This window comes from Athene cunicularia, assembly GCF_003259725.1.
Source record: "Athene cunicularia isolate RWA chromosome 2 unlocalized genomic scaffold, athCun1 chr2_part1, whole genome shotgun sequence".
Taxonomy (NCBI): domain Eukaryota; kingdom Metazoa; phylum Chordata; class Aves; order Strigiformes; family Strigidae; genus Athene; species Athene cunicularia.
The window spans coordinates 139,464,629-139,533,283 of record NW_020799095.1 but is presented as its reverse complement, the minus strand read 5'-3'; the positions used below and the strand labels follow the sequence as shown (position 1 = coordinate 139,533,283).

The 68,655-nt window shown below is 41.5% G+C and overlaps 1 protein-coding gene across 1 annotated transcript; it reads right to left on the bottom strand.

Moving 5' to 3' along the window:
- Window positions 1-13,233: 13,233 nt before the first annotated feature.
- Window positions 13,234-37,404, bottom strand: COLEC10 (collectin subfamily member 10). The gene is made up of 6 exons (XM_026843133.1): window positions 37,093-37,404; window positions 25,306-25,377; window positions 23,787-23,858; window positions 21,733-21,786; window positions 20,452-20,547; window positions 13,234-18,982 (listed from the first exon to the last, which is right to left on the bottom strand). Exons 1-6 carry the CDS (start codon window positions 37,238-37,240, stop codon window positions 18,591-18,593), a joined length of 834 nt encoding a protein of 277 aa, XP_026698934.1. The 5' UTR covers window positions 37,241-37,404; the 3' UTR covers window positions 13,234-18,590.
- Window positions 37,405-68,655: the final 31,251 nt, after the last annotated feature.

Sequence of the window (68,655 nt, the reverse complement as noted above, 5' to 3'; positions counted from 1 at the left end):
GGCACTGCGGCCCGGGCCGGGCCTCCCGGCTCTCCCGAGGAGCCTGGCCGAGCAGCCGTGCCCTGGCCGAGCAGCCGTGCCCTGGCCGGCCGGTGGCCTCCGGCTGCCCCGGGAGCGCTGTCCAAGGGGGCAGCGGAGCGCAGCGCTCCGAGTTCGCAAGTCCCGAGTCAGATGCAGGCAGACTTAGGGCGTTATCTCCCAGTGCTGGTGTGCAAAATGTTGCTGTTTACCTTCCGCTAACAGATATTTGAGGCTTCAAGATTAGGAAGTTGCACCTTTGTTTTTAAGGAACCTGCTAGTTTACCCTCTCAAAATAGCAAAAAACGTTTTGTATGTATCTTCTTTTCGTTTGATCTGACCCAACCCTGTTACAACTACTTAAAAGTCATAGAAAATGTTCAATGTAAAAGTTTTGGGTAGGTGAGGTCTCGAAAGGTACATGTTCATCAGACCACTTACAATGCATTTTCTCATGTTTCTTAGTATAAATATCTTCCCCAGATGAAGGATGTGGCGTCATCCGGCATTTTTGTTATTTCTCCTGGTGTGGCAGAGGATGGGGCATCCTGTCACTGGGATGATTAAGCAGTGTTTCAGCCAGTGTTATCCCATGTAGTGTTTCTGGGTGTTTATCTTCAACATACACAGCTGTGATTTTAAAGATTACATTTTAAAAAGGTTTCATGCAAGTGTGTGCAGCTGCTCTGGAGGTTGAACCATCTAGGGTGTTAATGTTGTATTCCTTTTTTTTTAGATGCATGATGTTTCTCATGCTTTTGTGATGACAAGAAATGCTGCAGCCTGAGATGCCTTTCTTCATCCCAATCCAAGCTCTAGGCGGGGAGCAGTTGGTTCATATAAATACAACTCATCCATGCTTCCAGCATACCTAGTACATAAATAGCTTTGGGATGCTTCTAAAATGCAGTAAGAGCCACTTAGCTTTGAATCATGGCTTCTAAAGGAGGAAGAAACAACAGTCTGTATTCTTCCTTGTGCCTATGCCTCTTGTAGCTGGATGCCTCTTGCACTCTTAAGAAGTGGGAGTTGTGGGATTGAATCCATTAGGCTAAGGAAGGCACTGAGCCCCTCTTCTCTGAGTGCTTTACACCACTGGTTTTCAGATGAGATAATATTCCTCCTCTAGACCTATTTTAAAAGTCAACCTTGTGTCCCATTCATTTATCTTCAGGGAAGGGCTCCAGGCTCTGGAGGCGTATGCCTACAGGTCCCGATTTGGGTGCATTTTGGAAGGGAGTGGGATTCAGACTTGTGCCTAAGTGATTAGGTGTAGGTGTTTTGTTCTTGGGGTTGCATTCTGGAGACTGTATGTCCAATTAATTTCCCAGTCTGGCCCTAAATCTATTGAGATTGCTGTGCAGAGGGAGAAATCTGAGTGGGTGGAAAACCAGGTTGATCAGTTTATGATTCGGAACAAGAAATGTGATTATCCTTATCTTATACAGAGGAAGTACAAATAACACTTGGTCATAAACATTTCCAGTTTTATTACCCAGCCATGCAATTAATCTGTGTGAACTCCAGCAGCACTGGATTTTACTGACGAATACATACCATGTGCAGTCATTTTTCCTTGCTTGTAAATACCACTCATTTTAACCTACACATTCCCTTTAACACTGTTTTTCTTGAATTTTAGTAGGTTTTCATGATAAAGTCTAAATTTGATTGTAAGATACACATATCCACAATAGATTTATGGCAGTACATTTTCCTGAATTCTAATAATTTAAATTAAAGTAGCTGTTTAAATTATTTTTACTGTGTTTGGGCAGAATGCACTGCAATGTCATGTGGGATTCTTTATATACTGATTTATATAGTGTTTTAATCTTTAAAAAATCTGGATTCTTTAAGAGATTAGTATCAGGATTGTATTTTTAAGTTTCCATGGCAAAAGCATGTGTTTGTGTTGGACTGCTTTTTAAAAGCATTTTTATGTAACTAATTGCATCTTGGCATGTTACAGGGTAAACTAGTGATGCTGCTTCAAGTCCACCAAGAGTCAACAAGTGGACAGAAGTATATTGATTCACTGTACACAGGAAAGTCTGTCTATACAACCAGAAGAACTAAAAACTTCTCTTAAATAGTCCAGACTCTTTCCCCTTCATCTTCTTAGGCGTATGGCAGCCTAACGTAAAGTTGACATTGTCACAGAACTACAAAACCAGTTGCTGTAATTTTTAGATGATAAAAAATATTGATAATTTAAGTTCCAAGTATAGTGATGTAATATGTGCACATCTTTAATATATATAGAAATTAAAATACCTGGTTCTGAATACTGTAATTCTCCCCCTCCCCTGAGTGTTCAACCATTAGAAAAATGCATTAAATTATTGAAATCTGTAGTCGGCTATTAACCATCACATATAAACTTTAGGGATTAGGAGACATAAATTAATATTTTGAAAAAACATAGACATGCACAATGCTGGATATGAAAATTACTTATACAGCATTCCTATATAGCAAGATTCAGACTATCTTTTGTGATGTATGGCATGACACTTCTGGAAGAGCTGAATATTTTTAAGGATAATAGAATAACAGGTGAAAGTAACATCAATATAAGAATTTGTGGTCCTTAACAACTTATCTGAGTGTGTTATCAAAATTACCTCTGGAAGGAAATGTAACTCTGCTAATCTCATGTCTCGTGTTGCAGTCTGCACAAGGGTGGGCTGCCAAAATGGCCAAAGGGATGGGCAGTCTAAACCCAATAAATGACAGTAACCCTATTCTATACCCACGTGGCTCTGTTTACGCACAGGCAGATCTTCACAAATAGATCTCCCTAAGCCAGACTGATGCTGAGCAAGGTTTTTCTGATGGTATCAGGATCTGCTTCTTTCTTCCAGTTACTTTCTTGATCTGGAGAAAGTTGCCCCCAAAAGCCCTCTGTTTTCTTTCAGATTTGCAAAGCTGCTCTTTCTTAAGAAAGCACACAGGTGCTCTTGGTCACAGAGTTATTGTCAAAACCAGAAAGCCCAAAATTGATTGTATAAAACACAGACTGTTTTGTTTATGGATGAATTAATTTAACAAACTCCTGGAAATTGCATGCAGGATTCTGACCTCATACTGGTGCAAACTGAGGAGTCATTCCCCTTTAGCCAGTGAAATTCAATAGGCATAAAACTGATATGCATAAGATGAATGATAAGAAAAATCCTTTAGCATCATTTGTTTACTCAGTGGTAACAAAACTTCAGTGTCGTGGTCACCACGTTGAGGTTTCTTGGGAGGCAGTGTGGCAGTTTTTAGTTCAACAGTCAGGGCCCGGCTTTTGATTTCATGCTGCCCCTTTTTGCATTATCAGACTAAGGAAAAATAACTGTTGAAATCACTCTTCATCCACTTAAACTGAGCTTGGGATGCCTGCTGGAAAGAGGAGATGAAGATAAATGTGCCACCTGTTTGGTTGACGAGTCCCAGGGATGGCTGGTTAGCAAATCAGTCCCCAGAGTAGCTTAGAGCGGTCTCAGAGCTGCTCTAAGGATTGATTTCTGGCTGGCATGAGGCTGCAGTGGTACTCTGGATATGGCCTCTTCCCACAGGAGTGTCTTCTGTGCACAGAGCTGTGAAAAGAAAGGCATTGACCTAGCTAGTTTGGCTCTTCATGGTCCCAGGATGCCTTTTAAAGCAGGGAATCCTTAGTTGGCTGGTTAAGAGAGTTTGAGGGTCCTTTCACAGAGGCACCACACAGCCGAGAGGCTGGCGTTAAGCCAGAGACCCTCCTTGGTGCAGTAGGCTGGTGCTGCTGAGAACAGAATGAGGTCTCTGACCTGTTCCGATAACATCGTTTCCATGTTCCTAAGGATGCCAACACTTAATTTGTTTGACTTGGTGGCACTGCGGTTCTCTAGCAGGATAGTATAACATGCAGTCAAAGGGCCAATTCTCCTTTCATTCACACTGAGAAATTCCTCTTGGATGTGTGAGGGTGCAGCAGAGGTAAAAATGCAAAATCTCATCATAGCAGAGAGGAGGATCCTGAACTCACATGATGCAGGAGCCTGGGTGGGTAGAGAGGGACATGACAGAGCACAGCAAAGTTACCAAGCAGGAAAATGTTGCAAGAAGTCAATGTGCTGCTCTTGGCATAGGTAAGCCAACAAGAAAAATGGGTTTCATGAATCATCCCCAGCAGGGAATGAGAAAGTCTTGGAGGTACAAACTGAAGCATAACATTCTTGTAGATGATGGATGAGTAAATGGCACTGGTTGTTTAAGACAGAATTGCCCAGGGAAAGTGGTACACAGACTGCACAGCAGTAATACTTAGTTTCTTCTCATGCATGGTGTAAAAGAGGAACAGTTCAGCTGGTTGCAGAAGAACCCTAATTCAGCATCATGAGCAGGAGGATGTGCTGTCTGAGTGCTGCCGATGCAGAATGCAGCACAGCACTGTGCCATTAGTACTGCTGGTAGCATGGGGCTCTTCTCACTTTGTCATCATTCAAGGCTTGACATACTAATCTTTAATCATAATGTGTTGGCCTCCAATGTTATCTCTCGTTGGTTAAGAGTATGTATCTATTGTTTTGATGAACTATCAGTGCTGACAGGGAGTCACTGTTTTTCCTTGGTTGCAGTTTGTTTGCTTTTTGGGGACTGTTTGTCTTATTGAGCGAATTCCTGGCTAAAAATCCAATAGAAGGCAAAGGATAATTAAGCAAAAGACAATGGTGGCTTCATTTTGTGGTGAATGAATTCAGGAAGGAGAAGCAGGCAGACAAAATATGCTTGTATAAAAAAGCTCGGTAATGTTTTGAAAAATCATAAAACCACTGCTGTAACAGGAGCGACCCTGTAGATTTCCAAGCACTCTGGGTTGATTCAGTTATAAATAAAATGGTTTTATCTTAGTGTTAGAATGTATACACATAATTAGGCTGTATCTGATGATTGTTAGTAGTATTGTAAAGAGCTTTCTGAATGTAAGTGCAGGCATCGTTAAGTGAATCATAAGTAACCTCTATATTTGTAGTTCAGTTTGCAGGGTCCTATTCTACTGGTATCTGTTGCTACTTAAAGTAACTACTGGAGTTACAGTGCTGAGAGGGAGCTCTTCAACAACTGAATCACTAGCAGACCTGTAATCCTTTTACTGACTATACTTCATCTCAAAACTGTCTTTGACCCCAGCCTCCAAGAATCCTATGCCTCTGGTGTTTAGGAACTTGATTGTGGTAGTTCAAGCTGCACGTAAGCCAGTGTAACTGAGCTGCTGCCAAATTAAGTGATCCTATTCCCCTGGCCCTGGTTTTCCTCTGCCTCCTTTGCATCAAAGCTAGTGAAAGTGAGGATACAGAGTGGGTCAGACCAAGGCAAAACTGCTCCTTTTTTTCTCTGTGATTAAGCTTGTTCTGAAATGAGTTAATTTTCAGTACTAGCAGATCAGTTTAAAATAAACACAAAACTCATGAGCCAGATACACTGCCATGTTTTATCTTCTTTATGGAATGTACAGTACATGGATGTTGTTTCTCTTTTAAGATGATACATGGAAAGCCATTGTTATGATTTTTCTTTTAGATAAAAAATGCTGATGCAGCCTCTAGAAGCCTTCACATGGTCTGAGCCATGCTTCTGCACCTCTAGACACTGTGTGCTGCTGTGACCAAACTAAGAGAAAAATCTGATCGTTACAGTGCTATGTTTGTCCTGAAAGAGTATTGATTTCATTATGAAATTCAAATTGTTCATAAAGAGGTATTTGAATGTTCTTATGTATAGGTAATTTTAGGAAAATTAGTATCTGAAGTGTATTTTCTTGAGTGAAGTTTACAGTGTTTTACATCCTGGAGGACTCTAAGGGTCTCAGCAGAGAAGAATGGGTCACAATATATCAGCATTTGTATCATTTTTTGTTACTTGCTTATACTTACATACAAGTATATGTTCTATAACCTTGAACTTTAGTTTATGAGCTACCTGTCCTCTGCAATGATAAACTCACATAGGGCACTCAGGTGTTTGCAGGATCTGGATGCCTCTTGCAGAACACGAACCCTATTTCTAATGCACAATTTTCTGATGTCAGATTGAGAAATGCTGCTTGCTGATGTGCTTACATCCTCTCAAAACCAGTCCTGATACTGATGGCAGGTTCCAAACAGTGACTGACTGATTCACCGTGTGCTGAAGAAACATCAGAAGTTAGTATCACACATAAGAACAATATTTCAAAAGACCATGAGTTTGGGAAAAAACTGTGGTTACTTTCACCTGCGTAAGGGATTCCCGTTCTGGGGAAGGGGCTGGAAGAATCTCAGATGCAAATGCAATGAACTGACAAGTATTTATAATGAGGGTATTACTGTCAATCTGTTTCTTAAGGCCCATCTCAAATACTCAATTCCTACGAAACCCAGCCTCTGGTTCTATCACAATGTTTTGATAAGTTTAAGCATTTGATCAAGTAGGGTTTAATTCATAGGAGAACAAATAGGTTTGAGGGTTTTTTCCTTTCTTTCATAAATCCTAAACCAGTTAAACTGCATTCCTGTTAGCCTGGCATCCTTTGTGAAGAAATAAGTATTACACACAGTATGTATGCAATTTCTGAATAGAAAACAATCTGTGATTCTAATAGCATCCTTTAAATTACAAATTGTTAATGAAGGTGGTTTTCACTGTCCTTGCACTGAGACACAGTCTGCTAAGATGTGGCTTAGACTATGAAAAGTAAGTTAAACACCAGCTATCTCACTTTCCTTTCATGGTTTTCAATGTGACCACTGAATTTACTCACACAGATAATGTTAATGAATATTTTAATTCACCCTCAGCTGCTAAGTTTCTTGTCTTCATTAGTGTCTGACTTTCTTTGTGCTTTGTTTCCTGACATCTTTTCAGTTCTTGTACATGCTCCTCTTATGTAGTGAGTGTTTTCATCCTCTACAGTAAATAACTCCTCACAGTGGGCTTGCACATTGTTCTCAGGGATGCTGGATGAGAGGAGGGAAAGAGATGATGAATTAACTACCAGGAAAATTTTGTAGTTTATTTACAAGGTAGTAATTAAAAAAAAAAAAAATGAACAGCAGGCTCCTTTTAAACAAAATTATTCTTCTACTTTGGAATCTGATTTGGGATGGAACCTTATGTTCACATATTTTTTCGAGCATTTACAGTCTGTAGCAGTGCATTTCAAATACTTGCCTTGACATTTTCTACCTACCAGTAATTTTGTGGAGCTATTTAAGCATCTTAAATTTTAATCCACGGGTGTTTGGAAGCAGGATGAATCAGTGGTCAAAAAACACAGCTCATTAATTCTACATTATAGCAAAAGAATAAACAGGTCAAAATTCTGTGCATTGTTTTACTAATAGGATAGTCTAATTGCTGTATTAGTTAGAGTTTATAGGGTACTTTGAAGATATAATTTGTTGTACAGAACTAATGTTGTGTTGATATACTTCTACATCTAGCTATACTTGGAAAGAATTAACCTCACATGAAATCCTTTTGGGTTTCTGGTGCACAGTGAAAGAAGCCAGGGTGGATTCAGCTGATCAAGTGCCTATGTGTATCTCTGAGCTACCCGGTACATCCCCCACTACAAATAGGAAAGAAATAGCCACATTTGAGTTATAATTTGTTTCGTACTAAAGCAGGTATCTGAAAATAGATCATATGAATTTTTTGTTTCTGCTTCTCAGCTGCAAAGGAAGTTTATTGTGGCTGGGCCTGATGTGGACATCTACTTTGCAGATAACTAAAGTTAGGTGAGAGAAATCCCCTGGACAAGACTGGTTCAGTATTTTCAGCAGTGATTTGGAAGTAAATAGGAGGGCTGCTTAAAACAAGTCACATAAAAGCCTGGGCTGGTTGACTGAAGACTCAATGTAACTTGAAGAGACCGTGTATGCCATATACATTCATACTTGGTTTCAAGCATGTTTGACATCATCAATGACAAATGTTGCACTCTTTTTCTTTGCCCTCCCAAGTCTGTGGGTTTTTTTCTGTCAAAACCTAGCAGAATAAGGTCCTAGAGCAAACCCATCCAGACTTGAAGCTATATCAGCCCTCCCTAGCTTCCTTCCAGAGACCTGTGAGCTTCTCAGCCTCTCATGCCAGTCAGTAGTGCAAGTGGTATCTTGAAGCTGAGTCATAGTCTCATGTGGTCTGTGGTAAGGTAAACACAAAGCAAATATAAGACCATCGTTCCTTCTTGATCTATGACAGACACAAAGCTCTCTCCAGTTCCCCCACACTAGACTGATTGTTTTCTGCTGAGAGTCCTTCCAGCCCCACAGAAGCAGTTGTTCAGGCGATCAGTGGAATCCACATCTATGCACATTTTGGATGCCCAATACTGAATGGCACACTTTACCTCAAACCTAAACCACCTCTCTCCTTCCAGGAACATCTTTGCATGTCCCAGTCTGGCTCTTCTCTAGAAGAAGAAACCTTCTCTAGAAGAAGAAGAAACCTTATTTTCAGGTTTTTGCTAACCTTACTAGCAAAAAAACACCCCCCACTTTCTCAGTGTGGTTGTGTTGTGTTCCTACAGGGCTTTCTCCAGCTCCTTCTCCCAGAATTGGTCTTCTGGATGGACCAATGCAGGCCTCTGCTTCTGAGTGACTCTCTTCAACGTTTTCCAGATCTCCTCTACTTCCTATCTTTTGCTGACCATACAAGCAGCACCCCTTATTTCCAGCTCTTCTGGTAAGCCTCACCTCCATTGGAACAGGATCTGGCTAATACCCTTCCCCTTCATCATATGCAGAGAAAATTGCCTGTCTGCAACAATCAAAAGGGGATGTATATAGGGACAGATGATAGCATATGTAGTGTTAGATCTCTAAGATATGAATCAGATCCTTGTGTGTTGGGAGGAACCACAGCCTGAATCCTCGGAAGTTAATGAGCTATATGTAATTAGAACAACTGAGGAGGATAAGCAAGGATACCTATCTTTATTCCATAACCTTCCCTCCTCTGCTTCCCAGACTCTCATGGATATTTGGATAGTTTTGTTGTAGGGTTGTTCTATTGTTGTTGTTGTTATTATTATTATTATTAGTAGTAGTAGTAGTATTTTATTTTCTCTTTTACAAGAGTCTTTTAGTGGCATGGCATTCATGGTCACTGCCATCTGTCACGCACTATCCTGTTCAGGGGGAAAACAGTGCAGTGCAGTCATGTACATTCCTTGCTTAAACTTTTAATGGGTCCACTGGTATGTGCCTAAACTGGAAAATGTTCATATCTGAGAAAGCAGGAGTGGAAAAAGTGTGCCTTTCACAAGGAAAGGCTTGTAATTGTCCTTGGTTTTGAAGAAAATTTATTTCTGCTTTTCCAGGACCTGAGAAAGCTCTCTTTTGCATGTGTGAACTTGCAGAAAGCTCTGGGATCCTGAGCTATTGAATTGCGATTTGGATCTACTGACCACCTTTTAGATTTCCTCTGACAAGTTTTAAAGCATTTTCAAGACCTAGAAACTGGCTCACAGTGGGAAATAAATTCCTCAGTTCACATGTTAAGCATCCGCCAACTCTGTATTTACATTTTTCTGCACAGTTCTACTTAATCTTCTACTGACTGATCATCATTGTTGCTCCTTCCACCCTCCACATGGTAGAGTGCCTCACATGCTCAGGGAATGTTGTGGGGAAACTAATATAAAGACTTCTATTATATGAAGTTGGGAAAATTAGCATTTCTTGCTAGACAATTCATTGCTGAGAAGTTAGTAAGATAGTGAGTGCTTGAAACATTTAGTAAGGGGAAAAATTAACAGGGAATTCATGACTGAAATCTGTTTCCAAAAAGACATTACTTATATTTGTTGTACTCTTAAGCATTGAACTATGCTTGCAACAACAAGACCAAAGTAATAATTGGCATCTGGCTACTTTTAAAAGTTATGCTTTTTTTGTAAAATACTTAAACAAAGACAAATGCATTAGAAGGGAAGATATATAATGAAATTGTGTTGTATGAGAAGGTCATGGCTCTGCAGATGCTCCCATGCTGTACTGCATCATACCAGTGAGGAGCCATAGCCCCTTTACTGCTCCAAAATCTGTAGATTTGCACTTGATTAGACACAGGTTTGCCATGGGATTTAAGCTTAGGTATAGCATTGAGGAGATTAAGGGTTTTAGGAATTCAGAACTCAGAAATGCCCATGATCACACACGCTGTCTGGCCACAGAGAGTTTTGTGTAATTAGCAACTATGCTTTGGTGGGCTGCTACCACTGACTGCAAAACAAGGCGATGCAAGTTTCTGGTCCCACCCACCTAATGAAAACAAAGTGAAACTTTTCCTCCCTGTGTTGAAACATCTGCATGGAGAAACCTTTCCAGGCCAGGTGTGGGTGGGGCCCAGGGGCTGCAGTTGGGTATGCTGCATGCAGCAAGTAGGAAAAGAATTCTTCTAGCATTTGCTGTTCTCCCTTACCACACAAACATAAAAGCAACCCAGATTAAGCTATTGCTTTGATCTTGCTCATTCTTTCTTACACATGTTGAGTAAGTTATTTATGACTTTAATAAATAAGAGAAAAGAGAGGAAAAAATGAAATGACAATTCATGCATTTTGTACCTATGCAAACATATTAAAACAAGACTATCAAAAGCAATGCTTTCCAAATAACCATCGCCATACATGTGACACATTCACTATTTTTATCATCATACACACTGTCAATTTACATCTCTTAATATCCGTTTCAGCCAGTTGAACTACAACTACAATGTACTATTTAAGACTGTATGTGAAACTAAACAGAGATGCCTGCATATACATATAATCACAGAATCATGGAGTGGGTTGGGTTGGGAGGGATCTTAAAGATCATCTAGTTCCAAGCCCCCTGCCATGAGCAGGGACACCTTCCACTAGACCAGGTTGCCCCTGATCAAATCCCCATCCAACCTGGCTTTGAACACTTCCAGGGAGGGGTCATCCACAACTTCTCTGGGCAACCTGTGCCAGCGTCTCACCACCCTCACATTAAAGAATTTCTTCCTTATATCTGATATAAATCTACCCTCTTGCAGTTTAAAACCAACCTCTTGTCCTATCCCTACACTCCTTGATAAAGAGTCCCTCCCCATCTTTCCTGTAGCCCCCTTTAAGTAATGGAAGGCTGCTGTAAGGTCTCCCTGGAGCCTTCTCTTCTCCAGGCTGAACACCCCTAACTCTCTAAGATTGTCCTCATAGGGGAGGTGCTCCAGCTCCATGATCATCTTTGTGGCCTCCTCTGGACCCACGTGAGGAGATCCATGTCCTCCTTGTGTTGGGGGCCCCAGTGCTGGTCATAGCACTGCAGGTGGGGTCTCAGGAAAGTGAAGTAAAGGGGCAGAATCCCTCCCTCGATCTGCTGGTCACACTGCTCTTGATGCAGCCCAGGATACAGTTGGCTTTCTGGGCTGTGAGAGCACATTGCTGGGTCATAGTCAATTTTCCATCCACTGGTACTCCCAGGTCCTTCTCCACAGGGCTGCTCTCAATCCACTCACTGCCCAGCCTGTATTTGTGTTTGGGACTGCCTTGACCCATGTGCAGGACCTTGCGCTTGGCCTGGTTGAACTCCATGAGGTTTGCACAGCCCCACCTCTCCAGCCTGTCCAGGTCCCTCTGGATGGCACATCCCTTCCCTCCAGCGTGTCAATGGCACCACACAGCTTGGTGTCCTCAGCAAACTTGCTGAGGGTGCACTCAATCCCTCTGTCCATGTCACCAGCAAAGATGTTAAACAGCACTGGCCCCAACACCGACCCCTGAGGAACGCCACTGGTCACCCCCCTCCACTTGGGCATGGAGCCGTTGACTGCAACTCTGAGTGCGACCATCCAGCCAATTCCTTATCCACTGAGTGGTTCATCCATCAAATCCATGTCTCTCCAATTTAGAGACAAGGATGTCGTGCGGGGTAGTGTCAGATGCTTTGCAGAGGTCCAGGTAGATGACATCAGTTGCTTTTCCCTTATCTGTCGGTGCTGTAACCCAGTCATAGAAGGCCACCAGATTTGTCAGGTATGATTTGCCCTTAGTGATGCCATGTTGGCTGTCACAAATCATCTCCATATGTTCCATGTACCCTATCATACTTTCCAGGAGAATCCACTCCATGATCTTGCCAGGCACAGAGGTGAGACTGACCAGCCTGTAGTTCCCTGGATCTTCTTTTTTTCCCTTTTTAAAAATGGGGGTTACATTTCCCCTTTTGCAGTCAGAGGGAACTTCACTGGACTGCCACGACTTCTCAAATATGATGGATAGTGGCTTAGCCACTTCATCCACCAGTTCCCTCAGGACCTGTGACTACATCTCATCAGGTCCCACAGACTTATGCACCTTCAGGTTCCTTAGATGGTCTCAAACTTGATCTCCTACAGTAGGTGGTTCTTCATTCTCCCAATCCCCACCTCTGCCTTCTGCCTAGTGTGTCTGGAGCACTTGCTGGTGAAGACTGAGGGAAAAAGTTGTTGACCTCAGCCTTCTCTGTATCCTTGGTAACCAGGTGTCCCATTTCCTTCCGGAGAGGGCCCACATTTTTCCTGGTCTTCCTTTTATCACCAGTGTACCTATAGAAGTGTTTCTTGATGCCCTTGATGTCCCTAGCCAAATTTAATTCTATGAGGGCTTTGGCCTTCCTAACCTGATCCCTGGATGCTTGGACAGTTTCCCTGTTACTCCCAGGCTACCCGTCCTTGTTTCCACCTCTGTAGGCTTCCTTTTTATGTTTGAGCTTATCCAGATGCTCCTTGTTCATCCATGCAGTCCTCCTGGTGTTTTTGCCTGGCTTCCTCTTTGTCAGGATGCATCACTCCTGAACTTGGAGGAGGTGATCCTTGAATATTAACCAGCTTTCTTGGGCCCCTCTTTCCTCCATGGCTTTATCTCATGCTACTCTGCCAGGCATATCCCTGAAGAGGCCATTGTCTGCTCTTCTCAAGTCCAGGGCAGCAAGTTTTGTGTGTGCCCTTCTCGCTGCCCTAAGGATCTTGAACTCCACCATTTCATGGTCACTGCAGCCAAGGTACCCTTGACCTTCACCTGCCCCTCATTGTTGGTGAGAACAAGGTCCAGCATAGCACCTCTCCTTGTTGTCTCTATCACTTGGAGAAGGCATTTATCATCAGTGCATTCCAAGAACCTCCTGCAGTGCTTATGCTCCACTGTGTTGTCCCTCCAACAGATGTGACTGTGGTCAAGAATGTGGCATTCCACTGTTCTAGGTGCCTTTTTTTTTTTTTTAAAGTGATTGAACATTTTAAAGGCAGTGAAAGAAGTGGATCTGCTTAATATCCATGTGAGATTGTTTGAAAGTTTGAGGAAAATATATTCTTAATGGGATATATTGATTCTGTGAACATTTTCATTAGATACATTTTTAAAAACATTATCTTTACCATGGTTATCCACATCTTATGTGCATTCTGGACCTGGGGAGAACAGGAGTTAATGTTTGCCCTGAGTGAGATGACAATCTTGAGAATATAAATCATAAAATCATGGCTCCCCAAGCACAGGAAGAACACTGTAGTACTCCTGCTATGAATCAGCAAGATCTTGGGCAGCTGTCTTGTGTTCACTGTGCATCTACAAGCAGCTATACTAGTAGACTAGTGTGGCTAAGTGGGGAGCGTGATGGAGCTCCAATGCAAAAAGGCAGTATAGAGGAGATGGTATCAGAGACAGGCTACAGTGGAAGAATTTAGAAACATTGCCTGAGTACGTAGAGGTAGCCTCAGGAAATCCAAAGCTTAAATGCAGTTGAGACTAGGAAGCATAAGAAGAAGACTCTGCAAGGAAAATGTGGGACTGTTGCTGAATGGAGGAAGTGATGGAGTGACAGCAGACACATGTGAAGCTGAGGTATTCAGTGGTTTCTTTAACAACAAGCTATCACATTCCTCTGTGCTTAGGGCAAGGGTTCAAAGAGATCCACCAATAGTATCTGAGGGTTGAGCCAGGGATTACTTGAGAGAATTCAACTGCAAAGCTCCGTGGGACCAGACAGAGCATATCCAGGGTGTTGAGAGAAGTGGTTGATGTCTCTGCAAGGGCACTCTACCACCTTTGAAAGGTTATGGAGATCATGGAAGGTTCCTAATGACTGGAAATAGGTGAATGCAAAAAGGCCAAAAAGACAATCTAGGGAACTGTAAACTGATCAGCATCACTTCTGTACCCATGGAACTTAATGGTGCAAGTCCTCTTGGAGCACATTTCTGGGCATATGAAGGATGAGAAGCTGATTGGGAATGTTTAGCATGTATCTACCATGGGTGGATCATGACTGACCAGCCTGATTGTGTTCTATGATAAAATGATTGGATTTGTGGATGAGGCGAGAGCAATGAATATCACTTATCTCAACTTTAGCAAGGCTTTTGACACTATCTCCAATAACATTCTTTCATCTGAATTAGGGTGTTATGGTCTGGATGGGTGGACAACCATCCAGATGGGTAAGAATTGGTTGGACGGGGCTCAGAGGAGAGTGGTTAATGGGTTGTACTCTACACAGAGTCAAAGAGTGCTACAGGTGTCTATATACTGGGACTGTCCAGTTTATCATCTTTATCAGTTACCTGGAGGAGGTGATGAATTCCACTTTCATCAGGTTTGCAGATGACACCAAATTGGAGGGAATAGTGGATACGCTGGTAGGCAGGGCTGCCATACAGAGGGACAGAGGCAGGCTGGAGGAATGGGCCAACAGGAATCTCATGAAATTCAGCAAGGACAAGTGCACATTTCCTTCATCTGGGAATACCAAGTCCTTGCACTGATGCAGGCTGGAGCTGACTGGCTTTACTGTGAAGGCCCTGGGAAGTCCTGGCAGACAGCACACTGCCTGTGCATCAGCAGTCTGCCCTGGCAGCAGAGAAGGCTAACAGCATCCTGACTGTGCTAGAGGAACCAAAGCCAGGAGTTTGAGGGAAGGGATTATCTTCCCACCCAGCACCTGTTAGACCACAGTTAGACACTGTGTGCTTTTGAGCCCCCCCAGTACAGGAAAGGCATTGAAAAATTGGAGCCAAGTTCAACTCAGGGCCCCCAAGATGGTTGGAGCTGGAGCTATGTGAGGGGGAGCTAAGGGAACTTGATTTGTTCAGCCTGGAGAAGAGGTGGCTTCATAGCCTCCTGCCAAGACCTACCTCCTGCCTCATAGCAGCCTGCCAGAACCTACTAGGGGGTCTTCAAAGAAGACAAAGCCAGGCTCTTCACAGTAGTGTTAAGTGGGTGGGCAGGAAACAACGGGCATAAACCGAAACAAGAAAGGTTCAGACTGAGAATAATGAAAAGAAAAACATGGGAAAAACATAGTATTGGGATGGGGTAAAATGGTTTAGGTGCTGAGCTGTAACAGACCATAAATCCTGAATAGTCAGACACAACTTCCTGTGCTGCTGGCTCCATCAACTTCATGTAGAAACCTAAGGTACTTTACCCACCACAGTGAATTTCCTTTGGCTAGCAGTGAAACTTGTGATATAGCCCAAATTCTTAATTATAACAAGAATATTTTTTTTCTGCAAAACACAGCTATAGTATTTGAGTTAGTGCAGGCTCAAGCTTGTGTCTGCATGGCATGAAACAGAGCTGTATGGGCCTACCTGCCAGGTTTCCTGTGTGGGATAGCCTTTTTTATTTGGCTTGGCCTATGAGTTAGGCTTCTTGGCAAAATTTATTAACTGGGACCTAGTGCTGCAGGAATGGGTTGCATAGGCACCTGATCACACTTATGCCTGGCTAGCTTGAACATCTGTGGTGTGCTCCTCTACTGTCCCTCTTCTGTCAAAGGAACAGCCACCCCAAGTCTACTTGTTTCAACTAGCATAGCTTTGCCCAGTGTCACATGAGTATATAGTGGGTAGAAGGATTGGTTTTATTTCTTTTTTTCTATTTAAGAAAGGATGAAGCTGGTGTGTTAGGAGAGGAGGAGGATGGAGGAATTGGGCTGTTCCAGCCTTTCCACTGCAGAAACCAGCACAAGTTCCTCACTCGCTTCCCTCATCCATGCAGCCAGGGACTGCAACAATCATTCCTGCCTGTACATGGAGCATGCTTCAGGATTACTCATAACTCAGTCTTCTCAAAAAGACCAGAGTTTCAATCTAGACATGTATTCCCTGATTTTGTACATGAAGGAGAGTGCTTGGTTGAATCTCAGGCAGAGCTTGATCCTGCAGCAAAGTATTGCTCCTCTTTCACCTTTTCCCAGCTCTGAGTTTCCTCCTAAAGAACAGGCAAATGACCTGTCCATGATGTTTGTAGTGTTAAGGACACCTCTGGATTTTGTCAGCCAGGGGTCTCAGAATTTGAACTCTTGGTCTGGCAAGCATGTTTTGGTGACTTTTTAGTTCAGAAGTTAAGATGAGGTGTGGAGAGGTGTGACTATGATTACCCACAGGGATGTTACTGTGCCTCTTCTGCACTGACCTGCTGTGAGTGAGGCTAGCAGACCTGGGCTTGAACTTCTAAAATTACTTTTCCTCAAGAACCTTTGCCTTGAATTAGTCATTAATTCTTTATCATTACCCATTAATGATTCTAAAACCAAAGTGTTTAGCTTAATGAATTTATTACTAATGATCCTAAAAAGTGTAATTCTGCTTAATTTTGAGGAATATCAATTCCCAGGAAGGGAACAATTCAGGATGAGATATGTTGTGCTAAGTGAACTTGTTTGACCAAATACTCTCATAGCATAGTAGTGGAGCAATTAAAAGAAATGTGGTCCCACCCCTTCATTCATGGGTCCGAATTGTTCCCTGGAGGGTGTGTAGCACACGGATAATTTACTGCTGGTAATAACAGGTGGTTTTCTGGAGGAACAAGTAGCAGAGAAACTGGATTACAAGAGTGGCCTGAGTCACAGAGTCTCCTGAGATGCTCCTGTGTTGGTCATTGCTCAGAGATGAGCCTGGAGTCAAGCTAAACAACCAGCTAAATGATTTGGAGGATTTTTCTGTTGAGGGTGAGGTTGAGGAAGTATGACTGTTGTCTAGTTGCCTTTGCAGTGCTGTACACAGCAGTAGAATGGAGACTGGGAGCCGACCCTCTGCATTACTGGCTGATGGCATGTCTAGTTATTCGTATACTTAGAGGAAGACTACATGCAACCAGTGCTCAGTGACCTGCAGGATACATTGCTGCGCTGTGTCTAGTGTCTAGCATTCTTCTTAGCCCCCAGATAGCATTCCTTCATTTTTAGTGTCAAGTGTCAAAGAAAATCTATAGACCTTCATTGCAGGGGCCCTGGGGTTTCTCTTGACATCTCCTGCTCTAAGATGAACCATGACTAAGGGCAGGCTCACTTCTGAAGCCAAAAGTGTTGCTGTGTCTGAAGGAAAGAGCTCCTTCAGTATTATCAAAGATATGAAAATGTGATCCATTGTGGACATACTGACATGGAGATCTGAGTAGCTGAGCACTGACAGCAAAGCCTTCATACTTGCTGCTCATCATTTGTGGAGAGGCCTGCTGAAGTGCATGAGTGCATGAGGTGCTTGAAGTGCATGAAGTGCACTCAACCACACCTGTATCTGGGTTCTTGGGGGATAAAGCCTGTTCTGTAGCTGCTTCCTGTGTGGCAAAGGCACAGGTGATTTTAGCATTAGACATCAAACGTCACTGACTACTGAATTAGGGAGTTGTTATGTTCCTAGAATGACTTGTTAAACCAGCAAGGCACACTGGTATGGCTGTTACTACATGTGCCTGTTTACAGCCTACAGCAATGGTGTTCCTTCCTTTGCTCTGTTCTCTTTGTGTAGACTTCTCTGTTTTTCACAGATTTTGGGGGACATCAGAGGCCAGAGCTGCTCCAACTATTCTCAGGTTGCCTACAAGCTGCGCAGGGTTGCATGCAGTTGTCATTACTAAGCTGATTCTTCACACCTCAGACCAGCATGATGGATAATAGAGTTGGAAGCAGAGGTAAGCAAGTCCTCCTCTGCATATCAGGCAATGTAATTGCGCAGCCAAATAAAGGACAATGTAAAAACTTCTGATGTAAGTTTGCAGTTGGCCCTGCTTTCCATAGAAGATTCAACCAGATGACCTCCAGAAATCCCTTTCAACTTAAATTACTTTATGATTCTTACAAAAGAAGGATTTTTTCAAGAGAAACTGCAGGTCTGTTCTCCCAGCTCCGAAGTCACCAGGGAAATTACTGGGACTTCAGTGCAGATCAATGAGTAAAGATCACAATCTTTTCATTAGTGGACTTTGTGAAGTACATCAGTAATTAATATACCAGTGAGTTTACTTTTTCTGGTGTTAGTGAAATCATACTCATCCCTGCATTGCTCTAAATTTGCCTCTAAATTACACTTTGAAATGCCCACCCTAAATTGCACATAGAAATGAAATAAAAATTCACAACTGGCTGGATGCCTCCTGCAGACCTGTGCTGACTTTGTGGTCACTGCCATCGTAACAGTAGTTACTCTTGCTTAGCCCAGTGAGGTGAAGGCTGGATTGAGCCCTGTCCCTGGTTGTCTGCTCTCCCTACAGTGGATGAATGAGGAAGAGTTATTATATGTACAGCAGGTGCCAGGCACATTCTGCAGCCCTTTTATTTCCTCTTCTTGAGGAATTCACAGACGAAGTAGATGGTGACTTGGCACTCAGAGTCATTCCACTCCCCTGTGCTGAGCATTTCCACACAGTCCTCATGGCCAGCTGGGTCATGGGGCTCCCCTTCCTTCCAGTTACTGTAGTTCTGCAGTGGGCTGTTGTCTGCGTACACAAACTGTCCTTCTTTTTCCATGTCATTCAGACCAATGAAGGCTCGGAAAAGGCCGCTGCTGGAGATGTAGTCAGCAATCAGGGCATTGGTTGCCTCATCTTTTGGCATAGCCAGTGTTCCTCCTCTGTCCCTGCAGTGGTTGAAAGCTTCTCTGTAATTCTTCTCTTCTTTCACGATGTAATAGAATTTCTCATCTGTCTCCCTGATACCTGCTATAACTTTAAAGGGCAAAAAAAAATTGCTTAATGGCATGACAACAGATATTGAAGGTGCTTCTGTTCCAATATGTCAATGAGTTTATTTTTACATTAGAATTAATAAAAGGGAGAGAGGAAAAGTATTCCCACCACTGAATCTGTGATGAATGATGAGGACGTGGTCAGAGACTGATGCTACTAATGGGACAGACAAGCACCTTGCACATGTTAGGACAAGAACTATTCAGTCCTGATTGGCATATGTCTCCTGTGGCACTTAAGTTTCACTTCACAGATATCTAGTACTAATCAAATGAAGGCATGTTAAATGGTCAAATCACAGTGTCTAACTCCGGATCACCCCTATCACTTTGCATGTTTGTGAAAGGGTGCCCTAGGATCGAAATGCAGGGGTATAGATAGCTTTTCAGGCCCTTTCCATATAGAGGAAAATCAATGGGACTGCTAAGATAAAATATTTTAAGTACAACCTGATATTCAGAGCTGCTGTAGCCACTAAGTGGCATTGACTAGGAAGAAAACTGTGTCTGCTTAGCAGCTTTAAAAGGCAGACTTCTCAACCAGCATATATCCTAGTGAATTAAGCAGTGCCAAGGAGTATGCCTGGGCAGCTACAAGTTGATTGTCCCTGCTGATGCATTGCTGGAATGGTCCTGAGCAGAGCTTTGGCCTGGGGCAACTAACACTCACAAAAAATTCATGAATTACCCTGGCACAGTTTAGAAGTTAGTAGAGGGATACTCCTGATAATATGTTATTCAGTTTTGTAGGATTTATAATATAGATGAATGCTGTTCTGTGCTGCTTGTCCTCATTGCCAGAGAACAGTCTCAAACACATTTAGTTTACTGATACAGACTTAGTCCTAGAAGCAGTGGTGGAGCCTTCTCAAATTCTCTGCTGTGCCAGGAAACGCATTTCTTTCCTTTCAGTAGGGGCAGTTTGCACTGTCCACCTGACAGCACAGCCTGCAAACCTGGCTTCTTATAACCCATGTCTTTGAGTGTTGGTCCCTTGTAACAGGAAAATGATGCTTGCACTGCGGGGAGCACTAGAAGGTCTGCAGCCTTCCTGCACAACAGAAAGATCAAGAGGTTCCTACTGCTTTTCCTGCCTCTCTGGAGCAGATTGGCACAAACTTTTTTCTTTTCATTGCCTGCGTGGCTGCTGACCCTGAGCAGACTGACAGTGCAGAGGTGGTTAGCAAGCCATGCCTTCTGCTTTTCATGATTCTTTCTGTTGTGCTGTTGATAATACCTGTATTGTTTTTGCTTTTAGTCATCTGCTGCTTATATCCTTACAGGTGTAAAAGTGTCACTTTTCTGTATGTTTTTGGAGTGCCTTGCACAGTGAGACCATCTCTCTGGGTCATCTACAGATGCTGCCATAGAGCAGCAATGGCAGAAAAACAGTAATGATAAATGTTATAGGAAACAAATAAATCACACCAAATACATAAGGATCCTTACCGTTCTTTACAAACTTGATGGACGTGTTAAGACGAGCAACATTGATATTCAGTTGCCCAACAACTCTGCGGTATCTTCCACAGTCACAGACCGTGCCTGATGCAATACAAAGGATAGAGGATTTATCTGTTTAGAAGCATTTGTGTGTGCACATGGAGGGTTGTCCATAGACCACTTTGAAACCTTCTGAAGACCTGGCGTCCACTTGTGGAGAGCCAGTCTCACCCTGCCCCACTGGCCATATTTCTGTTGGTTAAAGCGCTTATTATTTTGGCTCTGTACTCTCCCTTGCTAATTGGCTTAAGAACCCCTACTTTTAAAATGCGGATAGAAGAGTTTGCCATCTTCTTTCCACCCATATCTCATTACTGATTACATCTAGCTGCAGCGATGTGGCTTATCATGGTGATCACTACAGTGTTGCATCTGAATGCCAAAGGTGTACCTTTGTATCCATAAACAGCACAGGTTCTCCAGCTTCCCAATAGAAACAACAGCATCCATGAAATGGGAAACTGCTGCTTTTTAGTGAAGGAGTTTTGTGAGTATGTAGGACTGTGTTAGTGAATTGCTGCATGCAGCTGTGGTACGGCAGCAATAGTCAACACCAAGTCAAATAATCAATAACTTTCAAGCACTGAAGTCTCGTTTTTATTTTTGCTGGTAAACTGAAATTTGGCTTGTTATAGCTTTTGTTTGTTCCTCTGTTATTCTCATGAAGAAAATAAGTTTCTGATGGCTTCCCATTAAGAACCAAACTGGCATCGCATATGAAATATCTTAAAAATAAACAGAATTGTACATTCAAGGTGGGAAAACATTTAAGGTTATTAGGACTGAGAAGAACTTTTTGGGTCATCAGATCCTGTAAGCAAATGCATTGCATTCATCTGACAATAGATTATGCTCTCTCTAAAATCACATATTTTTTCATCCCCATGCTCCTATTAGGAAACTCTTAAGGGACTTAATTCCTTTAGTATTCAGAAATTTTCTTCTAGTTTCTAGTATAAATGTCCTGAATAAATGGCCTGTCTATGTGTTAATTTTTATGATTGCCCTTAATTTAGGTAACTCTTCATGGTTTGTGTATGTTGGTATATTCATAGGCATCAGTTATGTCCCTAACAAAGCCTTTATTTTGCTTAACACAACTTTTTCAGTCTCTTTCTGTTCATCTATTCTCATGTTTTTCCATGGGCCTCAACATTTTGTGAAACTCTAGACAAATCAAAGACCCAGTAGACTTGAGCATTCTGCAGAGAAAGACGTATAGCATACCTGCTTTTCCCTTTTTTCCAGAAACCCCCGATAAGCCTTTGGCTCCTTTGTCACCTGAATAAAGAGGAAATTATATTTTCAGATCTAAGACAGTGAACATGTTAGGGGAACATATTTGAAAAACCTGTTTAATAATATATTAACAGTGTGCTTCTAATAGAAGGCCCTGATGTACTCTACTGGCAGATGTGCCACTTCAAACAAACCATGATTAATTCTGGTGTATGGAAATAAGGAGAACCCTTTAATAGCTAACTTACTGATAACACAGGCATCTTGTTCTGCTGCTGGTTCCTGGTACCACTTACTTTAAATATAAACTGTAAAATGATTCTAAGAGGCTGAAAGCACTCAAGAAATCTGTAAGAAGTGAGACCTGGGTTCTCTCATTGCCTTGCAGGATAGAGCTCTTCTCTGGGTTCAGTAGCTCCATGATGGCATGAGGCACCAAATGAAGCTGATGTGCACTAAGCCACTGAATTCATGTGTGCAACAGATGATGTGTGTGGGCAGCAGTCAGCACCTGCACGAATGAGGTCAGTAAGGAGCAGTGTTTCATTACAGATATAGTTCATAGAAATGTGATTTATTTTGATCAAACTGCTTTCCTCTCCTTCTGTAAATCATAAATATGATAGAAATACTTCTCCAAATACAAAGTGCTACTGTATATGTAGCTTTAAAAGAATCTCAGCTGTAATTTGGATCAGGAACTACTGGACTTTATCTGAAATTCGTGTCAGCTCTTTTGTGAATTAAAACCTTCAGGGGTCAAAAAATACTAATGCTTGCTCTGCCTTGTTGATGGCCTTGTTTTGATGTGGTTTTTCCTTTATACAGTTGTGGTTTTTTAAAGAAATTAGGTGTTGGCTCTCATTTTAATTAGCATTGCTTGACACTGCACACTTACAAGCAGAAATTTCACAGTTGCTTCATTAAGAACTTGTATGTTTAATGGTAGATTTAAACAGTGTCTTAGTAAGCTTCTGCAAATAAAGAAAGAAAATGAGAAAAACTAGAAGGTGGCGATAAATTGTACATTCAGGTTGAGAGAAAGCTTGATTTAAAAGCTCAGACCATTGGCTGGCTTACAGATAAAGATATGCAATTTGTGGGATTTTTAAATTCTCCTCTCCTTTGGTGATTGAAGACATCTTAGGAGATAACTATCTGTGTTTTCAGTTGTCTAGGTGCTTCTGGAAATTGCTCCCTCAGGCCAAATTCTTTTGTTCTTCTCTGATACTGAGTCTGGCTAAAGGCCATCAAAGGCTTATTAAAAACATTTGTGTGAGAAGCTCACCGGGGAGATTGTTCCACCCAGTAACCTGCATCCATGCCTGCATTGATGTACTGGTTAGAGACCACAGAGATCCATCCCTTTGGGGATGGTAGAGTCCTGGCTCAGCTTTCAGGGCAGGTCTCCTTATGGCAGAAGTAATATTCCATCTTAAGTAGCTCTTTAGGAATACTGGAAAGGAATGCCTAAGTCTCTTCTCAGATGACTAGATCATAATTTCATTACATTATTGTCCAGGTAGACTTGGAGTCTACCTTGATTTGCAAGTAGTTATCATCCCTGGTTATGTGAGTGTTTTCTTAAAACTCCTAAAATCCTTTCCTTACTGAGCTGTCCTGTGCATTGCTTGCTCACATGCCCCACAGCAGTGCAGGTGACAATGTGTGGCATCCTTAGCAGCAGCAGAACATTGACCTAGGCCTTTACCATTCAAAGCAGAGGCACAAATTTGGCTTTCTCTTTTAGAGCATTCGGAGGATTTACTTCAGAAGGGCTGGATTTCTCTCTTTTACTATCAAAGGGGATTGATTTCTTAACTCATAAAGCAAATTATTTTAGCCAAGTAAGTTGGATATACTGCACATAGGAAATAAAACAAGAATATGTCAGTTAGCTCTTGTCACCAATCTTTATGCATTACTTTATTTGGAGAGCATTGATCACAGCTGTTATTTGATATTACTCCATACCTGGAACTCTCACAAAACACATATTTACCTTAAGGGAAAAACAGGAAGGTTCCCAGACTAGAGCTTACCCTTTCCACCAATTGGACCAATTTTCCCAAGCATTCCCTGGTCACCAACATCCCCCACATGTCCCTTGTTTCCTAAGAGAAGAGATAAAAAGGAAAATAGTATAGATGTTTTCTGTCATTTCTTTCCCAAGGCACTAATTAGGTCTCTACTGCTGCTATTTTTCCTGAGCATGGCCAGTCCACATTGTGGCAAATGAGTGGAACCCCAAGGATAGTTGGAGAACAGTGCAGGTCTCTGCTACTGTAGGATACAACAGTAGGACATTGCAAGGCACCTTAGTAGAACTGCCTGTTCATATGCCCAGAAATGGTGTGTTTTCTCACAGAAAATACAAACTGGAACTGTTAGTGAATATTCAAATACTGATTTTTCTTCACAGCTAAACCAGGCTGACAGCAGGTTGTTTGGGGTTTTTTCTCCACCCCAGACAAAAGTCTTTCCTTCTTTCTTGAGGTGAAGTCCAACTTTGCTGGGAATGCTTCTCAAAGCAGGACTGCAAATAGGGAGCTACTAATTTTGCTGTACGTGCTTTCCCAGCCCTCAGAGCACCAAAATAATGGATGCCTTTTTAATTGATGAATAGTTTCAGTTCTAAAATAGCTGGCAAATGGTGACAGCCCAATTTAGGGACTCTCAGTTCGCACAGTGAATTTAACATTGCTAAGATGCTTTGTAAATGGTTGGTTACCCAATTCCCTTGTATCCTACCTGGTGTTGTTAAGGTAAGAAGGAAAAAGTCATATGAATGCATTTAAAAATGAATTTTTTTTTTATTATAACAATAATAACAGTATGATTTTAAAGTTTCTGTAAAAGTAAAAACTTTCCTGATTAAACCACTGTTGAAGAAGAAAGATCATGGATATGTATTGTCATTAAATTCTAATGATAATTTAAGCTTTTGAATTAGAGCATGCAGACAAGGCTGACACCATCACATCTGGTGCTTCTGGATGCTCTGCCCCGCTCACACTGTGGATATGGGATATGTTTAATAGAGCCAAGTCCTAAGACATCTGTAACTCCTTGTTCTCAGCTCAGATGCTATTTGAGCAGACGAACTTTGTTTCTCAGTGTATGCTTCCATTTGCTTTTCTGCAAAATAGGGACAACAGAGACCAAGTTTTGTTGTGCATCCTGATGTATTATTAGGAATTAACTCTCAAAATTCAGTTTCAACTAAAGGATCATTTCACTAAGATAACAGTAATGATTATATGTATGATCTTGGCCTTCTGTACCACACTCATGACAGCCACTTGGCAGAGGAGCACTAAATATAGTGGTTTATTACATGACTCTTTAAATTTATTGCCATATACAGCTGTCTTACATATCAGTAGGAATTGCACCATGATCTCTGAGTATTGTTAGGTTCACTGATAAATGTTTGACAGGATTGTGAAATCCACTGATGCAAGAGGAATGAAAAGCATTAAACATCACTGATCGTATGCACCAGTACAGTTGTATATAATATTTTTATACAAGTAATAGCCAACAAACTGTTGTAAATACCTTTTGGTCCTTTTGGTCCGACCTTTCCTTGTTTGCCCACTTCTCCTCTATCTCCTTTTTCACCTCCATCCCCTTCCAAAAAAAACAGAAAATAAAGCATCACGGTACAATTCTCTCAATGCAGTAAGTGCAACTGTACATTCTCAGAAAGTAAATCACAGGGTTTTATTCTACTAATTTCTTTTTATTTCACATTGAAGGCACAGTATCCATGGGATAAATTTCCAGAGAAGAGCTGATGAATCTGACCATAATTAGGAAAGGCTAAAAACTTTCCCCTTTGGAGAGGCTATTCCAACATGAGAATAACACATCATCAATTTCTAGTCCTAGCCTTTAAGCCCTGTTAGCTATAAAGCTGATAAATAGCCAATCTTTCTCTGTTGGGAAACCTGCACACACATGGAAGAACTGCCAGATGAGGCAATAGGAATTTATTAATTGTTCATAGTGACTGTGTTCAAGGTATGCAGATGCTTTTGGAATGGGAGGAATGTAAATACATTGAAATACATCTTAACTTAGGCCTTTGCACTTAGTATGGCAGGTCTTGCCTTGAGTTTTTGGCAGGTGACATTTATATGTTGATATAACAAATGTGTTTTGCAATTACTCCGATGCTCTATTTTGAAAGCATCATACACTGAGCAGCTTAGAGTCTGAAAGACCAAACCAGCAACTAGTAGGAAGGAAATGTTATCTTCTTAGGTAGCATACAATTCACATTATGCAGGAAATTGGAGGCAAGATGATTTTCTTATCTTCTACTTCTTAGTTTTGAGCCAAATCCCAAGAACACCTTTCAATTTTTTATTTTTTTTTTAGACAAATGCTGAGAGGGGAAAACTCCTTCACCCCTTTGAACCAAACAACCAGCACTGCATACAGGCAGCCAGCGAAAGCCTCCCCCCCCATCCCCCACCCTCGTCTGCAATAAGCCTTGCTGTGCGGTGGGAAGCAATGGTCTTGTGGCCAAACCAGGATCTCATGTGTGAGCAGCAGCCAGTTGTGTCTGTGCCTGCAGCCCAGAATGAAGAAGAGGCTGCGGTTCAGCATATGGAGACCCAAGGGAGGGAACTCTGGATGACAGCAAAAGAGAAGCAAGGACAGAACAACATTATGTGACAAGACCAATAACCTGTCTCACTGGGAATGGTGCCTCCAGCCCCGGCGGAAGGTGTTCAGGGAACTGGGGGTGAGGGTGACTGTGACCCAGGCAGCCACTTCCAGCCTCCTGCAAGCAGTGGTTTAAAGGGCTTGTCTGAGCGAAGCACTGCATCCAAGAACTCAGGAACAGCCGCTAGTGATTCTTCCCTGCACAGATTAGTCATGTGCATCTTAAAACCGTTTATATTTTGGCCCCTATAATATCCTATGGCAAAGAGGTCAATGATTTAATTATGTGCTGAGTGAGAAAGTATCTTCCCATGATTGCTTTCAGACTGATTGTTTCATTGCATCTTATTCTTATTTTCTGAAAAATACTGCCCATTCATTCCTGATTTAACTTCTACTTGAAGTAGCCATAGGCTATGTAGCCATAGGTGGTCTGTTCTGTGGGGTGATGACAGATGAGAAGTGGTGCATATTAACTGCAGTATATAAAATGTAGTATTAGCTGTTTGGCTCCTTTCCATGTCAGTTTTGTGAACTGGGCTGTCTGTGTGCCAAAAAACCTTCAGTGTTGGGACTCTATTGTGGAGGGCAGACTCACCCCATCATTCAGGATGCCCTATGAGGGGGATGGTCAGTGGTCCAAGCTGAGGAAGATAAAAGGCTGTCTGCATTAGAGGAGGAAGCATTTGCTAGAAGGATGGACAAGGAGGAAATACGATGTGGGGTGTTTGCTGGCTCACTCAAGTGCTTTGTTTCTGTTTAACACCAGATGCTACAGGACAAAGTAGGAAGGGAAAAGCCAGCAATAGAAAATTTAAACGTTTCTATTTTCATTAGATCTTAAAAAAATGCTGGAAAAATCAGTATATATTTCCAAACCCCAAGCTCCTCAAATATCCAGTTGAAGATGTGGGTCTGAGCCTGGAGCTGATGGAAGGATGCCTTTCTTGTACTGGGTTCTTGTCTAGAGATCATCAAGCAACAGAGCCAGAGAATGTACAGCTTAATTTTGCTGTTGACCTCAGTGCTAACAACATTTACAACTGAGAAACCAAGAAATTGTCCTTTCCAAACCCATCTATAAAACCCTTGAGAAAACTGTAAAAGTCACTTCTCAGTAGTTCAGAAATTCAGAAAAGATTCCCAGAGGCTGACACAGGGCTTGTGAAACAAAACTCCAGGAGAAGGTTAAAAGCTGATCTGATCACGGTCTGCAAACCTGTGCAGGGGGAGAAGTGTGTGATAGCAGAAAGGAATCAGGGTATGATTTAAAGGCTGGAAAAGCTGGATGACTCCTGACTAGAAATGCAACATGAGGATATTTAACAAATGGATCATGCTCTCTAGAACGGGAGGGAGAAGTAGGAGGCTCTTCAAGCCCAACCTTTCCCCATGCAATGAATTCCTTTGTGTAAGGTATGCTGTAACTCTGGGTCTGGGGTAGAAACTGCTGAGGGAGTTTCTTTGGCCTGTGTCATGCAGAAGAGCAAACCAGATTCCTGCTGACCTTCCAAACCAGGGGACTGCCCATCACCCAGGCAGTTACCACCTCTTTCAGGCCAGCTAGTTAACATTCTCCATGGCTTGCAGACTGCTCTGTTGGGTTAAAGGCTCTAGAGACACTGTTTTGTGCAGAAGGAAGGCCTCTGTAAGAAAGATGCTGGGGTTTTTTTTTGTTGTTTTTTTGGTTTTTTGGTTTTTTTTTAATAAAAAACATTGTTTAGACAGTTAATCTTAGAAGTATAGCCTAGGAAAGAATGTCAATGTACCAGTGGAGAAGCTGTGATTATCTACTTTCTGAAGATGTTTTCTGAAAGACTGTGGAGCAAGCTTTTCACACACAGGGCTGCTGGAGATGAAGCTAGGTTGCCCTGTACAGGCCATCAGACTGAGCGCCTTACAGATGAAAGGGGTAAAAGGTGTGGGAAAGTTTGTTCTGAAGATTTTGAGAGATTAGGGAGTGTCTCAACTTTTATTGCTAATACCTCATGTAGTCCCAGTTTTTGCTCAAGCCCTCTAAAAGCCTAAGGGAGAGGGAGTAAGATCTATTCCCTGTTTCATCTTGGCGCAAAGCATCCTACCACACTCTGCCTTAGTTTCCCTGCCTAGAAAAATGGGAAGAATGATAATTTGCGTACGTGTAAGGGAGAGAAATCCTGCTCTTCTCCCCATATTGCAACTGAGAATGTGTAGGCTATTACAAAGCAAGAGTAGAAGCTAAGAGTATTAATTAGTGGTACCATCTCATTGTTAATTTAAGACTGGATTATGCCCAGTGCTTGATCATATGGTGTTACAATTATAAATGCATTGTGTCCTTCTTTAGCTGTTGTGTGCAGCGATCTCAGATTTTGACAAGAAACGTGAACCCTTGGGTTATGCTCCCCCCTTGTGGTCTCGCTCTGATTTACAATCAGGTACGAGGGACGGTGAGAAGCTGGTTGACTTTGTTGATGGCAGGGGTTGAGTTGGCTTTGTCTCTTTTATAATATGCATCTCTCCCTTTCCTCTGGGTCTTCATGTGGACAGACCATCCCACTGTATTAGCCACTTTTTTGTAATCTGCCAGAAAGCTGAATCTAAATCCTGGCAGTATTCTGAGCTGGGTTTTTGAATTTTTTATTACTGTGCTTTGTGCAACATGAGTTTTCTTAGAGAAAAAACCCCATCCGATCACTGACCTCTTATGCTTATAGTCTATACCTAGAGGTTAACCTCTCCTTTGTGCTGCTTTAAACTTGGGGCAGTGTCAGGTTAAGTTTTAGCCTAATTATCAGATTTTCACCTTAAAGCTGTGGTTGCAAGGATGTCAGATAATGCATTGCACTGGCATTTTAAGCATGGGTGAAGCACCTGGAACCAGTAGCTGAAGCAAAACCATTTCTCAACCTTGTTAATATTCCCTCAAGCTGATTCACTTCTTCTGTGTCACAGATTTAAAATACCAGATTATTAAAGTGAACACATGAAACGATAAATTACTAGACTCTTCCAGCTTGGGACTGTGTGAGACAGAAGGAAAGCAGAAGCCATAAGCAGTAAATTACTTTTGCAGTCATTAGAAAATTTTAATTGTAATTGGGAAGGAACCCCAGTCCCTCCTTCTCCTATAAACAAGCTCAGGAAAATTCTGAAATTCTAATAATCAGCAGGACTTTTTAGGCAGTTGAAAGGGTCTGTGCCTCTTTAGGAGTTTCACTGAATAACACAACTTTAGAGAGATTAAATTTGCTAAGAATTAAATTAGTAAGAATTTACTGACATTCAGATGACTTAGATTTCCCTGCTGAATCTTTTGCAGGCAATTTATTGGGTTTGTATACACAAATGGAGGAAATTGCCAGGTTAAATTGTTCACATATTTTTAGTGACTTCCCAAGTCTTGTGATCAAGGGCTGACCCTGGTTCTTGGAGAATCAAGATGTAATTCTTGGAGATTATGGAGCCCACACTTAGCTGTAGAGGCAGCCCTGCATCAGGGTGAGAAGATGTCTGCAGGATGCCTAAAGGATAAAGCTGAGAGGTGAAACTCCTAGCTGGGATTATGCACGTGTCTCTCTGGGAGCACATAGCAGCCAGCCTTTTAACTCAGAGCTCTGCTGAAAGACTCCCTGGGTCCACACAGGGCTTTACTGAGACACACCACCAGATGTGCTGGCAAGTCATGACTTCAGGTCAGTTCCAGTTCCTGTCTTCTGACCAAAAATACTACAGAAATGTTAATGCTTTCTCAGCCTCTCTTTTGCAGATATGCTTTTCTTCACACCCCAGAGCATACCCACCATTTCAAATGATAGAAACACAACATTTGCTGGGCTGGTACACAGTTGTCCTCCTATATCAGACACCTTGAATTTAAAAAAAGTCCACCACCAGCCAGAAAGTCCTTGAAAGGCTGTGGAGGCATGACTGATTTGCTGTGAGGGGGGGGCGGTCTGATTAACCTTGATTAGTATGGGCATGGCTGCTTTGCACTGCCTTGGATGCATTTAGCATTTCTGGGCGTGAGGAATGTCCCCCCACAAAGGCTTTGTATGGAATCTGTTATGCAGTTTTACCCTCTCATCATGCATGAGAGTTCTTCTGAGCTCTGTGTTTGATGCTTTTAGTCCCACCTGAGGTGGCATAGGGACCCTCCCCTCCTCCACAGAGCGTGAAGAGTACAGGTGGTTTCTGCCTGTCCTGAGTGTTAAACTAAAGGGATAAGGAGATGTGCATAATTCTGAGACCCCCCCCAGAATGCCTTGCCCTCCTAGAAGAGACTTGCAGATAAGCACAGGATTAGCTCTCATCATCTTCAGTCTGCAGGCTGTGGACACAGCAACCCTGGCCAGGCGGGGAAACTTTGCAGCACTTGCACATGCACAGTCTCTAATTGAGAGGTTTTGTCACCAGAGGGAGTCGCAGACTCCAAGAAATAAGAAAATACAGCCCAGTTTGTCTTTCCAGGGTACAAGCGCGTCACAACTACGTCAATGGAAAGCCTCAAAATTTCCTCTAATTGCACTTTCAGTGTCTTTTAGATCCTTAGCAAATTTCCCATAGCAGTAAGGATTCTTGCTTTCAAGCTATATATGGCCAGTGAGGACAGGATTTTCTGCCTATCTATCTGACGTGATGTCCTCTTCTCTGTTCTTCCTCCTCCCTTCAGCCCCCAGCACTGGCCTGCATGCCTCCCTCCCCTCTGTCTGATGTTGAGCACTCTTCTGACCCTGTGTTGAAGGAATTCAATTCACTAAACAGAGGAATAAAGCAAATAATACATGTTTTTAGTAAGTGGTCTGAATCAGCTCAGTGTGAAGTCTGATGAGTAAACAGCAGAGCCAGCACAAGGTGAAGGTAGGACCACATGGTCAGAGTGGGGGGCGAAGAAGATATTGGGTCTCCCTTTCTGGCAGAAAACCTGGCAGATGAGTGCAGCTGTAATGTGCAACTGCACCCATATCCACTCTCCCAGGTGTTCTGCAGGAACATGCAGGGCTCCCACAGATTCCACCATGAGAAATAAAGCTTTTTGCTCACAAGTTCTTGGACTTTTCTTTTTTCACCCAGGTCCAATTTAGATAGGAGGGGCTGGTGAAATAGAATGAATCTTCAAGAATAAACCGGATTCTCTGCTCACTTTTCTGCTTTCCACTTACAAATGTCCACTAACTTGAGTGGAAATACCCTCTTCTATTGCAATGCAGGAGTGTCATGGTTTAACCCCAGTCAGCAACTAATCCCTACCCAGCTGCTTGCTCACTCTCCCCTGGTGGGATGGGGGAGACAATCAGAAGAGTAAAAGTAAGAAAACTCATGGGTTGAAGTTATCATGAGATAAAGACAGTTTAATAGGTAAAGAAAAAGCTGTGCACAGAAGCAAAGTAAAACAAGGAATTAATTTACTTTTTCTCATTGGCAGGGAGGTGCTCGGCCATCTCCAGGAAAGCAGGGCTCCATCACAGGTGATGGTTACATGGGAAGACAAAACGCCATCACTCCTAATGTCCCTCCCCTTCCTCCTTCTTCCCCCAGGTTTATATGCTGAGCATGATGCCATATGGTATGGAATATCCCTTTGGTCAGTTGGGGTCAGCTGTCCCAGCTGTGTCCCCTCCCAACTTCTTGTGCACCCCCGCCCTACTTACTGGTGGGGCGGGGTGAGAAGAAAAGGCCTTGACTCTGTGTAAGCACTGCTCAGCAATAACCAAAACATCCCTGTGTTATCAATGTTGTTTTCAGCACAAACCCAAAACACAGCCCCATACTAGCTACTGTGAAGAAAATTAACTCTGTCCCAGCCAAAACTGTCACAAAGAGCCAGACTCAAGCCTTCAGTAGGCTCAGCAAAGCTCTGCTTGCATTATTTGCATTATTTGAAGTGTGGGCCTTTGTGGATGACTGGGACGTATATTATTTCTTTAATAACAGAGAAATAATTTAAATTATTCCTGATTCTCTTTTCACTTGGTCGGCCCACTTTAATTTTCCCAGGCTATTTCCCTGCCATTCTGACATGATGTCAGAGACCCATGAATTACGGTGGCTTCAGTGAGGAATCAGACTGACATTGGTAAGAAATACAGACCCAATATCTTTTGAATTTATGTGTTTAAGTCCTCACATACATGCTTTGTAGCTCAGGCTGATAAACTTCAGAAACTTAATGTATGCTAAAATGAGGAAGTCTAAAAGAGATGAAAACCAGAATTATGTGTTGCAATTAACGGGCTCTTCAGATCAAACGTGAGGTGTTAAGAGGCAAGTTTAGTTATAGGTTTGAACAGCCTATAGGATGTGGTAAGGCATTTTATATTTTTGGAAGGAAATGGGGATAACAGTATATCTGGTTTCTGAGGGAGTTTGAGATTTTCCAGGAGTGGAATTGCATAAGTGCAATTAAAGCTGAGAGATGGACAGCTATACTGGACACCACAGTAAATGCTATTTTGAGGCGCCAGCCAATGTCATAGAGTTTATAAGCATCATTTGTCAGAAATAATAATAAGGAAATGTTTTACATCTAAATTGGTATGGGAAACTCCCGGTGTTCTTCAGATTTCATCTCGTTCCAGTTTCTCAACCTGGATCTGATTCAATACCTTTGAAGTTCCTGTGTGTGGATTTCAAAGGAAATGAGCTGGGACTTAGGAGATCTAGAGCCAGTCTTCTGAAGCAGTGAGCTCCCACAAATCCACTTGAAATCAGGTTCTGCAGAGCCAGCCCCCGCCCCAGTCATCTGCTTCCCCTGCTCATGCTTTTAACGGGAGTTTAGGAGTCAAAATTTGGGGCCCTCTGCTTATTTCTGCCGTCATGTTGCTGCTTATTGATTTACTCAGACCAGGTCAGATCCCATCTCACTTATGTCAACAGCCCATGTTTAAAACTTCCTTTGCAGGTTAGACAAAACTGAGCTTGCAGTCTCCAGGCAAAAGCAGGCTAGAAGAAAGGACAAACCTGGAACACCGGTCGAAGGCAGAGCCCAGGGGAATGGAGCCTGGTGTTCCTGCTGCTGCCAGGGCATGGACTGACAACGATGCTTTTGCTCTCACTGCGTTAGCTGCTGCCTCCTGCCAGTCCCAGGTCCTCTCTTAGCAGCAGCAACAGCCAGGCTGCTTCTGGGCTTGGAATGGTGTAAAGCAAACAATAGGACCATGTCTAATTTTGCTAGGCGAAGCACTTGGCCTCCCTGGAAAATCCGTTGTTTTGTTTATGCTTGATCTGGTTCTCTTTAGACCCAAGAAATTGATGGAGTACAGAACTTGGCCTTTATTGCCCTAGTTACTCAGCCGTGGATCAGCATTTTCAGAGGTCTTGTGGCACAGCACTCCAGCTAAGACCAAGTTGTTTGTAAATATCTTGGGTCAAACACCAAAAGTCACTTGTTATGAATACTGAAAATCTGGTTTGGTCCAAAGCACGTATTTTTTTGTCTTTTTGGTTTCCTTGGTTATTTCTGTAATAGTCCTAGAAAATGCCTCACACATTTCTGTTTTTAACTTATATATAAGTGCACCTCAAAAGCTTTTTCAGGAAGGCAGAACAAGAGAGTCATTGCACTAGGGCTATGTTCATTAAAATAATATCTTTTTGAGAAGAAACCCAAGCACTGCCTAGAAAAGGAAACTGGGAGAAGAGTGCCAGCTTCTGCTTTTCTCTTACCTATTTTTTCCCTTTTTATGGAGTGCCTGTTTTGAAAAAATTTTTTTGCATCATTCTTTACAAACAGACTTCCAACTTTCACGTGCTTGCACCAGCGATGGCAAAGCAGCAGGTCGATGGAGGTCCGGGATTGCAAGGCGCCTGATTTGCGTGACGCGGAACCACCAGAGGTCAGACTTAACCTCCGATTCCTTTCTAATGCTGAGCGGTTTAATTCAGAGTGACTTCCATTATTGCAACAGACAGTGCCAACAGCTTACAGGACATTTACTGGATTCCTACTGCTCCTGGGAGACTGCATCCTTCCAGAGTATTTTCTAGTGCTTTGTATTATACACAAAGGCTTCTGGTTTTGCCTCATGCTTTTTCAGAGCTGGTGGGACTGTCACAACTGGTTTGAAGACTTTCCTGATAATCAGCCTGGAATTACACTTTCTTTTCATCCCATCACTCATATCATACTTTTTGTGACATCTCATGTATGAGCATAACAAAGAGTATATTTCTGAAGTGGAAGAATTTTGCTTGCACAAATTAACTTGGACAACTTACATGTGGCTTGTACAAGAAGTGGCCAATTTTCACAACACTAATGACCGGTTTTGAACAGGTGATTTTCAGGGTGAGCATGTGGAGAGGTCAGGTGTTTACTTCTGTAGAAACTCTGAATTCCTAGATGATGAAGTGAGTAATGCAACCTCCAGTAGTTCAAGAAATGAAAGCTTATAAATTCTGAGCCTCTCCGAACAGCCTCACTTCTCCCTCAGCTTTCTCCACTCTACTGTGCTGTGTGCTGGGAACAGTATTGGTGCTGCACAGAAGCAGGGACCATCCCACTTGCAGCCCACATCTAGCTGACCAGCCAATTTGTGCCTTGTACTGGGATAGGTAAGGTGGGACAGTGTAGGAAGTCTTACAGCTGTTGAATCCCTTTTAATTATTTGGACTTCTAGTTGCTTTGGTCCATTAGACACTACCATGTTTATATGGAAGGAGAAAGTTGCCACAACAGGAATCTGGCTGGTGGTGGTAGATAAAGCTGGCCAACGTACTGTGTGAGCTCAGCACTTCTGTCTTGTGGGAGCACCAATGTGATCTACCATAGCTGAAGGTGCTGAGCAGATTGAGGTGAGGGGGTGAAACCTGTGCAGGGTGGGTCAAAACCCATTTTTGGGAGAATGGGGCACAACAGATGTAGCACAGAAAATAAAACTCACACAATAGAAGTCAGAGGTTTGTCCATTGTTAGGGTTAAAGTTTGAGCAGCAGTGTTGCCTGTTGCTGTGATGCGGTCATAGGTGGGGGATTCTGAGTCCATAGACACAAGATGGATAGAGGAAAACTGGAAGCAGGACAGACTTTCTTCTGCCATATTAGGTCAGCATGCTTCATCCTTGAATACAAGGGATGCCTGAGTAGTAGCAGGGTAGTTCACTCACCCAGCCTGCTCACTCTTTAATTGCCCTGATTGTTTTGACTGTCAGTCACCAGTGCCATCGAGAGCCACTTGTAACTGTCCTGGATGAACTTAGCTCTGGCAGGAATTGAAATTAGTCTATAGGATCATATCACATAGGCTGAAAATTTATTTGATGACCTGCACTGGATATGAGCCAGTAATTTGGAGGTTATTCCTCCAATGTTACTTGATACTCCTTTTACCAATCATGGAGCTTGGGCATGGTAATCTAATTTTAAAGTAGTAGTGAGGACCATGCCAATGTACTGTTTGGCTCCTCTTGTGTCTTGGTGTCAGCCAGGAGGCAGCAGGGCTGGTAATGACTAAATCCTGACTTTATCAGTATCACGCTTGCAGAGAACCATAATATCAAACCTTTAAATGCTCCCTATACAAACTAGACCACAGAAACCAGCTGGAGTCCCAGCTACTCTTGTGTTGTCACCAGACCATTAGCCCTGTGACTTGTTACACACAATTCTGTCAAACTTTGTTCTCCAGCCTGCCATTATTCAGATACTAACTAAACAAACTCCCACTAGCTCCCTTGGGGATCATTACATCTCTCTGCATTTATGCTGTGGCAGCAAAAGTTTAAGCTTGGATTGTAATCATACAGAAATTAACTTGCTGATTAAAAATGGTCCTTTAAGCAACATGCATTTGAATAATCCATCATAAAAACAAATGAGTCTGTAACAGTGCTTTTGACTTGATAATCTTTTTTCTGCTTAAAATTTAAATCAGTTGCTTTTTTTTTCTCTCAGTTTGTAGCCTATAGAAAAATGCAATGAATTACTAAAAAGAAAGCAATATCTCAAACTGCAATAGCGGTGGTGTGGAATATATATTTTAGATCTGTCACTGCAAGATAGATTTGTATGTCATGGACCTAATTTTTGGCTGAGATACCCTCCAGGCATTTCCATTTATGTTAGTTGTGTTACACAAAAATTAAGTTAATGCAGAAAATTTGATTTCAGATATTTGCAAAGTGTTTTGAAGATAGAAGACCTGCACATGCCAGAGCTGATCTGGTTCTTGTTGAAATCTGTAGCAAAGGTCCTGTTTAATTCAATAAGAGCTGCTGGATCAGGTCTGAGTGCAGCAGAGCTGTGTTTACAAGTAAACATTTGAATGACAGTTCAGTCATTTTAAATATTGCATAACTCTCCCTACCTGTAGGTGCAAAGCGAACCATTAACAGTTCACAATAGGTGGCTACTTTTAGACAAAGTCACTCAATTTGTGGCTGCTAGCTGAACCGGTTGTGGGATGGATACAAGAATTAAGAGAAGATTTATGTGGCTGGAGAAAGATGCAAAAGGATACCTCTAATTTCTAAGAAAATATGTGACACTGTTCCTGAAACTAAAGAAAAGCACATTTAAATCTCCTTGCTTCATCACTTTTCCCCATCACAGTTCCATTTTTCTAGATATTTGTACAGTCTGCAATAATTCACTTCTTTCATTCCCAGCCCATGCCACAAGCCCTCCATGTCTCTATTTTTAAAAATCAGCATTTATCAGTACTGGTCTCAGCATTAGTAACCTGATATTCCTCACCTTTTGGTCCAGGTAAAATTGTGTGTGTCGAGCAGACATCTGTTGTAGGTCGATTGTCAACATCAAAACCAAAAATCTGAACTTGGAAGATAAAAAGCACTACTAGGGTTCCGTATTTCCTTAGCTGTTGTTCTTTCTTGCTGCTCATCCTTGCAGCTTCTCAGGAAATGCCTTTCGTTGTTACAGTCTTAACAAATGTAGCTGACTCAAAAATAAATGCTCCACTAACTGAAGCAGTGCAAAGATTGGGAGCTACATGCAAGAACAGCTAAATAAAATGAAGAAAGGAGCTCTATGATGCTGTAGTTATTTCTGTCCTGCACATTATCCAGGATATTTATTTAACACTGACAGCTGTTTATTCCAATTTATCTCTTATCTGTGAGAAGTTTAGCAGTGTTTGCCATGGAAAATTTCAGCAATATATGGGAATATCTCTTTTGTAATTTTTTTTTCTTTCGGCACTGACTCTTCATGCCCAGATTTTCACTTACTCAAGAGACAAAAAACGCTGTTACTGTATCCAAGTGCGTACTAATTAGTTATAGGATACTTGTGGCTGGTTTTGTTATGGAAGAGTAATGCAGACTCTATATAACATGTAGAGAGACTTTTTCACAAACACTTTTCTCCAAGGAGACTGTTAGTGACAATGGATGATCTGCCAGTCTGCTGTGGGTGGAAATCACTGGTAGGTTTTCACACCTTTTGAATTCCATGTACCCACAGTCCCCAGAGTAGCAAATGCAAAGTTGATGTTATCAATGGGTGTTTGAGCCAGGAACCCACAAATGATGGTTTTATGCTTACAGATTGCTCCACAATGGTTTCTCCAAGCCCAGATTATGTTGGTAGACACTGGACAGAATGACAGACTTCAAGATTGAAGCCACAGTGCAGGATGAGTTTGAATGACTGCAGTACTTCCTCCTGTACCATCTTTTCCTGTACTTAGAGAGGCCATTTATCAGAACAGTGGTGTAGCATAGGTCCCAGCAGAACAACATCTTTGGGTTGTCCAGGACGTTGCTGCTGGTTCAAATCCACATGAGGTGGCTGTAAGCTTTTCAGCTGGGTGCTGGGACTTTGAAACCAGGTGAAGGAGGCCTTATGGATGGAGGCACAGGTACCATGCAAAACCCCTATATATTTTCTTGGAAGGAGCTGTGACAGATATCCATGTGAGTGCAGAACCTTCCTAAAAAACCCTCTAGCTTTCTCTTACAGAGAGCACAGTAACCAGGGAGAGCAGACTATTCGAGGTAGCCTGGCAGAAAAGAAAGGGGAGATGAGTATTTGTAATCTTTCCAGGAATTTCGTTAACTTCTGCTTTCTCACACAAGAAGGAGACAGCTACTCGAAAAGCTCAACTATGCTTTGAAACTGCCTAGTGTGTGAGAGCATGTGTTTGCTTTCCATTCTAGACAAAAAATGTATTTCCTATGATAATAGCTTCTGAGATGCTTTCCTCATTATTTAAGAGAATATTAGCTCCTTAGCCCTACAACATGCCTTTTGGTAGACAGAATAAGTAGGAGCACTGACGTAAAACTGAATACCTTTTTTTAAAGGCTGAAGGAAGGCTTTGATTTCAAGCTTTCATCTGGGATGAAATGTTGGCTGAAATCCCAAGAGGGATCAAGACACTTCTCTCCCTCTTTCTGGCCTGGTCACAGACTGTCCCACTTCTCAAAACACTTTTTGTTTTTGTTAAACTGTATACAGTACTTTTCAGAAATAAATAGTAGTCTGTGTCCTAAAGAAGTCACCTAACTAACACCCTCAAATGTGGCCTTGATAACGGATACATCATGGCTAGAGGGCGAGGAAAGAGAAAGCTGGGATTATGGATGGATAGAGTTGTACCAGGAATAAACTTGTTCCTCTGTGATTTGCGTTGGCACTGTGCCTCTGACTTGTACACTGTAAATCTGTTTTATTTATCTTTTTCTTCTCTTCACTTTCCATTTTGTGAGCAGAAGGTCAATGTAAGAGCAAGAATAGAGAGCGTAGGAGTGGGAAGCTAGTGTACTTAGCTTTGGAGGAGGCATTTTGGGAAATGTTGCCAAACTGATGTGAATGATGCTATCTGTTCCACAGTACTGAGAGACTTACAGTGACTTCTTTGTTATTTATTAGGGATAAAGAGGGGTAAGTGTAAGTGAGAGAGGAAACCATTTGTTTAACCACTTCAGTCACTGACCAGGACTAAGCAGGGAACATTTTTCTGATGCTACTATTGCTGTGATCATTTAAAAATGTTCTCATTGCACATTAGAAAAGTAATCAAGACCCTACTGTTTTTTTTTCCCCCTCCTTGACAGTCACAAACCCCTAAACACACAGTGAGAAATGAAGTTTAATATATCCAAGAACTCTGTAATGAAGGCACTTACTTAAAAGGTAGGAGATCCAGATTCAAATTCTTTCTCTGCCTAATTCAAACCAGTGTTTACACTAGAGCCTTAAGGTTATATTGCATTATTACAAGGCTGTTTGCTAATCAGTTATGTCTTCCTGTATGTTGGACCAGAAATCCTGTCCCAGAGCTAGGAAATCTGCCTTAACAGGCATTACATCAAACCCAATATACTAGCACAAAAAGCTTGGGTTTTGGCAAATGGTTATTTATCAAACTAGTTTCATTGAAAAATATTCAAGCAGCTTCATTGCTGATGGAAATTTAATGAAGCATATTGCCTATTGTGCATGTTAATTCCCACTGAATCAGGCTTAGAGAAATGTCTTTAGGAAAGAAAAACAAACTAGGCAGTGTTGTCCAGGCATAAAAGACATAAAGCAAACATTTCCTTGGGTGTGAATATTTTACAAGGAAACCCTGAGAAGACACAAAAGAAAATCCTGAAAGATTCTGTTCCTTTGAGATGAGAGTAGTCACGTAACCTTTGTGTAGTGCATTGCCTCCTTGGAGTCCAAGCACTTCCTTGGTAATTTGTATTGCCTTCACTTACTTATTCTTCAGATGTTAGTAGTTAAATGTCAATAGACTATAAAGAGTACAGACAACATCCCGAAATAGTTCATCAACAGGTGGCCAGATATACAGACAATTTTAATAATTTATAGAGTCCCAGATCCTGTGGTTGGACTCCGGGTTAATACATCCTGCTTAGAACCATGGGCTGATTCAGACAGAAGTGCTGAGAGTCCACTGGCATCCTTTCTAACCCAAATTTAGTATTAAGGAGAACTTTCTTCTTCTGTACTTTACTGTACTGAATAAATCTGGGGGCATCTGAAGTAAAAGAAAAATAAAATACAATATTTCTCTGCTTTGGGATCCTATATGGTTTCAGTTCTAGTATCAGAGGTCATGATGATTTGGAGTATTTCAGCCTGTCATACCAGATACATCAATCATGGTGGCAAAGCTTAGAGAGAATGGAAGAGGAAAAGCAGAAACATGTGGTTTACCAAGTGTAGGGAGGAAAGTAATCCTTAGAGCTATTTTGTAAAGCATCATTTTTGGTTTTGACACCACGCAATGACTACTTGAGCCTGTAAACACAGTCTCCACCAGTTGTTGTTCCTCTGGGTAAGATATAAACAATGACTAGACCTTGATATGCCTGCGAATAACTGACAAAAAGAACCAAACTAAGGACAAAAATCTTTAAAATCTCCTTGCTTCTATGTTCAGTAAACAGATCTTGTAGGAATCGAATGATTTTAGGTAATTCTTGTTGGATATTTGAGGGGTTTCGTCAGCCTCAGCAGTGTAGAAATATATGTCCCCCTATCAGTTATGATCTCCCTGGTTTGCTGCTATTGAATTTGACTCCCTGTTGAGTTGGATACCTTGGGGGATGGGCAGGAGTGTGTTCTGACACAAGGATGATGCTCTAGGAGAGCCTTAGGTCTACTTTAGAGCTTACAAACCCTTCTTGGGATACTCTGACCTCTCCTTTCCCACTCATCTCCCACAGCTTTTAGCCCTTAAACAGAAAAGCTGACCCAGATTCCAGCTGGAAGTGCCTACTGTGAGGCAGGAGGGGTTTGGAGACAGTTGGTGCCCACAGAACAGAATGGCTGGTCAGCACTTAAATCTCAGAAGGAGCTTGGACTGCAGACCACAGGTTCAGAGAGCTGCTGGATGCTTTATGAGGTGCAGTACTGAACCATGTACTCCGTTTTATAAATAGACCTCAACAGTGTGTAACTTCTGCTCACTAAGGTAGCACTGCATTACAACTTTGCACTTCTTACTTTTTCACTTCAAAAGAATTTACTGGCTCACAGTGAATGTGTTACAGGCACTTTTAGTTGTGAATGCTTTCGTTGAGAATACTTCTCTGAGAGTTAGCCTGCAGGCTTTCAGTTCTACTGAAGATGACTTTGACTTTACTCATGTGGCATCATCAGCCCTCCTGAGAGGCCTGACAGATACTTAGTGCTATTGTTTTCCATGCAAACACTTGGAGAAGCTGCCCAAAAAGTAAGGCATTCATATATGCATTCAGAGATGTGATAGAAAGTGTGGTCTGTAATTGTGTTTATCTAAGTGCAGCCTCTTCCTGTGTCAGAACAGATTTTTGCAAACAAGAGGGCAGTGATTCAATTCCAGGGGAAGACTGACAAAATAAACCCCAGCATCTGCTGACCTGTTGCAGTGCTGAACAGTGTCCTACCCTGGGAAAATATTTCCTGCTTCATTTTCATAAATATTTATGTAATTCCTTCTGGGAAACATGTCTTCTTCAGAAAACTGAACATGCTGCTCCCTGACACAAATTCAACTGTTTGTTTACACATGAGAAATTATGGGCATGTACCCAGCCTCAGATTTTTACATTCTTATCTCAGGCATTTCTGTCTTTTAGAGTTCTCCTTCAGTCTCCTCCTAGTGATCACGTTATGTCTTGAGCCCCTTAGTTCTGGCTCTGGAATTGGAACATCCCTGATGCTCTGTGGAGAGTTGTTATTTTGGGCTGCAGAAATAGGGACCAAATGTAATGTTCTGCCTGGAATCACATTTCTGTCCTGCCCAGTTATGCCCTTCCCATTCTGGTTTGAGGCTCCTCTCTAAAAAAAAAAAAAAAAAATTAAAAAAAAAAATCATGTAAGCAATTAAACAGGATTGCATGGCTAATGAAAGCATTTATATTTAGAAACAGACCTAAAGACACTGCTGTGAACTGAAATAGAACTGGTGCACAGTCTTTTAAGTTTGCTTTCTAAGTTTATAGTAGGGATCAGTGGCAAAATTGTGCACAAGTTGCCCCAAGAGAACAGGTATACTCCCCACCAGGACAAACCAAAAAGGCTGATCCTTTAACATTTTTTCAAGAGAACAGAAAAGTCACTGACCTTGAAGTACAGACTGAAGAGCCTTGTACGAAGCCTTGTACTGGTGCAAAGCTGGGCTGTGCTTGCCAACACACTCACAACCCTTCCATGAAGTGTGGGGTGTGGGGTGCTCCAGAGAAAGCTGTGTGATGGGTGGAAGGCACTGTCACAAGAGATGACAGATGCTAGCCTTATGCCCAGGATAAAACATGCAACTGAGGAAGTGGTACCTAGATGATGTGGATTTTATATGAAACCTGTTTATTGTGCAGAGCAATGACAAAACTTCAAAACACAAGCTCTTGTCAGTCCTACAGGATCTTAGGCTCCTGGTCCTGGCATTCAAGTGCTGTGCCTTGCATTACCCATTTGACCTTCTTGTTGCAACACACATATTTATAGATTATATAGATATATAAATACTTAGTTTCTCTTATTTTTCTTCTTTTTCAGTTCAAACTCTGCTGCACACTTTCCAAGCAGAGACAGAGCCAAACAGCTTTTAGCGCTTTCTTCAGCACTTTGCAAAAGAGACCCCAGCGAACCAGGAGACAGCTACCTGCCCTGGAAGATTTATGAGCTCATCCAGCGAAAACGGAAGGCAAGGGTGTGAGGAGGGTGAGAGAGAGTGAAACACAATGAACAAGGAAAGATCCACAGGAAACCAGAGAAAGTTTGAAGACCTCTCTCCTAGCCCATAGGTATGTGATACATAGTCTAAAACAGGCATTCCAGAGTTGGGTTGTTTTTTTTTTTTTTTCTGTGTTGTTGAACACCATCAGTGGTGACAGTGGCTGCTCACTGCTTCAGAGGGTCTGATTTGTTGCTCTTAGAGCTCCTGGCTTTGGTCACTGCCTGAACCCCGCTACCAAACATGTCTCAAGACATCTGTCCTGCTCAGTGAACTCTATCTTACCTCCTGAGTTGCTTCCCTGGTGTTTGGGGACGCACAGTGTTGTGTAATGTGTATCGTAACATTGGTTTAATGCCTGTGTGGGTGTCTAACTGGCAAGAAAAAGAAAGTTTTGAACCTCATTCTCCCACCTTCCTAGTTACTGTCTGCCAGACTGTTTGCAAGTGAAGGGGAGGGAGGGTGATGGTGGAAGCATATTTTCTGCTTGACAGCCTTACAAAACCAAAGGGAAAAAGCCCCTTCATTCAGTCCATACTCAGAAAGCTGTTTATGTTGGGGTTTTTTAATCTGGTAATAAATTAGACTTTACAATTTCAAGTTCTGTGTAATGAAGAAAGATTAAAAAATGAAGGGGTTTTCTGCTCAATTCTGATTATTGTGAGTACCTCTGGAGCTTCTAACCTGTGATTTGAAAACTGCAAGGCTGTATTCCAGTCCCCACTGCATATGCATGTCTCTGAATTGTGGATACTTGCTTAAGTATACAGTGTGGTGTCATTATGGCTGGGTTTTAGTTTAACAGTAGTTTAACATATAAAGTACAGCACTAACACAGACTGGATAAAAGGACTGCTGTGACTTCTGCCATTTGGAGGAATTCACAGCACTTGGAACTACTACTGAACCACCCCTGGCAAGGAAAAAATTGAGCTACTGGGCTTATAAAAAGATTTCTGAATAGTAAGTACTTTGCCATTGATGGGAATGGTTGGGAACCACTGAGTTCAGCATTCTTCCCCAAGGCAGGATTCCCCCAAACTTCAAGTCTTTATCTCATCCCCACAGAGGAAGTGACACTTGCTTGGGTGGTTTGCTTTTTAATCTACCTGCTCTCTGGCTGCAGCAGTATAAATATAGGTATAGAAGAAAGGGTCATAAATCAGCACAGTATTTCTCATCACCAAAAACTGGTGCATGGTTTTGTTTAATGTGTGGGCTTTTACAACAGTGTTCAAAAGAATTTATGAATTTCGAAGTAATATTAAATCAGTTCCAAGGACAGCATCAGTCTATGTCCAACAATGTCAGTAAAACATTATGTAGCACTGTCATTTCTCCAAGGGTTTTGGAGATTCCAACTTTATTATGGGATTCACAGTCACTTTCAGTCTAAGGGACAGGAAATTGCCCCAATCTGCTGGATGCTTGCAGTTTGGCTAGAGCAACATGTGCTGGGAGGAAACTAGCTCCTGGCAGGTTTTTGTCCTGTGCTGTGGTAAGAGATCTTACACCTTGGGCCATAATCCTCCAGAGCCGTTAAGAATAAATGTGAACTTGTGAGCAGCTGGGTTAATGGTAAGAGATTACTTCTAATATTAACTGGTCCTTGGCTTTATAGCGCAGAAGAGATTTGCCATGCAAAGCATCCACAGTGCTGCATCACTGTGCAGATGTTTTCTTTTCAAAGACCAGTGACCTAATCAAAAGAATAAGGACTATGCAAAGGGCAGGCAGAGATTAAATGTACAACCCATCATTAAGAAATCTCCAGTTGCTCTTCTCCTTCCTCTCCTCCCTCTTTTCTTGTGCAATATATGTCCTGATCCCTTAGCGACAAAAATGATGTCACACATTGGAGTAGGCTGTTTGACTGATCTCGGAGGTGATTCCAGCTTCACGCGGTCAATGCAGTCCATTAACTCTTGAATCTGTGCAGAGGCACCATGCCATGCTGTTGCATCCGCATTCCTGGGCTTGGATTCGTGCCCTCCTTGCCCACAGTCAGCACATGCGCATGATCGCTTGGCTGCCCCCCCCCATACCCATGCAGTAGGATGGCACAGTGCCAGCTCACAGAGGTGGGAAGCCACTTTCACAAGGGTAAAGACGAGCACTGGAAGTGGATTTAGACTGGCATCCTACTCAGTGCTGCCTATGCCAATTCCCCAGGTGGAACTGGCCTCTTTTCAATGATAACTTTTCTAAAAGAAAATTTCTGGACTTAATTGATCTGAAAGTGAATTATGGCCTGTTTACACTAGGAGGAGATTCACAGACAGCACGTGTTTTCCTTTAAGGAGGATCTGTGGCAGAGAGTGAGTCAGTAACTGTGAGTCTTTCCCTGTGTGCCAATGTGTCCTCAGTGCTGACTTCCTCAGATGTGATGACCGTACCCACTGTCATGCTACGCCATATGGACAGGCACATCTTCAGTATCTCCATACTGTGGCAGGAAATGCTGAGCTGCTCTTTTTCAAGGAGGCAAAGGGCAAGAGCTGAGATTTATTGACTAGAGCCCCTAAATATCATGGCAAACATGATGGCTTTATACCTCCAAAGATTTACATCAGCTACCACTTAAAAAATAGTAACAGGAACACACAGTAATAGAGTAAGAAAACAAAGGAATCAAGTGATCTTAAAAAGAAAGCAGGAATGAGAAAATGAGAAGTTATGATTTATCTGTGATTCTAATTACATAGGATTAGAACCAGACTAGAAACATCTGCTGCTTTGATTTTGATGCTCCTGGGACTCCTCAGCCCTTTCCTCCTAAGTGGAAAATTTCAAGTGAGCAGGATCTGGCCTGAAGAAATCCATAAAGCTGTATTCATTACTTAGGTTTTCTGTTTGTGCTGATTTAAAGATTTGGCAGGTTTGATTTTCTTTGGATTAGCTGAGCTCAAGGGACCTCTCCAAAAGAATGTTCCATTGGTTTTCTGTTGGTTGTTTTTTATGTGATGCAATGCATTAAAACTTTTATGCAGTCAGTCATTAATTGTCAAAACCAAAAATATCCCTAAACTGCTGTCTGCAATTATCCATGCTGTGCTATATTTGGGACACATTATGGTTTCTATCATTAAGAAGGCCTCCTTATAATGCCCTATCATGGATAAAACGTGGCCACAAAAATGATGCATATGGACAAAATATAAAGTGAAATTATGGGTTTCTATACTGAAATGGAACTACTGATGATGCATATGCCAGACACGAGTGACACACGGAACAGAACTGTTAGTAAACAGAGGGAAAACTATAAATATGCTGAAGACGAGACATCACGCATTGTTTCAAGTGACAAACTTTGTACTAAAGGAAAGAAAAAAGATCACAAATCTAGACAGACAGCACTGCTAAAAGTTATATAGCTGCATGATTCATTCCCCAAAGAAATCAATGTCAGGATGACATTTTTCTTCGGGCAGTACTGGCAACTGCTCGTAATTTGGGTAAACTTTCTCTGCCCTATGAAAACAAACCATCAAACCAAAAGGTAACCACTGAAACAGCTACCACTCAACCAAAAAAAAATAGTATTTTAAACAGAGCACAACATAAAACTGCATGAGTCAATCTACCGTAAACTTTCGGCAAATAGGATGTGTCATAGAGATGAACTTCGGTGTTTCCAAAGAGCATAGACTTATACAACAGGCTTTTTAGAAACAGACTTTGCTCCAAATAGTAATTCCCTACTTTCAATAAACCCTGACTGGCTGCAACTAGTTATTTCTCCTGATACAGACAGCCAAAATAACTGACTCGTAAACAGAAGCCTATGGAGCTAGATTAATTATAGTGATTACATATAGTATTCAGAGCTTTTAAAACCAGAAGGGATCATTACAATGGTCCTGGCTGGCCTCCTACGTAACATAAGCCTTGGAATCTCACTGAAAAATTCCTGCTCACAGCTGCTGGTGGTGATGGGAAGACACATCATCTCTATTTAACTACTTTAAGTGAGCGAAAACACAACTACCCCATTCCAGTGACTAGTTACCCTCATTTTGTAACCTACTGGATCTTCTGCAATGCGTATTTGGTAAAGTATATTTAATATGTGTGCTTGTTTAAATACACAATTGCATTTGAAGGATTCATAACTTTCTATCAATTTTAGGCCCAAATGCCAGCTAGTTCTACATCCTATATCCGAAAAGACAATTTATGACATGTATGTTGCAGTTAGAGAGCCTGTAACTTTCATCCTGAAGTGTTACACTTCTTACCAGTGAAATTTTTCAGCACGCAGCAATACCTGTTAGAGGGTTTGCTTTCCATTGGATAACAGTCCTGAGGTCCTCTGTTTTACCTTGTTGCAGCATACAGTGTTGCTGACAAACTCCAAAGCTACTGAAGTTGGAGGCTTTAGTCTTAACACTGCTTTTCATGTAGGGAGGTGGCTGAGATGTTGCCTGGCTGTCTTTAGTGACTTTGATTGTACTCATTTGATGCTCCTTACTGTCTCTCTTGAAAAAAAAAAAAAAAAGAGTTCAGATATTTGCAACAAAACCTCAACATTTTGCCTGAATAGCCTTTTAGATGAGACAAACAGTTTGCTTCATAAAGCAGAGTCATCTCTCCATTATGCATGGGAAGATGATGTGGTTTGCAGATCAACCAGTGCAGTGGTTTCAAAGAGAGCTAGGATGATCTTATGTGAGCCAGTTTAGGTCCAGAAAACCTAAGGAGTTTAGGAACAATGCCATAGTATTGCTTATGCAGTTGTTACCAAGAACAGTTCAGGTCCAGAAGGAGTCGTGACTGTATTTTTCCTTTGGCTGTGCTATCTCATAACTCTGGAGAATTGATTCTAATAGGTTTCTGCAAATCATTTGACTTTGCACCTATTTGTGGGAGAAACAAATTCCAACACAAATGAGAATAAGAAAGCCAGGCAGGTCTTTAGTCCCACATAGTTATACCATTTTGAGGAGGATGCATGATGCATTGGGAAAGAGATGGGATCTACACTATCCCAAGCTACCTTTCTGTGGAAAGAAGGAAACGGGGTAAAGAGAAAGATATAGGAAAGCTACAGAACTGGAATGAGCTTCTCCAGTGGGTCTTTGAATGCAAATAAATGAAACAGCATTACTCCAAGGAAGCAGTTTTGCAGGTGAATGTTCAGAAAGACAATGAAGAGTTAAAGATCTGTGATGGAGAAATAGAAAAACTCACATTAACTTCCCTGAGTTTTGTACCAAGTCCTGTGTGAATTATATAGCATGGAAAATCCAGTGTTTAAATATGAAGAACCCAGTCCCCCTCTCCATCAGGTTCTCTTCAACAGACTGACATAAACTCACAATGGGAACAGGTATATGTAGAAGAACATAAAAATGGACATATCAAAGGTCTTTCCATTCCAATTGATTGTTTTTGACTTACTTTGGAAAGCAGAAAAAAATACAGGGTGAATTCGCGTGAAAAAATAATATGATATAGTAAGACTTATGCAGAAAGGTTTCTATCGAAGATGATTCCGTGCCTTTTCCCAACAATACAGCTTTGTCTCCATGACTCTTTCATTTTGGCATGGCTCATCAGTCTGTATTTTGTTCAGAAGTTTCTGAGGTTTGCAAAAAGGTGAAATTACAAAGAAGGGTTCTTACATTTAATGCTGATGAACAGCTATCTATTATCAACATCCCAATGAGGAAACAAGGTATAATTTATTCTGTCACTGCTGGAGCAAGGATTATTCAGTGAATCATGCTGGAGAGCTGTAAAATGGGCCATCATTCTCAGTATTTAGTCAAGTACACAAAATTTTACTAATTTGACTTGATTTTTTCTTAAGACAGAAAATCTAATAAAGAAAAGCAGTCTAAATGTCATATCTAAAATATAGAATATATCTGAGTGTCAGAAGATCAGAAATTTGGTACAGTTTCTTCAACTGAAAGAATTTTTTATAAGTCATAGATATATTCACTCACTTAAGGGCCTTGCAGCTCTGATGGAACATTCCTCACTACCTCACTACAACTACTACAGTTGGTGTAGTCAGAGAATGTGGTGAATGTTACCAATAATTCAAAGAATCACCTAAAAATCAATCGGTTATATGGCTTTATAGATAGACATTTGCAATTTATTATCTTCTACGCAATTTCACAAGGCCAGGCTGTGTCTTCCCCTAGCTTCCTGAGAAAATCTACTGTCATCTGCATCAGACTGAAACTGCATGCTCTTGGTCATCACTTGGGAACTATTAGCATAACCTCTGTTTTTCTGTCCTTTATTTTTGTAATGCTCACTGACCGGAAAAATGAATAAACATGTAACTGTAAATGGCCATTTGAAAAAGCCAGAACTTTCACAGAAGAGTCATGTGGATGATCACTTGTTCTCCATGTCTCAACTTTGTGGTGGTCTGGGAGGCAAAAAAGACCTTCCTCTGGCAACCCCCAAAGATGAACAAGTTAGAAAAACAGTTGTACTTGGGGATTTTGTATCCTGAAATCAAAGCTTCTTGAAAGAGAAGTGTGCTATTACATGGCATTATCCTTTTTCTTCCTGGATTGCTGTGGCAGACACTCAGCATTTGCTTTGCACATTTAAAATTCTGATTCATTCAGGGACACCAGATAAAAAAACCTGATGAGGGTTCCTCTCATCCCAGAGTTAGTGGTAGCACTTTTATTGGGATAATCTGGACCAGCAACAGGCACCCCATATGTGGGTATGCATTGGAGGAAAGGAGGAAATGAAGGAGGAAATTTTTCTCTAACCTGATGCTCTGTGGTAGGCTGTATCTTATATTGCTTTAATCACTGGGGTGGCAGCTGGCCTACCTGCATGCCTGGGAGCCCTGACCTGCTTCAGCATAAAAGGTTCTTGTTACTTCATCCTGAGAAGTTTTAACATCTTTGGTGTTTCCAACAGGGCTTTGAAACATGGCTGTGTGAGCAGTGTGCACATATGTATGTTGCAGGACAAAGAGGAGGGAGCTCTTAGTGTAGGAAAAAGTACATTTCTCTTGCCTTGTACAATAGTTTTTCCAGAGGTGTTTCCCACCTCTCCCTACCAGAGCTCAGGGAAGCTGTGGCAGCATGCCAGCACCACAGGCTGACACCAGTGTGCTGGTAGCTCAACTTGGTGATGCTGATGCTCTCTGGGGAGAGGGGGCTGGGAGAGGCTCCCTCCTTTGCCCCACTGTAGAAGCTCTCTCCATCCCCTCTTCCACCAGTTCTCTCCACTGGCAATACGCTGTGTGTGGCTGGTAACCAAGTGTTCGTCTGGTTTATCCAGCAGCTGGCTCCTGTGTAGCAGTCGGCACTGATGTCCTTTTGATGATGAAGAAGAGGTGGCTGCATGTGAACGGAGTAGGCTTTCTTTGAAAAATAAATCAGCAATGCACACTTGAAACTCACACTTTTTTTTTTCTTTCTTTCTTTTTTTTTTTTTCTTTCTTTCTTTTTTTTTTTTTTTTTTGGTGGAAAATAAATTCCTCTGAAGTTGGGAAATGCCAGATATTTGTCTGTCTGGCCAACCCAAATTCCGCTTGGTGTTTGTGTGTTCTGCTATGATATTCAGTTGCCTTCATCATGGACTCCTTCTTCCCTAGGGCCCTGGTTCATATGAATTTAGATCTGGTTACAAAATCAACAGTTTGAAATTAGGAAGTACCAAAGCTGGGGTTTCCCAAGTATCCTTCATTCTGCAACATTGCACCCCTGCCCTTCTCCATTTCATGCCTAGCCTGAACACCAAGTGTCAAAATTCAGGCTATCTGGACAAATGCAAATGTGTTATTTCCTAACTTCTGAAAGTTTAGTGTTGCAATCCCTTAATGCTCTTTCTGTGGCAAGTAGTAAACAGTGTAGAAAAACTTTCATTGAATCCAATAATCTGAAAGCATCAGTGATGTGAATGGACTGTGGGCTACCAATACAGTATTATTGCACTTAATGGATCAGTTCATCCATTTCTATGTACCTGTCACTTTTCAAGTACCTAAATCAAAGGCTAGTATAAACTCCAAGGCATAAGAAGGAGAAAAACAAATAATGTGTGGGCTCTAAGCAGAAATTCAGCCTTTGTACTTAACAGTAGAGCAGAATTGTAAGAAAACTGGAAGATATTTTAAAATAAATAGAAAGATAACCCCTCAAGCCCCCAAAACAAATTATGAAAATGTTTTAAAATACAACTTTAGCTATAAAGATGACTGTTACAGACACTTTTTTATTTTGAGTCTTGCACCAGACTGCTGAACTGAGGCTTGGCAAATCTACACCTTGTTTTTGGTTTTGTCACTGATCTGCTGTATAACACAAGCAGACCCAGACATTCAGTGTTTTGCTTAGGTTCCAAGCAGGCTTTTATGGCGCATTGTCCCCTTCCTATGATTTTTTCCCTCATGTGGATGTCTACCCTTAAGAATAATCTAATGATAATATACTACAAGTTCTCAGCCCTAATTTATTTTCCTTTTCCATAAAGAATCTTTCTCTGATGTTTTGTGTATTGTAATGCCAATGGAGGTGAAAAGATGCAGTTGAACTGTTAAGGCAGAGCCCTTTCCCACGATGTAGTTGAATTGTTAAGACAGAGCCCTTCCCAAATGGCTCTTGTTTGTTGTAACATGCTGACTAAATATGTCAAAGTTTTCTGCATCAACAGTGCTTTCCTGGGTCTAAGTGTGTTGACCCCTTCTCAGTAAAAGCTTTTTGACACAAGTGCCCAAAGGCATGTGAGTTCCTGTTGTTTGTAACTATAAACTGCTAGTTAAAAGTGACTTGAGTTTTGAGAAGATATTACTGTAAAATATTTCTTTGTCTGAAGTAGCATGACACTTGACAACATTTGCAGCGTAAGCACCATTTTGATAATATTTGAGTATTAAATAAACAGCTTAGTACCTCCACGGGGAAAATTGTTAGTCACCAAAGTATCCTCAGCTGGTTTATTTGTTATTTCAGCAAAATGAGTGGACCCCTGTGTTACTTTGGGGATACATCCACTCCTGGGACTCAGTGCAGAACACACACAAAGCACTCAGGCTCTTACTCTTTTGCTGGGTAAAAGGGATGAGGCTTTACCCAGATTCTTGCCTTGTGCTTCAAAGCAACTCTTACAAATTGTGTCTTTAGTCCCTTCCGCAGACATGTTTGGGTTCAAGATCAAAGTAGGTAGTTTCTTGGAGAAACATACACCATGGAAAGAGAGGTAGCACTGCTTCCAGCTCATGTAATAGGCACCACATGCATAAAATCTCTGCATGACTTTTACTAAGCCAGCATTTAAAGTGAAGTTGGCTCTGAAGTCAAATCCCCTTAGGAAGTGCAGGTGGAAAGCCTGTGACACCTTTATTCTACCTAATTGAGGGAAATAAATAAAGCCTTTTAATCATCAGTCCGGTATCACAGCTGGCTGATTTCACAGACTGTCAACGATGGGTTGATGTGTTTAGCCTTGAACAACCGTTCGTTGTCAGCTTTATCTGTTTTGCTCTTACTTTCAGTTTTTCCTTAGCTAAAAAGAAGGCGAGTGGAAATAATTGATTAGTTACTAAGGCATCTCTTTCTAACTTGGAGAGCTCCTATAAAAATTTCTCAGGTGACTCTCACGTCCCTGAATACCTCTAGTAGATTGTCCAGTGAACTAGGAATCCAATAGGAAGCAGGAGCAGATCTAGATAAATTTGTTTTCAGTTTGAGACTCTTCAGCCTCTCAAGCTTATATGTTAAACAAAAAATACTAGTCAATCCTGATACAATTAAAACACAGCACCCAGCCAGCTTCTTCATACCCAGTCCCCAAGTTATACCTGTGGAGCTACCTGTTATTTGCTTTTTTTTTTTTTTTAACACTATGGGTCTTCTATAAGTTTATTCAAAATTATTTGCCAATACAACTAACTTTTGTGGTAGTTCAAACATTGCAGGCCAAACATATGAAAAAGATTGTTTCAGTAAGGTCTCCATAAGTTTGATCAAAGCCTGCTAAAATTGAACTTGTAGAGCAGTTTGTTCAGGAATTGAGTTGGAGAAAACCCTGTACTTTTCCCAGAAGGCTGCCATTCCAGTACATGAAAAACTGGATCATCTTTCTTCGGGAAACAAAAAAGAAAGGTAAATTTCAGCATGCCATATTATGTAACAGTTTTGCCACATTATATAGTGATTTTACACTAAAAATGAGCACTTAAAAATAATTCATGAAGTAAGATTGAAGCATGAGGACTGATAGCTGCAATGTTATGAAGTCTGTATGGAGCAGACCTGTCTGCAGTCACTTCATTTCACTCAGGAAGCAAATATTAAAACAACCTGAATGGGTAATTAAAGCGTGCTGTAGTATTTTAATATGCATGGGGTGTTCTTATATTTCTAGAGATAAAATGGACTGAACAGAAAAAAAAGAAAACCATTGTCAAAATGTGTTTTAATGGATGTTGTTGAAAGTGGGATTTTTGTTTTAGATATGGTTGCTATTGTTTATCAGTACTTACAGCTCAATTCAATAGGAGAGGAGATGATAAAATGTTGGTACAATTGCTTGTCAAAAACCTTTTTCTTTTATTTCCACAGGCACATGCTTTTGGCCTACAGCTCACTAAATCTGTTGGGTATGGCAGTTTCTTTCAATATTTGATGTGGTTTTGTGGTTACTCTAGTAGAGAATTTAATTAAGAGGCACAAACTCTACAAATATGTTCAGAACATCTATGGATCTTTCTTTCTTCACTGGCTTCTCTTTGCTTTTCTATCAATTTCTCTTGATCTCTACTTCTTGTAGGGTCTATAGTTATGATGCTAAAATTCACTCTTCTGTATTCTATCTCTTAGTATCATCTTGAAGTAATAATGTGCAGCTGTTATGCTTAAATTTTGTAGTATGTCTTATTTTTGTAGCTACAGTAGACAAAATCAACATTTTATTACATCCATTAGATGTATAATTAGGATTGCAACTATACCCTTAAAAAGTAAGAAATACGGCTCTTCTGTTAACATACTATATACACAGTAAAATTTGTGCTGGTAAGTAGCTCTATGTATCAGAAGACAATAATTTCATGCTTTATTTTAAGTCTGTATCACAGGATTGGGCAGATGCAGTTCTGCTGGATTTGTGTAGGGAAATACTTTTTACAAAAGAGATACCATTTTGTGAGCATGTTGATGAGACAAGGAATAATTTCTACTGCTGAAATGCTGGATTAGAGTTCAAGCCTCAGCAGAGGTTATCTACAGATACATCATTCAGTTTCTCTCTGTCATATGTTAGTCTTCTTCCAATAACTGTAATATATATTAATTTTTCCTATTGTATCTGTGTAGGATAGATACAATGAGCAGGTAGAAGGAAGATGCATAAGACTTGCTGTATTATCAAACCTATCTCATTCAGAAGGTAGGATACAATCCTCTTAAGAGCTTGAGTTTCTTACAGTTAAAATGACTGAGAGCTGAGGGTACAAAGCACACCTGAAATTCATTACACAACTGAGATGGCACTATGTTCTGTATCAGGATTGTGATCTTCATCCTTTCTTCTATTGGAAGATGTGAATCTTACTTGAATGAATGCTAGGTGTATGTATGGTGTCTCTTTGTTTATTTATTTATTTTGTTTATTATTTTTTTTAACAACAATTAATTACTCTGCTCTCTGTGCTTGCTTATTTAAAATGTAAACATTTGGAACTCAGTAAAATTCCTTAGGTGCTTAAAACCAAGCATTTACCATTTTTTTCAGAAACAAGTCATCCTTTACCTTGTGTCCTGCTCTGATATAGCAATTTTTGACACATAAATTTACCTTGCTTCACCAAAGATGTTGTGCAGAGTATATTTCTGCCATAAGAACACGTTTTTATTGCAATGATAAATCCCTGAAAGAGGAGTTAGTAATGGAAACACTGACTGCTCCTTAAATGACCATGGAACCAGAAGGCTAGGCAACACTTAACAAAAACAAGGATATATTTTAAAATAGACCTACCGTTCCTACTTTATAAGGACTAGAAGAAATCAAATGGTTCAGCTTTAAACTGGAGGCAAAGCCAGCAATGCTGACTGTATTGCACTGGGTACAGACTTGGTCCAAGACCTTAGATACATTCAGCTTCCCAAAGATCTTACAGTCTGCCTAGTATCAGGCAGCCAGGGGAATCCTGGAAGGAAAAACAGAGTGCCACAGGAAGTGGCATTGTGATTCAGAGGATGTCATTCTTCACCCTGAGTCACTCATGCCCTGCTGGGGTGCTCTCCTGGAGGTAAATCCCAGCACTGAGGCTCTGAGTCCTGACTGCTCCATGCCATAAAATACTGGATGACACGTCACAAGAATAGCATCATCTATCCTGGCTTTTGGCTATATTACAAACTGGGTAATTACCTTAAAGTTCTGGTTGCTTTAATTGCCTATGATTCTTCCTTCTGTACTTTCTTCCTTGTTCTGTGTCATGTTGCTGGCACTGTTATAACAGCTGCTGTGTTTCCAGGGGTGACTGGCTTTGCTTGATGCCCAAGGGGACCTGGCTAAATTTCAGTGATTTCTGAGTTGCTGCTCCTGTGTTGTGTCTTTTTAGCTTGTGACACCTTTGAAACAAAAGCTGAACTGCCTTTCCTGTTTGGAAAGTGCCCAACCAACTGGAGTTCATATCCAAATAACACTGTTAGCCTGAGGAACACTGGAAATTTGTGCTAGGCCAATAAATAAAAATAATCTTTACATAGCATCACAGGCACCAAAAAACACAAAGCACAATAGGCAGAAGACACCATTCCCACATAGAAGACATACTTGGCTTGAGTCAGTTATATTTTATTTCTAGTGCATATTTTAACACTACCAGCAAATTATCAGCCACAAGTATGTACCTCAGGAGCACTTAGTACACACTCACAAAGAATGAACTCCTTTGCAGGTTATTTTTGAAATAAGGAAGCTCGCTCTTACACTTACAGAATAATAAGCATTGCAATTAGTGTTAAGGACCAACGTTTTCTAGGTAATAAAAGCACAAATAAACTTAGATCTCCTAAACTTCAGTTGAATTTTTATCTAGAATGCCATAATAATAACTGATTTGATTTCTTTTCGGTGGAAACTGCTTAATCAAATGCAAAATTCAGAATGATTCTGAGGCTCAGAAACCACACACCAAATATCTACTTTCAGTAGATTTTTATGGTGTCTTACAATGGAGAAGTTGATAGAACTTTAGCCATCACCTTGATATCACATGCTGCTGTAATTCCAAATTAACATGCCTCATGTTATCTGCTAGCTCAGCTGCTTGCTTTGGATTCATTACAATATGAGAAATGCTGGTTCCTTGGTAATTTTACTAATTTTTATGTCTGAGAGTGGGTGTTTTGAGTTTCTTCTTCTATTCAAAGCATATAGCAGAAAACACTCTTTACTGATTTGTAAGAAACCTGATCTCAGTAAGTGCTGAGTGTCTTTTGACTTGGTTCTGTTGATTTCAAAGAGCTGAGAGTACACAGTGACTCACAAGACACGTTGGCACCTGGCAGAATCATGTCCTAATCGATCTGTGTGGTGCTTGGTGGTTTCAGTTGGCAAAGAGTCATACAGACTACTGCCTTTTATTGTATTCTTCATTCCAACCTAAGTGGTTTTGCAAGCATTGAAGTTTGCTTTGAGCTCCAGATTCAAGTGTTTCTGAAGCTTTAATGTAAAAATCCTTGAAGGTATCACATTTCCTGACTTTCATAATGAAAACATGCTAACTGTAAATTTCATAAAATTTTGGTGAAGGAAAATGAAGCAGTGTTATTAAGGTTGCAATTTAGATCAGATTCTGTGAGCCTTTTGTACCTTTTGTACATTGTACCTAATGTACCTTTTGATATACATGCTGTGAGTTAGGGGTCTCTTTCTAAGCCCCAAACACAACACGCTTCATGTAAAACCTAAAAGAAATACAGCTAATATTGCCATAATCAGCAATTATTTCATTCAGTTCTGTTTAGTAAGGGGCCAGCCTGCCCCTGTTTTAGCTTTTGCCAAAACTCCCACTAAAGTCAACAGACTATTTAAGCCCTCCGCAAGCATATCCTCTTACTTTATTTCCTTTATTTATTTTTCAAAATTTACAGTCTTCTAGTGCATGTACCTGTGCACTTATACATGTCCTTTTAGTACCTTTATCTGAACTGGTTTTATACTGTCTTTGGCAGCTATCAGTCAGCTGTCTAGTTACTTGTATTGTGCAAATATTACAAAGGATGCAGATGAAACTAGATCTTAAGACATGAACTTAAGAAAAGGCTTAAGAATGCCTTAAGAAGTCCCAAATTTTAAAATGGAACCTGAGTTCTCATTTCAGGTATGCTTTTTGTGGAGATGAGGTTTGCTCACATTGCAGAGCTGATTTCAGTTATCCTTTTATAGTTGGCTTTAAACCTAAATCTATATTATATCCCTACATTATGCATGATGGTGCTTTTAACTTCAGATATTGATCTGCCACAGGGGTTAACCTAGGCTTCAGCTAACACAACTCTTCAGTTATTAACAGGACACAAGCTGCCTCTTCTTCTTTGCTGCACCAAAAAGGCCTGGAAGTTCCCTCTCAATTCACAAAGGAGCATTTCAGACCTACAGTTCAGCTGTATGAAGACCAAGGACAAGTATCACAGCCCCTAAGTATCACATACAGGTGACTCCAGTCCAAACTAAGCAGTTCAGGTGTCACTTCACAGTGTGGCCACCTCTGTTAGCATGAGGCTAAATTGAACTTAGATGACATAACACAGAAATCAAATTGTCCTCCCATATTCTCCAAGGTGTTACTGAAAAGTCAGTGAGACTTACATCCTTCTATGCTTTTCAGCACCTAGAAAAACCAGACCACAGCTCATTTTGTGCATTCACTTGTGCTGGATCAAAATTCAATGTTTTTCAATAGCAACCTCCAAGTGAGGAATGGACACAGGAAAGTACGTATGCCAGGGCCTCATCTACAGGTTGCATATTAAACAGTTTCTAAATGAAAAGGTGGTTTGCTGTGCTATAAAATAAAGTCATCTTTCTGCAGACCTACAGCCCACCGGAACGAGGGGACAGGATGGAGTATGCCTTTTCCAGTATTCCCCACCCACTGACCCAGAGCATGAAACCCACAGAGTTCTTGGAACTGCAAACAGTGTTTGAATTCAGACTAAAACTGGAATTTTTTTTTTTTTTTTTTTTTTTTTTTTTTTGAGTCACATCAGTCAATGCTATTTACAAAATCGGTTTATGGAGACCACAGGTGGACACTCTGACTCATTACACACGAATACTAAATATATCCAGGACAATCTTGGAAAATCCCATAAAGAAAGAGGGAATAGCCGTCTGATTTTTATATTTATAATGTTGGGTTTTGGATGCCAGTAATGGAAATTATATTTTCACAAAAAGCAGGTGAGGGCCAGTAAGGGACTGAATGATTGCCAGGCTGCATGTGGCTGGAAGGAGAAGGCTCTAAGCTAGACACGGAGGAAGGTTGGTCATGCTGCTGTAGGTTGCCATTCACATTTGTGGCAGGCTGTGGTGAGGTTAGCAATGCATTCCACAATTGTCAGGAGTTAAACGCTATGTCCTTTAGCCAGGGTGAAAAGCACACCTGCCCAGGAAGCTGGCGTAAAATTCAGTACTGCCCCAGCCCTACTTCAGTGCTACATGGAGAATCTGAGTAGTACTTACGGCCTCATATCCTGCCACATATTTAGTCTCTCTGATCTTGAAAACCAGGGAGGTCCAAGGTCTGTAATATATACAGGAAAGCAGATAATGGATCCCTTTGTGTTTGTCATCACAGAATTCTGTTTTGATGGATGTTTCAGTGCCAAGGCTTCTCTTACTCTCACCACTGAAGGAGAGCTATTGCTGGACTCTCTGAAGTCCCTAGCTTAGCCCTGAGAAATGTAACAGGGTGAAACTGAAACAAGACATACCAGTTCTAGCCTGAAAGCTTACTTTATATATAAGCTGAGAAACAACAGCTTCTGTTAAGAGGAACTGAGGAATGAGTTAGTGATTCTAATCTATATCCTTTCCTGAATGACCAGTAAAGTGAACTAGATGCCAAAATGCAAACTTTTTGCTTATATATCACCCAAACCTCTGTTGTGAGTTCATAATATTTCTCATCCCCAAGACCCCAAGCCAAATTCTGTCTAGGCAGTGCAGATCAGTTCCTTGCTACTCCAGTCTTTGAAACAGCCCCAGGACTAAAAGGAACTTCTCGGTCACTACTGTCTTGGAAGTAGCAATGTGTGGGTGGCTGTGAACATAGACACAATGAGAAACTACTGATGCAAAGTCAAATAAAGTAGTCATAATTGTTCTGGTCGAAGCTGTATAGCAGCAGTGGTATGTGCTGGGTCACTGTGGCAGGGTTTTTGGTAGCGAGGGAGCAGGCTACAGCTGTGGCCCTCTGTGAGAAGCTTCTTGAAGCTGCTCTGGCTCCAAGTGGAACCCACCTCTGGCCAAGGCCAAGCCAATTAACAACAGTGGCTGTGCCTCTGCGATAACGTATTTAAGAAGGGGAACCTGGGAAGAGGAGTTGGTGGGAGTTGTGAGGAGGAGTTACGAGACAACACCTGTGTGAACACCATGGTCAGTGGAAGGAAGGAGGAGGAAGGGGAGAAGGTGTGCCAGTGCAGGGACCCCCCTGTATCATGGTGAGACAGCAAGGCCATCCCCTTGCCACCCCGTGGGGGCCACCAGTGGAGCAGATCCACTTGCGGCCTGTGGAGGATCCTACACCAGAGCAGGCAGCTTCACCCAGAGAAGGCCGGGACTCTCTGGGAAGAAGCCACCCCCACTGTTGTATTTTGGCACTGGGAGGACTGCAATGTGTGGGGGTGACCCATGCTGGAGCTGCACAGGAAAGGCTACATCCCGTGGGAAGGACTTATGCCAGACAAAGTTCATGGAGCACTGTCTCCTGTGAGAGGGACATCATGCCAGAGCAAGGAAGAATGCAAGGAGTCCTCCCCCTGAGGAGCAAGGAGCAGCAGACTGGCCATAACCCCCATTCCCTGCCCCCTGCACCACTGCGGAGGAGGACGTAGAGAGATCGGGAGCAAAAGTGAGCCCAGGAAGAAGGGAGGGGTATGGGGAAGTGTTTTTTTGAGATGTGGTAACGCTTCTCACTGTCCCACTCTGTCTGTTAAGTGTTGTTGTTGTTAGTGTTTAAATTAGTGTTCTTTTTTCTTCCCCTAACAAGTCTCTTTTACCCTTAACCACAATGGGTGAATCATCCCTCTCTGTCCTTATCTCGATTACTAAGCCTTTTACTTTATTTTCTCCCTCTCATTCCTGAGGGGAATGGGGTGAGTGAATGGCTTCTTCTTCCTCAGTTGCCCTCTGGGCTCAAACCACACCGTGGTGTCACCTCTTTGTGAAGGCAGTTTGTGTCAAGTTGGTTGAGTTGATGTAATGGGGATTTGCTTGTGGACTTTCTTCTTACGATTGGCTAATTTGGCTCAGTTTGATGATCCTTTAGCAAAATAGACACAACTTCAGAAAAGTCACTCTTCTGGTACACTGAATATCTTAAGTTCAAGAAGCTTGAGCTGGAAATATCCAACCAGTCTATCTACTTGGCTCACTGCAGTCAGTCTCTAATGAGCTCTCCATTTGTGTCTCTGTAATGCTCCTTCCAGCCTGCTACTAAAGTACTTCTAATGGCAAATTCGGTTTCTTCAGTGCTTTCAAAGGAGTTGATTCTTTAGCGTATTATGCCCATTTCCATCCATTCGCCTTTAATACTATCTCCTTCAGTAGACTTAAACCAAAATAAAATATTGCTTGAAATGTTCAGGATGTTGTTGTTGATGTCTGTTGAATTTAACTCATCACCAGTGTAGAAGATGTAAACAGCACAGCACAAATGGAAAAGTTTATTGCAAAACCAGAGGGATGGCAAAGTAGTATCCCTTTTTTTTTTTTCCCCCTAGAAGAATGAGCGTCTTTGTTTCAACCTTAGGTCCAGCAATTTCTACCAGCTCACTGTCTGCAAATCTTGGTTCTGCATTGATCATCATAGTCATATGAAATTATTTAACAGGTATTTTTCTGCCAAGGTCACATGAAATTAGTTAATGAAAACTTAAAAGTGAATTCGCCAGCTCATCTCTCATTGAAACACTCTTTTGGCTTAAAAGAACCTGCTGAGTTGTAAGAATGAGCAGGATTGGGCATTTTCCCAGTAATAAGATGGCAATAACAGGAAGGAATGCTTGGCTATGTTGTATGGTAAGTGAACAATGCATCCATGAATTTTATATGTTTATATTCTTAGACACTTCATGGTGACTTAGATCTGTGGACAGTTTTAAGTTACCCAGTGCAGGAAAATCACATAGGTGGTCTGCAGCCGTCACTAAGACTTAAAAGTACCCCCAACAAAAGTAAAGGGAATAGTAAATCTTTTTGTGGGGGTAGGTGGAAAGGAAACTTTTTGGGGGTAAAGAATAATTTTAGGAGCCTAACTATGTTTCATTTAAAGCTTTGCAATGGCTCTACACTTCAATCCAGTTCCACTCAGAGCACACTTTGGTCTCTGTTACAAAGAAGCAGCACTACTGGAAGATTCTCTCTCTTTCATGATGAGGTAAAAAGGTCAAAAGACAAAAAAAGTTTGAGTGTTTTGATACTGAACACCTGAAAGCTAAGCCCTGCTTCAGAAGCAGAGCTCCCTCACTGCTGAGTTACCAACTGTAGGTCTCCTCATTGCTGTCTCTCTGGACTCACAGATCTCAAATTCAGTTGCAGAGTGTCCAGATTTCAACAAGAAGGGATAGTGTACTCCTTACTCAGAGTGACCTATGACTTGATGGTTAGTCTCTGGACTCAGGCTCTATCATCTTAGAAGGTCCACAAGCCAACTCTCCTACTTGAGCAAGTACCATAACCTCCAGGCTACTGTGTAGCTCACCTCTTCCCACTGTCTTTAAATGAAGGTGTCTGTGGGTTCAGATCTTGATGCACTCTGCTCGTGTTGTGAGCACACCCAGTGAATCAAGCAATTTATGGCTGCAGTTTCCTTTTGTACAAATCCCAAACCGCCCTAGGCAGGATAACAGCTTCTGAATGCTGAGCTCAACCAAGGTAGTGGTTCTTATGAGTGGAAGTAATAACTGGAGGTGCCTATACAGCCAGAGGTGCATATATGGATTAAATGCATCCCTTGGAGTCAAAGTAATGCATTTAATTGCGTCTTAGGAGTCTTTTTCATTGCAAAGGAGGTTTGTCACTGAATGTGTGAATTGTTTATTAATTTACCTTGTGTAGATACTAAACACAAAAATATTTTGAGGCCCACAGTTCATCTAAGTGAATAATAAATGTTCTGTATTTCAATAAACAAGGGATGAGGCCTTTCAAGAAAAAGTCAAGCCTGTTCTTGTCTTAAAGGCAACTGTTCTTTAACTGGTCTGGCTGCTCTGCATCCTTCAAAGGAGAACACACTGTGTCAGCTAAATGATTGAAAAAATAGATTTTTTACCAGACAGGGTAAAGTTGGACTTTCCAAAGTGTTTTAAACAAAGTTGAGACACCACAAAACTTCAATTCAGTATGAATTGTTCTTTGTGCTGCTTCCACCAAGGAAAAATGCACAAAGTATTTCCTTTGCTGAACAAAAAAATTCTTCTCACTTTTGCTGCAAGAGATTTGGGTTTAGTTCAAAGGCTTTACTTTTTAAACCATAAGAATTTCTTTCTAGACACTGCCTATGTGAGCCTGTGTATACTGTTATGATTTTAAAATAAATATATTACAGTTTTATCCTTTTAAAATTCCCCACAACATCATTCTACTTTAATTGCTTTAAACTCCATTCCCAAACCAGGCCAACCAAAAATCTTTCTTGACCTGATAAGAACCTGAATAAAGTCCTCCTTTTCATTAAATCTGAGAGAAGGAAAGTTTGCTTCCGTCTTCACTTTTTTCCCCAGTAGTAAGAAAAGAGTTATTTAGTGACTCAATGCTTCCTTACATTCCCCAAGGTCATATAGAAAAAATGTTGCACCAACAAACCTTTGAGTCCTGGTCTCATAACATAACCATTATATCACTGGGAGGGAAAAGGGAAAAAACTAACAATTCTTCTAACAGAAGAGCCTTGGGCATCTGAGGATCTGCCAATATTTATTGACTCCATTATGATAACCAATGTAGACAAGAGAAGACTTCTAACATACCTTCTGGCTGCCTGCTCTTCTAAGCAAAGCTTTAGCCACAAAAAATAGTGGGGCAAGGAAAGGGGTGAACATCTGTATGAGAACCTGACTCTTCAAGCAGAACAGTTTAGGTAACTCTAAAATCTTGAGGAAGTTTGAGAATCAAACTAACAGAAACTAGAAACCATCTCCTCTGACTTAGGAGATTAATTTCTCCTACTGGAGAGGACTCCAGCTGCAAGGAAGTCTGTGGCTGCCCTCCTGCAGTGCCCTCATTATAAATAACAAATGCTTAAAGTTGTTGCTGCAAATATCCTCGTGCCACTCCTGCAGTGAATAATCTTCCCAAGCAGTGCTCCAAGTCCCCAGGAGCGTGTCACACTGCCGCTGTTTGAATGAATGGCATGGCACCCAAAGGCTCGCCCCAGGCTGCGCTGACCGCCGGCATGGCCTCAGCCGGGTGGGCCGCTCCGCACCGCGGCAGGGCATGGCTGAGCAGCGCAGGGCCTCTGCAGGCCTGCCTCTCATGTCCAGTGGGACGGGTCTCCATCATCTCCAAAGCCAGAAAACGCTCGGCTGTGAGAGGAATACAGTTGGAGCTGGGAGCCATGGCCGAGGCAGCAGCTCCCGCTGAGGCTGGAATGACACCCTCCTTTCGTCTCTTAGACCACCGGTCTCAAGCCACGAGTCAGGAAAAGGACATACTACCAGAAAGCAACAAGAATGTGTACATAACTCATGAACGCTGAATTCCAGAAATTCCCTCGGCAAAAATCCTAGCTCCAGTGGTAATGACAAGAAACTAGCACAGCAAAAACCAAAGTCTAAGGACCAGGAAACAGGATGATCAGACATGCAGTGCCCATTGTCCCCCGTTGTCCTCTTCAGGCAGCTATTAAATGTCATTAGGTTGAAATTCCCAGGGACAGGGCCTGATTAACCTTTTTCCAGAAAATACAGGTATCTCTTAAGTGGAATACAATAATGTAATGCTGTTTATTCTCACAGCATATACTGAATGCTAGCTTCCTGAACATACTGTCTGCTATGAGTTATTTATTCAACTTTACTGGTTACACTGGAGAAATACTGCACCATTTTTTAATGTACCGTAAAGCAGGTTTTTTGTATTTTTATATGTGCTGCATTTGCAATGATTAAGTCTCAGCAGTTTCTTTTTTCTTTCTTACATTTTAAATAAAATGCAATGGAAATTCAACACTCTGATCCGTAGTCTCCCTTCTACTGACTTAACTTCCCAGAGCTGTCAGAACTCATTCACAAGCCTCCATTCTTCTGCCATCAGAAAATTATGTCAGTATTCCACACCACCTGATCTGATGCATCCTCTTGCCACTTTATCTAAGGATCTGAGAAAACGTATATAGAGTACTAACTGATGTGTGAACAATTATAATCATTGGGCCTGGAAACAATGCAATTTGCAAAACATGTTGTCTTTATTATAACTTACACAAATAGCTTCAGAGTGAAAAGGCTGTGTGTGTGCAATGCTCTCACACACCAGTTATTACTTCTAAAATATAAATATTGAAGAAGCTTTGGAAACATGTTGTTTCCCCTGAGTATTGGAAAGAGCGCAAGCATAAAGTCTGAATCCAAGAGCACACTTAAGGTTTTCCTGTAAGGAATGTATTATGAAAAGCACCAGGAAAGCTGGGAACTTGTATTGGAGCTGGTATCTGCACTGAGTTAAAAACAAACAAACAAAAAGGAAAAAACCTCTTAAAATGGAGTGGAATGCATCTTTTGTATTTATTGGTCTCTCCAGTTCATGGAATGCAGCTCTAAGTTGACTCACAATTAAGAGAGTCTTCAACTGGAAGGACTGAAGGCCCATTGAGTTTATTTACTGGAAAACGCTGTCATCAGTCAAAACTTTGCCCAGGAAAGGAGAAGGCTGTTGTGATTCCAGTGTGAAATCCACTGTTTAATAAATTTAAATCCCAGCCAGTTACTGGCAAAGTTTAACTTTGGGATACATTGTTCAATACTTTTCTTGTAGATAATGAATGCCTGAAGAGAAGCATTTGGTATCTTTAATACCAAATTCACTGTGGTCCAATATACCCATGGCCAATGTAGGAAATCAGAAAAAAGGGGGCCACAATTACTTGTCCACTTCTCAGTTGTGGCCATTGGCGAGAACTTGCAATGGCTACAGTGATACTGCCAGCCATTCTTGGAAGAAACACCATCACAGAGGGCAATTAATACTGCTTGTTTATTTTCTGGCAGCCTGCAATACATACTGGGCCACTGAAGGAGAGCCAAAGGCTGCTTTAATCTTCAAGAATTAGCAATAACATGCTGTGGTAGAATTTTAGAGATCGGACTGAATCCATATTAGGTTTATCGCACTCACAAAACATTGAGACCACAGGGATGCTCGTATTTTCCTGTACACTCATAAATGCCACTCAGATTCTGGCACTGAACATATTTTATTTTATTTTATTTTATTTTATTTTATTTTATTTTATTTTATTTTATTTTATTTTATGTATTTTTTTAAATTTTAATTTTATTTATTATTTAATTTCATTTCATTATTTTATGTTTTATTGTTTTCCTCTCTGAGTTACCTCCCCTCTCCTCAAGCCTGCCCCCTGAATTTCCTGTGACTGAAAAACATTTCCTTCCATCTCCTGTCTCTGACTGTGGTAGAAACAGCCTCAAAAGATCGAGAAACAAACGGATGAACTGTTCTTGGTGTTTCTCCCAGGAATGAAGGTCTGGTTGCCAGTGGCTTTAGTTTCATTGGAAGAGGCAGCTGCTATCCTACAGCCAAGTGGGAAGATTAAATGATTTGGGGACAGTGAGTTCACCCAGGAGAGAAGGGGTGGAGAAGACAGTGTTTTGGCACCATGAATTGCTTTTGTTTTGGGAGAGCAAGTGCCTGCACTAGGCTGTGCTGGGCGGTACAGAATAAACCAGAAATGACTAAAACAAATGGTCCTTGAAACATGATTTGGAGCAGAGCCTACAGCACGTCTGCAGCGCACATGAGATAAATCCTAGAAATGGTTGGAAGGGACATCTGACTGCAACAAAAGGCTGAGTCTTACTTTAAAATGCTTGGAAAGGATGAAAAGGCCCACTGGAAAAATTGACTGGTTGCTAAGAATGACAGACGCTACATGACAGCTGGGAAATTTAGTACCTGATACTGCCTGTGGGATGGGCAGAGGATATGCCTTGCTTAGATAAAAGCACTGTGGCATATTTAAGAGCCTCAACCATCCTTGAACTTGCTTCCTGATTTCCCAGAAAGGATTGGTGTAGCCAGGGGAATGATTGTTGTTCTAAATGTGCATCTGGGTTTCTCTCAGCCTCTCAAGGCCTCCCCTGAACAGAGGGTCTATTAGAAGATGCTCCATGCCATTGCAAAGCTGCTCAGAGAATTTTAAGCACATTCATTTTACAATGGTAAGAGTATATAGGTGTATTCCCCTGCGCTTCCTCACCTGGTTGGTATGAATACCTCACTTGCTTTCTTGTAGAGAATAAACCCCAAACTCACCGTGCACTTTAAGCTCCTTGCAGATCCAAGCTTTGCTACTTCCCCCATAGCTAACCGATCTTTTCAAACTTGTTCTGCACCTACTTGCTGCTTCTTAGACCTGGTAGGCAAGCACTATCAGGGAGACAGGAAAAGAAGCTCTACTGGGAGCTGTTCTGTTTCCTGAAAAAGGTGTCTCGCCAGTATTAGGAGAAAGTGATTTTCTGTGTGTAAGCCTTTTTTCTGGTGTTACTGGCAAAAACAAGGGACAGGTTTAAATAGCTTCTGGGTGGATCTCCTTCTGAAACCAACATCCACAGCTCAAGTTCTCTTGCAGACACCGTGCCCTCCTGATGTGCCCTTAACACACAACACAGCTTTGCCACCAAGTACAAGAATTTATAGGAGACTGCTGGAACTGTATTTGGAGGAAAAGGCACACAGGCTCAGCAGGAGAAAACTGCAATACGTCTATATGAACAATAAATAAAAAGCTCTCCTTTGGTAGCTCTGCCAAGAGTTTGTTAATTTTGTTTCCTGTCTGCTGGTGTAAACATCCAATAGCAAATGTTGTTTAACCACATGACTTCATGCATCCACCTCTGCTAACCCGCTCTCCCAGTGTGGTGGCAGTGGGTATAATAGGCCTAAAGTCTCTCCCTAAACCTTTCGGAAATGTTGCCTGGTTCTTTCCTGAGGCTTTCGTACATACTGCAGCTCTTGTGATTTCACGTCAGTTGATAGAGAGCAGAAGTTGAGAGTTTGTTCAGGACTGCAGCTGTTCCCTAGAAAGGACCCTGAGAAGCCAGTGGAGACCTTCTGCTGACTCCAGATAAAATCAGCCATAGCTGACGAATGTTTATCTAACCTCTCCTTATACAACCCTAGTGACACTGAAGCCATAGCTTCTCCACACAGTCTCTTCTAGTATTTAACTGTCTTCCAAGCAGAAAGTAATTTTCCAGACTGCAGCCTACACCTGTCTTGCTCTTTTAACTTGATTTCTTCCTCTTCTATGCTCGATATGGATAGAGAATGGCTAATTTTGCTGTTACTTTTAACTTTTTTAGAAGACTTGTCCCCTTTTCCAACTGTCATCCCAGTTCTTTCAGTCCTTTCTTTGCACAATGCTTTATTCCTCTTTCATTTGTCCATTTGGTTTCTGCTTTGAGCAGATAAATAGCTATAAAAATGTTCAAAATGACCCTTGAGGGATTCTAAATAAAAAATCTTGTAATCTCTGTAGTCATCACCTTCTTTTTCCATACTAATAAGGCAGGATGAGGTATGGGTAAAAAAGCAAGCCCAAAGCACAGATAATACAAAACATTCATATAAAGGAGATAGTAAGTCTCTATTCTGTACCTCTGGAGATATTTTAGCTCTACAGCTATTTTAGTAAAAAGATTTCCACCGAGAAGAACAGCAACTCTGAAATACAGTGAGAGCACCTAGTGCAACTGCCATGCAGTTTCTACCATGGGCTCTCTGGCACCTCACCATGCTCATGAGTGAGGTAAAAGTGGGGCTCAGTGCACCCAAAGATGAGTAAATGCCATTTCCCATTCTTAATTTCTTTTAGCTCAGAGATTAAGTTCATGTGGTGGATAGCTCTATGGCATCTATCCTTCAGCCCCTTCAGGATTAGCTTTGTGTCCTTTACAGCAACAGACCCAAAACTTAATTGGCCTGTGACAATACTGACTGAAAATATGTTCTGGAGCATCACTATTTATCCTCATTATCAGCTTGGGTTTTGCTAGTAGCAATTGTGCCTGGCTACATGTAATGTTGGAAGTTGGAGAGTCTATAATACTGCCTGTAATCCACTTCTCTAAAGCTTCAGGCTGCAGAGCTTGTGTATCACTTGCTAGGATTGCATGGTCTTCTGAAGCTCTTCCCTGTAACATCAGGTGTAGCCACTG

Coding starts and splice junctions, on each gene's coding strand:
- COLEC10 (XM_026843133.1), bottom strand. CDS start 37,240: ATGAGCAGCAAGAAAGAACAACAGCTAAGGAAATACGGAACCCTAGTA. Junction 25,378..37,092: donor AATTTTACCTGGACCAAAAG/GTGAGGAATATC, acceptor TTTTTTTGGAAG/GGGATGGAGGTGAAAAAGGA. Junction 20,548..21,732: donor TGGAAAAAAGGGAAAAGCAG/GTATGCTATACG, acceptor GTATTGCATCAG/GCACGGTCTGTGACTGTGGA.